We start from the raw sequence: 72,089 nt of genomic DNA, 5'->3' as shown, positions 1-72,089 counted from the left end.
TATAATCAGTAAAAAATAAAAATTACCTTCAAGCGTCTAATTATTAATTTTGTAAGCTGCTACTATTATCTCATTGATCAACCATTCATGCAAGCATATGGGAGAGGGGCACACTGGTTTAACACACAAAATGGCTGCCAGCCTCAACAACAGCAACAAGCAAGAAGAAGGTATTTGAGAACAAAGAGAAGACATGCAGGCCTCTGGCAAAAGCACACTGGCTCCTTCACAAAATGGCCACCAGCCACATGGCAAGGCCACCACAACAAGAAGCAATAAGCCAAGAGGAACAAAGGAAAGACATGCAGGTCTATGGCAAAAGCACACTGACTGCCTCCACAAAATGGCTGCCGGCCACATTGTCACTCACAACAACAACAGGAGGCCTGGAAAACAATAAACACAAGCAGGACTATGGACACAGACTTTACAAAAAGGTATGCAAGTGACAACCACTCACACCCAACAAAGGCAGCAACACACAAAGAAAAAAAGTAAAATACCACAAAAAAACACATTTTGTGTTTCCATCCAATGCCATCCATCCCCTAAATGAAGTTTAAATTCAACAAACACAACAGAAACAGTTGTTTCATGCACCCATGAGGGAGTAGATCTGGGACTACTGGCTGAATGGCCTATTGGCAGACTACTGGGCAACATAGTGAATGAAATAAATATTTCAAATTGATTTCAAAACATGGAGAAAATGTAGTGAACTGTGCTACATGTTTCCTTTATAAAAGAAGAAAATTACTCACAAAGAAACAACTAGGCCCCTTTTGAAACCACAGGCCACCCACTACAATACATTTAAAAAATATAATGACAAGTACAAATAAATCTAGGTGCATGGCCCCAATCAAAGAAACAACACCAGTTTTCCACTTACATGTGAAATCCCAAATTCAAAGTCCTCAAATTCATAGATATATTATGCAGCAGACACAAAGAGTGATCCATTCAGCTCCAATTCCAAATGAAAAGTGACTAGGAGATGGACAAAGCACTGGGATGAGCCTGCTGGACAGGAACAGGAAGTTGGAGACTCTGGAGCACTTCCTTTCTCTTGAAAAAAAACAAAAAAGAAAAAGGACTCCTTGCACAAACAAGTATAGCCAAATGTCAATTTGAGGAGTTTTTTTACTCCAATCATCATTTCGAGAAGGTTTAGAAGCTGCTCGGGTGAGAACCTTCTCCAGATTGCAATTGCGGACGATTCTGCACGTTCAGGATCACCTTCTTCACCAAACCTCTGCAGGAAGTCCGATTGCGTGGTAGAATGATGTGTTCACGACTGCAAACTCTCGCGAACCATGCGTCTGCTTAGCAAATCTTGTGGCACTCGCGAATGGCTTGGAAACATCATCAACGATCACGGGCACCCGCTAAGTCACTCCAGTGCATGCAAAAACACATTTACGGCATGCAAACACAAAAAATCTCCACTCCGTTGTGGAGTGCAGAGTTTTTCGGCAACTCCATGTGCCTAAACTTCTTAAACTCTGCCAACGGAGTGGGGTTTTATGCCCAGGGTTAGTTAACTTCCACCGGTGCATGATGAGCATCACCGACTGGATGAATGACAACGGCTTGAAACGCAACAAAGAAAAAACTAAAGTTCTGATCTTCAGGAACAACATCTCCCTGTGGAATGACTCCTGGTGGCCTTCTGAACTGGGACTCTCACCTATGCCAACAGACCATACCCGCAAACCTGGCATCATCTTGGACAGCACGCCTACCATGAAAAACCAGATAAACACAGTCTCCACCTGCTTCCTCAACCTTGGCATGCTCCACAAGATCTTTAAATGACTCCAGACAAACTGTCCCCCAAGCCCTAGTCATCAGGCAACTGGACTATTGCAACTCACTATACTCAGGAATCACCTCACATCTCCTGAAGAGACCACAAACCATACAGAATTTGGCTACCTGTTGGATCGAAAATGAGTCTGTCTGACTCATTCTAGCATTTTGCATGCTGAATTAGCACATGCAGCGCCATTTTGTCTGGAGGCGCCATTTTGTACTGTGATCAAAAAGTAAGACTCTGTCACATTGCTTGCCTGCCTCAACGAAGGTCCTAATGTACTAATAAATGGTTTATTCTGCCCTCGCATGCCTTTTCTCTCTCGTATCCCTGCTCCCACGTTGAAGAAAGCTGTGCTCAAGCAAGGCAACCTTGAGAATGTGATGAGATGTACCTGTTCTGCAGGTAGTAGCTCATCTCTCTGTGCCCCCTTTGTTCATCAGTGCCCAGACTGGAACTTTCCAGCCCGGGCGTGTACTTAGGACCCTGGAAATGTATAATATCTGATATTATGTTGGGGGAGGCATTCCCTCGACCGTCATCCTAGGAGACTTGTCAGACTGGGCTCCTCTGCAGCGCACTACTACTAAAATTGCTTGGTTTCTATTCTATACTGTCTTCTCGACTCTTCATTTCTTGGAAGGCAGAGAGGTGGTCACTAGTGACCCGGTTGGTCACTTCCTTCATACCAGGCTCATCCTCGACCTCCCCAAGTGAACCCACATCACCACCTCAGGAAGCTTCACTGGATCCCCATTCAGAAGAGATACCACTTCAAGATGCTGATCCATACTTTCAGAGCCCTGCACAATCAAGGACCAGCAAACAGCAACTACTGCCTGAACTTCCACCGACCCTCCATACACCTGCGCTCTACCTCCCTTCATCTCACTCACACTCCTTGCATACACTAAAGCAACATCAGAGGTCTTTCCTTCTCCTACCTGGCGCTAGGTCCTGGAACGACCACCTTCTTCACCTCCCTACCTCACCCTCACTGCTGGTATTCAGGATAGGACTCAAGACGTACCTGTTCAACTGAACCTCTGCAGCAAAACCCCCAGCACCTAGATACTCTCACAGGTGATTAGCCATGCTATTCAAGTCCTGTTTGATTGAATGATTGATTGAGAAGGCCTGTTCTTTGTTTTGTCATTTTGCTCTTCTTCATTTCTAGTCATATGACATACTGTCCATGGGTATCCTGAAAGTTACCAATACCTGGTGAGCTTGCTAGCCAGATAGGAGGAGGTGCTGTTTCTGATGGCATTGTAGATAATGCAGTTGGTATGGAAGATGAAATGGGCTGACAAGTGGAGTGACATCAGGCTAGTGACATAGTAATATTTCTTCAGGCCCTGGATAAGGCGTGCAACCTTGAGGGTAGGTAGTGTAGAGTCTTGGAGGCCATGGAGAATGTCACTGTCCAATTGTGAGAGTGCCAGGGTTAAAACGGCATAACAACAACAAAAACAACAACAATAAGAATATTAACAACAGTAAAAATAATGATAATAATAACAACAGTAATAATGATAAGCTTTATATTGCAATTCATTACACACTTCTGCCTTTTCAAAGTCCGTCTTTGGAAATTTGAAATTTTGCTCTTTTGCTATCAAACCTCTTAGTGCATTTGACTATTTAACATTTTTATTTTGCCCTCTATGCAAAGAAGCAGTGGATTTTGAGTGCAACTTTTAACTCTTGGAGCGTTTTATGCCTCACGTATTCTTTAAAGTAGAGGCTTATAGTCTTCAGGGATAATGGGCAAACTACAACCAGGTGATGGCTGCTAGAGAGCATGGATGACAGCTCTGTGGTATTTTGAGCATGCAACATGCTATGGTTTGATTACCTGATAAGTAACATGTCACTGTGTTCATTATCTTCCCCATCAACAAACTGTAAATGATTTGCATGCAGATTATGAAGCATAAGCAATGCTCTTTTTCCTTTGCTCTCCAAGGGCAGACATAATGGTGTCCCCTAATGTGGCTAAGTAGTGGGGTGGCCCAAAAGCATACATACCTACTCACATGCACCCATCCTCCTTCACACTCTTTCACACCCATCAATTTACAAGCGCAAGCACATACAGTGGAAGAGTCTGCTCGCTCCTCTCCTGCTCTAGGTCCTCCATACTCACCGCTATTAAAAAATGCTCTACGGGTTATTTCTAAAAGTTTTATTCTTTGATTTTATCTGGTCTGATTGCTGCTTGTTGATCCTCTTACCTGCAACTCCTCTCAGCCTCCTGCTCAAGTCTGCCACAGCGTTAGTGCTGATTGTACAGAGAGCAGAAGGCAAACTCCTCCATTTCAAGTCCAGGCACTGCCAGGTGGGCCAGTGTTCTAGCTGTTTCCCCTACCTACTTAAACTCATGCTCGTGCAGGTGCGCAGCAGATGCGCACAGCGGGTACACGGCTGGTGCACCAAAGGCGTGCTTAAGGCAAGCCCGTCTGCGCCCGTCCGGTACTGGACGACACCAGGCATGCTGCCAGTTTGACCCCCTTAAAACGGTCGTACTCACTGGATGATCTAGTTGCTATCTGAACTGGCATTAGTCAATGTGCATGCCAGCTGTGTACCCCTTTAGAGGGTCCCTTTCTTTGCACACACTGTGATTTCAACTCATTAGCAGTTGCAACTTCTATAACCCCTTCCCCGCCCCCGTCAAATTCCTTAGACTTAACTGCTGCTCACTCTTTAAACATTTTGCAGAAGTGTTTGACTTATTCCAGGATGAGGCACCTGATATCCTCTTCCTGACTGAGACATGGCTTACTGCGTATATGGAGGCAGATCCAAGTTTGGCCCTGCCCCAGTGTTATGCTATTAGGACAGTGAACAGAAGGAGCCGGGGTGGTGGCATAGCAATCATTTTTAAAACTGACCATATCGGCACCTTGACTAAAGAGGTCATCGTGGACTGTGAATTTTCCATCAATTTCCATCAAAGCTAACCTGCACTCTGTCTGGCCTCCTGATCTACCACCCCCCAGTGCCCTTGAAAGATTTTAGGGAAGCCCTTATCACTGTGTCCAGCCTATTAGCTACCAGGTCAGCCAATTTCAATACTCTTGGGGACTGCAAACTGCACTTAGAAGTGAGCCAAGACAGTGAGATTAGCAACATCCTAGCGGACCTTGCTGCCTCCCAACTAACGCAACGCGTCCCGAATAATACACACTCAGCAGGTCATTTGTTGGACCCTATTTTTTCAAATTTACCACCCCTCATAGTTAGCCCGCCCGCCCTAGGAGGTGGTCTGACCACTATCTGGTATCTATGACACTACAGGGTGTAGGTCCTCCTCGGGATGTCACACAGAACCCCGTCCTAAAGCACCCATGGAATAAATTAGATGCTGACCACTTTTGGGAACTCCTCCTTAGTCAAGTACCTAGTCTTCCAGGTAACCCTGACAGGGCAGATAGCATCTTGTCTGACTGTCTCATGCATTCCCGTGACACTCTTATCCCTGCCAAGCTGTCCCACAGTCGCAGAACCCAGTCAAGCCCGTGGTTCAATAATAATCTGGGTCAGGTCAGGAAAATTTACAGAGCCCTGGAATGGGCTTGGAGACGGCAATAAGACCCAGCCCTGAAAGTACAATATCGGGTGGCCATCAAAAAATATGATGAGTCCATTCAAAAAGAAAGAGCTGATTATTTTGCAGATGAAATAAAAAATAGCAGCAAACCTGCAAAATGTATCTTCACCTTACATAAGGACCTGAAATCTTCAAGGCAACCTAACACATCCCTGCTCTCTTTCTATCAGCAATATGTGAAACTGGTCGCATTCTTTATTAAGAAGGTTGAGGAAATATACAAAACCTTTCCACACACTGCGATCAAAGCAAGCCCCCCATCTCAGCCTAATGCCGCCCCTTCACTGTCCACTTTTCCTGTGCACTCTGAAGAAGTCATGGGCATCATTTGCAATAAACCTAAATCTGGATCCCCAGCTTATCCCCTCAAACCTGATCAGTTTCAGAAATTCCTACCTCAGCTCCTTCCCCCTTTTTGTGATCTTATAAATCTGTCTATGTCCTCTGCTGTAGTTCCCGTCACCCGGAAACATGCTAAGGTCATTCCACTACTCAAAAAACCCACTTTGGATGATTCCAAGCTGGAGGATTTTCACCCTATCTCTCTCCTTCCTCTGTTATCTACAGAGGCTTATATCAACTCCATTCTCACCACCTTCATTGAAGCCAATAATCTGCTAAACTCCTCTCAAAATGGCTTCCGTCCATGACACAGCACTAAAACTACCCTTTAGGCAGTTACGGAACATCTGCGGAGCTCAATGGATGCAGGACGAGCCTTGGCATTGATCCTGCTGTACCTGAGTGCTGCATTTGATAGCAGGATATTGGCATCAGTGGCTCAGCCCTGGGGGGGGCGTGGCTAGGGACGCAATGGAGAAGGAAGCAAAAGGGTAGAGCTCGGGCCTGAGCTCCCCTTCCCCAGGCCGAAACTCCGGCACAGTTCTCCGCAGCCGGCTCAAACTACAGGCGGAGCGCTCAGACATCGCTCTCCACCCCTCCACCAACTTTGGGGAAGTTCGACCGCTCCTGGCCTCTCCGAACCCTCCTGGGCCATCCTGGCTGCATCGCGCGCCGAGTGATCAGCGGGCGCGACTACGAGAGGCCGGGGATCACGCCGTCGCGCTGGGCCTGGAGGCGGGGCCCGTACCGAGAGACACCGGAGGTCCCCTGCAGGCTCGGACTCAGACCTGGGTGGGCGAGCCCGCACCCTCGGAACGCCAACCATTGCTGGCCCACATCGGCGCCCCTGTGCCCCGCGCATCCTGCTGGCCACTGGTGGAGAGGAACCCTGGGACACGGAGCCACGTGTGGCGGCTGAGGGGGGCTGCGGCTGAGGGAGGCTCCGTCCCACGGTGAGTGCGACTCCGCGCCACTGTCCGGGTTCGAGGCCCCGTGTGGACAGTTGTGAGCCGCAACAATGATCCCCACAGTGAGTACCGAGCGGTGCACCCATCGGAGCGCAACCAACAGTGAATTGTGGGAGAAGCACCCAGACGTAATCTTCTGCTCCCGGCGGCTCTGAACCCTTTGGAGGCAGCATCCTCGTAACACGCTCCGCCTAGTCGGCGATTGCGACTAAGAGAGGCCGGAGACTGCGCCAGGGTGCGGGGCCTATGGGCAGGGCCTACAGCGCCAAATACAGGAAGCCCCTTGAAGGCCCAAGACTAACCCTAGACAAGTGCGCTTGTGCCCCGGGGGTCGCAGCAACTGCTGATACGCATCGGTGCCTCTGAACCCCGCACCTCCGACTGCCTAACGCCTGGGGGAGGCCTGGATTGCAGGATTGCACCAGATACCTATGGAGCGCCATGGCTGGGAAAGACATGATCCCTTAATTAGCAGGGCCCTGCATTGCCAGCTGGAGCGGAACCTCATACCGGTGAGAACAGACCACGTCGCTAACCCATACCGGGACTGCTGCGGAGCGCCACCACTGAAGCGCTGCGGCCCACCTTTGACCCTGGACACCGGGCAGGCTGCCCTTTGCCCCCCCCCTAACCCACCAGGGGACTTATACAGCACACAGGGCTGGTGGCTCTGCACTGTGGACCACCCTGACATGCACTTTGGTACCCGCGGCGAGGGGGGGCCAGTAGATGGTGGATACTGCACACGGATGCACGAGTGAATGCCATACACGATGCGGCAACCACTCAAACACAGTGTAACCACGCTACATAGTTGCCCTTGACCCGCAGGCACGCCTTCAAAACCACTGACGACGCCCAGCACCTTGAACCACAGCGGCTGTCCCTGTCTGCGGTTGGGGACAAGGCGAGACGGCCACGTCAGGAGCGTCGACCACCCCGGAGACCCTCCAGAGCTGCCACACCCTTGGACTTGCGCTGCCTGGACCGTCAACTGCAGTGGCCCCTACCGTTGGGGATCCTAGCCACCACCACAGGCTCCATCACCCAACATCCTGCTCATGTCTGGGGGTATAAAGACACGAACTGGCACTGGGGGTGCACAACTGAAGGAGAAAATGGACAAACTGTGGAAACCGGCGGACGCCGACCATGTGGCGACGAAACTGGACACGGTGCTAGCTGCCATGGAGCGGCTGGAAGAATCGCTCCAGCTCACCCACACCTCACTAGAGACTAAAATAGACAGCGTGGCAATTGACCTCACCCATCTTCGAGCTGACCACAAGAAAGTGGCGGAACGCACCACGTCTCTGGAAGGCGCAATGACAGATCTTGAGCCCCGAGTCAGCCAGGCGGATAAGTACGTGCGGGATCTCCTGAACAGAGTGGAATTCTTGGAAGACCGTGCTGACGATGCAGAAGGAGGGGCACGGAGAAATAACATCCAAATAGTAGGTGTGCCGGAACGATGGGAGGGGAAAGAACCCACGCAGCACGTGGAGGACTGGCTGAGAGCACTGCTGCCAGAGGGCGCCCTGACGCCGCACTTCGTGGTGGAGCGTGCACAGCGAGTGCCGACGAAGCCTCTCCCCACGGGATCTAATCCTAGGCCGCTGCTCCTTCGGATTTTGAATTACCGCGACCGAGACGCAATCCTGCGCGAAATCAGGAAGCTTGTAGACTTCCAGATTGACAATGCTAAAGTAATGTTTTTTCCCGACTACACAGTCCAGGTACAACACCAGAGACACTCCTTCCTTGCTGTGAAGCAACGGCTGCGCCACATTGGCCTCAAATACTCCCTCCTTTTCCCTGCCAAGCTAAGGGTGGTGGCACAGGACAAAACGCACTTCTTCACCAGCCCTGAGGATTCAGCGCCCAGACAGGAACCGGGGTCCACCACAACGACACGCACTCGCGGACAGTGGCGACGCCGCAGACATAAGTCGCCAGCAGCCCACCAGTCACAGGGGACGATAGACCACTACCCACCTGCTGAACTTGTTCTCCTTGAACAACAGGACACTCTCCGCAAAGTAACAGAAATTAGCAGCTTCCCAACATCGAACCCCGCCCTGGACACCAGCCCCCGAGCTTTCCCAAGTGATGATGAGGCTATCTATGGCCTACCTGACTCTCAGATGTCCATGGAGCAACCGGATGTTACACCACAGACAGCGGATTTGATTAATTGACAGGTGCCAACGGCCCCTGACAGGGAGCATCCGAACAGTAACATTCAGATTTTGAACCCAGCAGATATTCCAGCTGGATTGCGGACTGGTGAACACCCGGGGCAGGGCCCTTGCCTCACCATGCGACAACGGACACGGAGCGCAGTGAGTACTACTCTAGATGCTTGAACAGTGACACGATTCCCCACTGGAGTTGGCCCTCTGCTGCTTCCGCCTGTCGGGCCTTGACTCTTAGCAACCCAGCCACATGCATGGCGCACAGAATTGTATACCATGCCTGGCCGTGACCCGCTCCGGGTGGACACATGCATAGAGAGCCATGCCACAATAGTTTAACATGTTCCTTGCCGGCCATTACCTGCTTTCCGAGGCCTGGGGAGGGGCGTAGCCTCCTATGCCGGCCACACTGTTCTAATACCGCAGTTGTGCCTACCATATAGCAACGCCCTGAACTGAAAGGTTAATTATCTCACTTGAGAGTTTGGACGGCGGCATTTTCAGCAACCAACCTTTTGGTATTTTTCACTGGTTTAGCCCTCTATGGTCTGTTATGTTCTTTAACCCACAAACCTTTTGCTTTTTTGAGAACTTAATCCTAGTGTCAGTGAGGATGTCTTTGTGGATGGGCGGTGGAGGTGCACGGGGGCTCTGGGGGCGGTCCCTGTGACGGGGGCGGCGGGGAGCGAATGTGGGGATCACCTAGTGTGGTAAAATGACTGCGATAAATATATGTACATGGAATATCAGAGGTATGCACACGCCATCACGTAGGTATCAAATGTACTCCTACCTCAAGCGTCACCAGGTCCACATCGCACTCCTAAAGGAGACACATTTAAATAAGGCGGAAGTGCAAACACTACGCCGCAGATGGCGCAGGGCAACTCCATGCCACGGACTACTCCTCCTATGCCCGCGGGGCGCTACTATGGGAGAGACCCGGGACCCCCTTCACGGTAACACATTCTCACATAGACCCTGAGGGCAGATTTGTGATAGTTCAGGGCAAACTGGATGGGCAACCGGTGGTTCTGGCCTCCTTATAATGCCCTAACACGGACCAGGGAGATTTCTTTGCGGAGCTGTCCACGAAGCTGGCGCCCTGGCATGGCGTCCCCTGGATATTGGGAGGTGATTATAATTGCATACTTGATGCCACACTGGACCGCTCCTCCCCACCCCAAGCCGGCACGCCGGCACATGGAGCCATGAAAGGTCTCACTAACTGGGCAGCGCAATGGGGATTGCACTACATTTGGCGCACTCGCAACCCCACCTCTAGGGTATACTCCTACTACTCAGGAGCACACACCTTGCACGTGCGTTTAGACAGGTACATGATATCCGTGGACCTTCTTCCCCTTGTCATAGATGCATACTACATGGGCCGCACCCACTCCGATCACAACCCGCACATACTGAACATAGCATGGGAACGCCCACATCCGCCCGTCCCCACCTGGAGATTGCAACGGTCTCTACTCCTAGATGCCCCTTTCCGCGACTCCCTTTCCGCACAAACGGCACAATACTTCGAAGACAATACCGGCATGGCGTCCTCCCCTCAGATTGAGTGGGACGCCTTCAAGGTCGTCATCAGGGGACACTGCCTGGGCACACAGGGGCATATACAGAAACAGCTAGAGGGGGAACTGACGCACATAGAGACCGACCTGCTCCGGCAGGAACAAGAGGTGATAGGAGGCGCGGATGGACCATTGCTCACAGCACGCACAGAGCATGCGCGATTACTGGAACGGCTTTGCCACATCAATTACGCAGCCCACTCGGCGCGCACGCACCACCTCAGTGATAAGCCTGGGAAACTGCTGGCCTTGCTCATCAAGCAGGAAGATCGCTCAGCCCCTGTATCTGCGGTATGCACTTTCAGGGGCGAGGTGGTGTATACACAGGACAAAAAACACATGGCCTTCACAGGTCGCTATCGGGCTTTGTATCGCTCCCAACTAAGGGTCCCTGCCACGGACATCGCGGACTATCTCTCAAGTATACAGCTACCGAGACTGACGGCCGTGCAGCAAGACGACCTGGGGGCGCCACTTGCACCCAAAGAGCTGTGCACCGCAATCTTTGCCCTATCGAATGGCAAGTCCCCAGGCCCAGACCGGCTACCCGCCGAATACTACAAAGCCTGCTCGGATATTCTGATTCCCGAGCTGCTAAAAATGTATGCAGTTGCCGCTGAAGACTCCTCTCTCCCCCCACGCTAAACAAGGCCACACTCATCTCCCTCCTAAAACCCGGCAGGGATGGCACTCACATGGGCTCCTACCGGCCGTTGGCCCTGTTGAATACTGATGACAAAATACTTGCTTCTACTTTGGCTCCGCGTCTGGCTTACCTAGTCTCAACTCTCGTACACCATGACCAGAACAGTTTTGTACCCACACGCAGCACCTCCCACAACATCCGCAGACTGTTTAGAGTGCAAACCTATGCCACCCACCAATGGCCCCGATCGGGGTGCCTCGTCTTAGACCTCGAGAAGAACTTTGACTCCGTGGAGTGGCCCTACATCAGGGCAACGCTGGAGAAATATGACCTTGGGGACGACTACATCGACATGGTGAGATTACTTTATCAAAAACCGACCGTACGGGTGCGCACGGGCAGGCTGATGTCTGACGCAATCCGGGTGCGTAGAGGAACTAGGCAGGGTTGCCCCCTGTCCCCGTTGCTTTTCTCAATGGCCATGGAACCTCTCGCAGCGTTGTTAAGAACGCAGGGAGAGGAGTGGGGATCCCACTGGCAGATGGCTATGCGGATGATTTACTCCTGTACGTCAGAGACCTGACATGCATACCACAGTCCCTGTCTGATACTTTTCGGAACTTCGAGGCCATATCGGGACTCAAAGTCAACTGGGCCAAATCTGGAGCGTACTCCTTCAGCCCAGATACACCGGAGTGCGATATCCGTATCAATGGTGGGAGACTTGCCTGGTACCCTACAATGTTTAGGTATCTTGAAATACATATTTACAGAGCACCGTCCGACATACTGGAGGGAAACCTGATCAGAGCTATTTCCTCCTTACACGCACAGATGACCTTTTGGAAGACCCTCCCCCTAAATGTGCCCAGCCATGTTGCACTGACAAAGATGATAGTCTTGCCAAGACTATTATACTATTATGCAAATATCCCAGTATATGTTCCAACCCGGATATTCAGGGAGCTAGAAACATTGCTTCGGAACCTCATCTGGAACACCGGGAGACCCCGCGTAGCATTGACAAAGCTTTATGTGCCCACAGAGGCTGGGGGCCTTGCGGTACCCAACCTGGAACTGTATTACCTGGCAGCACAGATGCAATGGGTGACGGGATGGCTGAGCGGCAGGAACCTAGGCGATGTTGCACGGATGTTGCAATCTGGACCCATACGCAGATCTGCACGTTGTTTCACCCCCTGACCAGGGCTCCCTGCCCGATGCAGCTACACGTGGCTGTAGCTCGCAGGTGTTTCCTGCGTAGCTTGAAATTAACTTGTGAGGTGAAGCCCTATGCCCCGGCGCTTCCACTACTGGGTACCCCCAGAGACGGTGGGGTGGTGACGGACGCAGTGTTGGATAGGTGGGTGCAGGCTGGAGTGGAGACACTGGGCGATTTGTATGCAGACGGCGTCCTCCTTCCCTTTGAGGTGTTGGCCAGGCACACAGGCCTGCCTGCCGGGCAGTTTCTCCTTCATGTGTCTATAACACACACACTTGTGCGCCCCTGGGGAGACATGACTGAAGAGCTGCAGACGCACCACTTCAAACAATACCTCCATGTCATGGGCAATGGATCCCACGTAGTCCACTGGCTAACACAGGCCCTCTTGGTGCACACACAACATCCTACTCAACAGCTGCGAGACAAGTGGGCGACAGATAGAGGGAGGGAATGGACGGACAAAGAATGGGCAGTGGTACTGGCTGGCCCAGTCAATGTCCCACGCAACTCCCGCTTTAAAACCATAAAATTTTACATATTACACCGCGCATACCTGTCACCAGACAAGATCAACCAGTACTTCTCGGTCACCACCACTGCGTGTCCGCAGAGCTCCCTGGTTGGTGCGGACCTCCTACACATGCTCTGGGCCTGTTCGATTATATCAGCATACTGGAGTACAGTGACCACCCTGCTGAAGCAGAGTGTTGGCGAAGACCTGCCACACACATGGGAGGCTTGTATTCTGGGACTATAAAAGAGGACGAAACTCAACAGGGTACCGGCCAGGTTCTGGGACCTGGGACTCGTCACGGCCAAACGCCTACTCACAAAATGCTGGAAAAAGGGCAAACCCCCACACGCCAAGCACTGGTATGCTTCTTTTGACAACTGGGCGAGAGTGGAAGGCGTCATACTACACAGGGAGGAGCCGGCGGGGCTGAGGAAACTCCCCATTGCACAACTATGAGATGACACACTGAAATCCTTCCAGCAGGCGAGCTTGGATCAGGGAATCGCTTAGTTAGTGCCCCTCTCTGAGCTGGCCCTGGGCAGCGGCTAGGACAGAATACATCATGCCCCCATCGATGCCCCATTAGTTCGGATGGGCAAAAGACATAACCCGCAACTATATGATGGGGCACCGCTGCAGAGTCATGGTATGATAACCACTTAGAACCCCCACCCCCCTGGCATCGATATCCTGGTGCCTATTAGACACTGCCGAGCCACTCTCCCCCCCCTGGGGGAGCCTGCCCGCCACATGACCTCGATCGCCCCATGCCTTTGTCCCAAAATTGAAAGTTTGCCTCCACGGACACACATTGACACTCTTCTCAACTCACTAGCCCTTCACCCTCACCCTTTCTCTGTACGTTATCTTTTTCTTTTTATTCTTTCCTACTTAGTTGAGTTCGGGTGTCATGGCAGTTTTCCTTTGACTCGTCTGTAATAAAGTTGTGAATATAGTATTAGTTACAGATGACTGTTTAATCCGGATCATTCACGATGCGACCTCACAATGGGGGATACACCATATGCTAACTATCAGAAGAGACCCGGGGAAGGCGCGCAAACACAGGAACATGCCGCCTCACAACACATCTCATCCCCGTACCCCAGACCACACTGCCATTAACGCCATGCGACATCATACTCTCTAAAGCCTCCATTTCTTTTCACATATTCCATCTGTTTTGCCAAGAGCAATGTGATGAGCGCTCAATAACTCTGCAGGTATCATCATTATGTTGTATTGTCGCTATGGTGTTATGCAGATTATATGTATCATTTCCCATTACTCAATGCGTAAGTATGTACCGAAAATAAATGTTGAAAAACTAATAAAATATATTCAAACAAAAAATCAGTGGCTCAGCCCTGGGGTGGCTCTCCTCCTTGCTATCTGAGAAATCCTTCCAAGTGATTGCCCCCCCTTCTGTTCTCGGACGCACTCTGTGCACCAAGGAGTTCCTCAAGGCTCTGCTTTGAGCCCTACTGTATTTAATATCTACATCCAACCCCTGCCAGCAGTCGTTACGGACAGGGGCTTAACTGTGGTCTCCAATGCAGATGATACACAGTTAGTGGTTGCGCTATCTGACAACTCTGCACAGGACACACTCAAATTCAAAGAGGATTTAACAGCCATTGCGGACTGGAAGACATCTAACTGTCTTCGATTGAATGGCAACAAATCGGAGATCCTGATGGTGGGCAAAAACACTCATCTGTGGAGTGAGCTCTGGTGGCCATCCACCCTAGGCCTCCCACCTGTCCCCAAACAGATGGTTAAAAACCTAGACGTATGGGTTGACTCTGCATTGACCTTCCAGGCTAAAACAAAGGTGGTAGCTGGAGTCTGCGTTGGGCTCCTGTGCGGTCTTAAACCCCTGCTGTTTTTTTTCAATGCTAACACCCGTCAGGTTATTATCCAGGCCACTGTACTATCTAGGCTGGATTATGCAAACTCTTTATACCTAGGGGCCAATGGAGCAGAGATACACCGCCTGGAAAGGGCACAGAATGCTGCCATCCAGATGCTCTTCAGTCTGCCCAGAACCTGCTCTATTTCTGACTTCATCAACAGACTACACTGGCTTCCGGTGGAGAAACTAATCAACTTCAAAGCCCTCAGTATCTCCCATAGAATTCTGAACGCCCAATCCCCCAATATTTTATCTGATCTTCTCATACCCTACATACCCACCCGCCTGCGGCGCTCTTCTGGTCAGCACCTGGCGTCTGTTCCCCAGATCAAGGGAGCCAGGGCAAGAGGGCGCTCCTTCCATGTTCTTGCCCAAAACTTTGGAACACCCTCCCTGTGAGCGTCAAGCATCCAAAATCATGCATATGAAAACATATCTCTTTCCTAAGTAATCCACTTCCCTTCCTGCTCCCCCCTCTATCTGTTTGTGATCAGTGCTGGGACACCCCTTTTCTGGGGAAGCCATGTGCTTTACAAAAACTATAACATAACATACACACTCAAACACCCATTCACAGTACACACTCTCAAAGGCACATTCATGGACACATGCACCCAAATATATAAAACAAAACTTAGTTCTTGTTAAGGAAACAAAATCTGTGTAGATTTAAATGTATTACCCCTGTGTGGACACTGTCTTCTTGAAGCTGTATTGCTGTCCTTGATCTCTCTGCATCAGAAATACAATCTTGTATCTTTGACTATTTACTTTAGGACCAAAACCACACCCTTCAGGTCAGCCACCTCAAAATGTGCCTTAATCTGTTCTCCCACAGTTTACTGGATCGGAGACAGTGTTAAACATCAATTTCATGAGGCAACCTGCCCCTACATTAAGACACCTCCTCAAACATTAATTACAAATCAGTTCATTAAATCATGAGGTCTTCTCAATAACTGAGGTCTAGATTAATGGGAAGTTAAACGGTTTTTGTTAACAAAATTCAAAATAGGAGGTACTGTGTCAGTGCCATGAAGGCTGACGGATGCAAAGTTATACAGAGAATGAAAATACAGAAAATATTCTCAGTCTCAGTGGGCAGCAAAATCATAAGAAAATCAGGCAGCAACCCTAGTGGCATAGGAAGACTCAAGGGGTTCTTATATACAATTCTTACATATTAAATGAGGAAAGCTGCAGAGTTGTCATGGTGTGAGCAAAAGTATCAAATCTTTAGCAAATCAGAGTACAAGAATTTTACACCCGCCCATTTCTAAAAAACAAATTTTGCACCCGCTATGCTTATGTTATCCAGAGATGTTCAAACATGTATGAAACATTTAAACAATAGGACTTTCCCCAATGAAAGGACCCAGTGAAGGAAGTGAATAAAATAGATACCGTTTCCAAGCTTAGAAACACACCATACTAGGTTCAACACTAGCTAGGCAACTACTGTAGTAGTAATAAACCATTATGTCATCAGCTTCCTGTGTTCTGTGAAGCCTGTGGGAAGAGGATGTGCGTGGGAAGGGAAGCAGGAGTGAGTGACAGAGGTGGCATCTATCTTGCTCAAAATGGAGATTTATACAGACAGGTGGCCCAACTAAAACACAATAATAACTTTACTGCTATACATCATATCACATTTGTTTCAATTGGAACTATATTAATCCAATTTGTTTAAGCAGGACCATGTCTAAAATTGATTTGTCACATGTTATCATTCATGCACAAAAATATAAGCTTAAAATAATCCCACAATAATCCCTTTCCTGATTATTTTATAATCAATAAATAAAATGTTACTAATCAGACATTCATTCAGCTCGTCTTTATCATGTTCTGCTTCTTTAAATTCTCCATCTCTTAATTTTCAGGCCACTTCCACTTTAATGATTACTTCTTCTTGTACCCACAATTTGTAATCTGACAACCAGAAAAGTTTAATAAACGAAACAGAACAATTGCACAAATGATTATCATTACAGTAGGGGTTAGTATGATGCATAAGGTACTCCCACCCCAATTATCAGCCTGTCCACCAGTCTTACAAAAACCCTTCTCTGTCTCACTAACCTAGGAACATAAAGTTTCCCATAAGCCATGCTTTTATATCTTTTATTGTAATTCTATTTTACTAATGTATTAATATTTGCAATGGTTTTAATTAACTGAGCAATAAAGATTACTTACTTACTTACTTACTTACATACGCCATGCTCTTCCAAGGACTATAGTTCATGAGAGATGTTAGTCAAGTTTCTGAAATAAGCCTCCAACACCATGTCTCGCTACACCCTCCTAAAAAGACTACACCAGTTGGGTATCCAAAAGGACCCCCTCATGTGGATCGCATCCTTCCTCACCAGAAGTACTCAGAGTATCCGCCTTTCACCCTACGCCTTTGGCCTAAATGACATAATCTGCAGGGTCACCCAAGGGTTCTCACTAAATAACCTAGGCATCATACTTGACAGCAAACTGACTATGAAGAAAATGATAAATGTAGTATCCTCAGCCTGCTTCCTCTCTCTCCGCATGCCCTGGGAAATTTTCAGATGGCTCCTCACCAGCACCAGACACACCATCACCCAGGCCTTCGTCTCCAGCCACCTGGACTACGGCAACATCCTTTATGTGGGTATCACCTCACAGCTGCTAAACAAACTACCAACCATTTAGAACTCAGCGGCCAGGCTTTTACTCAACCTCTTGAGTTAAGCCCATATGACCCCTCATCTCAGAACACTTCACTGGCTCCCTCTCCACAAAACGTGCCAGTTCAAAAAGCTACCCCATGCCTACAGGGCCCTGTTCAATCAAGGACAGCCTACAGCAACCACAGGTTGAACTTCCATCAACCCCTCAGACAACTCTGCTCCACCTCCCTCACCCACACTCCTCACTTCCACCAAAGTAGGAGCAGTGGCCACTCCTTAGCCTATCTGGTCACCAAGACCTGGAATGGTCTCTCCCTCCACCTCCAGACCTACCCACCATGCAGGAATTCACAAACCTTGACTGTTCTACTAACTACACCCAGCAGCAGCAACCTCCAGCGCCTGGATACCATCACAGGTAATATGCAGGGCTTTACAAATCCAGTCTGATTGAACAATTAATGAAAGGGCTGTTATCTTGGTTGAAAGTGCAGCACCTCTTAACTTTTAATACTTTGCAGACCCCGTCTTCCTCTTCAAGAAGGATAACTAATCCTAAGCGGTACTACATCACCATTGCTCTAATAGCAGTTAGGTCTGAATAAGTTTGAGTTAGCACTTTGGCTGTACCTACAGCAAGTCTAGCCACCAATGCAGAAAAATCAACGAATCTTCACATTATTCAATGCAATACCTACAGAATATTGCACCTAATATATCTAGGACTATCTGTCCATATCATTCCTTCAACCTACTCAAACCAGCTGCATCATCAATTTCATTCTTATGATAAACTCAAGTAAACACCAAAGCATGATAACAAACTCTAATACAGATACAGAGCAAATTAAAATAGGCAGTCTTACCACACACATGATAAATTCCTCTCAGAATTGGCTCTCTACTATCAAAATAATAATCACTTAAAACATGACTCTCTAGAGGCGCGAGCGGCGGCGGTGATCCAAGATAGCCGCTCCATGAATCAGCTCCGTGACATGGAGGAGTGTTTTTCTTTGAAAGGCTTGCTTTCCTGCTCGAATCGAGGGGAACATAATGGATTGCTCTGGTGGAAGTTGTGCTGTGTGCTGAGGCAAGTTTTTTTTTAGACCTCTGGGTCCTTTTTGACTACTTTTTTTTTGTTTTACCTCTCTCCTCAGCTGGCCTGTGCTGCGGCCGCCATTTTGTCTTCTACAATAGCCGATTTAGCCTCATCGGATATTATGCCGCAAAGTCCGTAAGAAAGAATGTCTCTCTTCAACCTGGGACACTTTTAGAGGACATTATATCTAAAAGAGATTTCACTCACATTTCTTCTACGGGCATTTATATATTTTCCTTTCTTCTCTATTGAGGCACTAAGGCTATTCAGCAATTTTCAATCAAGCTTTGCATACGGTCTGGTGGCATCCTTTCTAAATGGCTGGAACTAATTGCGACCTTAGCGCTTTTTTCCCTATGAGTACTTATTTGCTGTTGTGCTGCGCACTGTGCCCCGCCATGGTGTCTCCACACTCAAACAAGCACCAGGGGGCAGCTGGTCCGCCTCTGGAGGTCGTAGAAGATTGTGTTGTTAGCACCAACAAGCGCGCCAAAAAAGACCCATCCTCCCCATGAAATCACCTGTTCCTCTGACATTAGAGGACATCATGGACGAATTGCGCCATATTAGACCCTTCATGACGGTTACTACTGCTACACTTCAGAGAATTGAAGAGAAATGGTCTGGACTTGAGTCAAGAATTTCGGACGTGGAACAAAAAATAAGTGATGCACAGGACGGAGCTGCCAGAGTCGACATCCTCACTAAAGAGGTTTCTCAACTTAAGAAGATTACAGAGGATTTAAAAAATCATAATAGGTGCAACAACCTATGCATTTACGGTATTCCGGAAGGTTCTGAAGGCTTGGACATGATATAATTCTTGAAGACTTAAGTTCCGCAAATTGTTGGTCTGTCGAAATCTATGGACCTTGTATTCAAAGGGTGGACAGGCTAGGACCTCTGAGCGCATCTTCCGCAACCAAACCAAGAGGCATCATTGCTTACTTTGTATTGTACTCTGATCTCAGGGCAATCCTCAAAGCTGCCAAACAGCACAAGCAGATGCTTTGGTCCGGCCACAAAGTCTTTTTTAGTCACAATATCTCCAGGCCAACTGCCAACCGGCGAAAGGAATTTCTAGACCTCAGACCATCATTGAGATCCATGAATGCCCATTTATGGTCTTATCCATCCGTGCTTTTTTAAAGTGACTTAAAGGGACAGAACTGTTACTTTTGAAGACCCAGCGGACCTTTGGAAACTCATCCGTGTGCACAAAGGAGTAGCTATGGAACTGCCTTAACTGTTTTCTTGTTTGTTCTCTTCCCTGTTTCTTAGGTTTTCCCTGCGCATGTTCTCATTGCTGATGTTCATAGCCAGGTTCTCCTTGTGTCTTATTATGTATGACTCACTCCGTTGCATTGTTTCCCCAATTTCTGTTAAGTTCTCTTCCATTTTGTTTCATATGTTTACCACTCTCTTGAATTTGTTGTCTTATCTCTTCTTTGTTCTATTATAGTAAGCTTGCCCTTCTTCGTTGTCCCCCTTTTTGGAGTGGCCGCCTTGTTTTTTGCCCCCCTCCCTCATTAATGTTCTTCAGCACTATGACTAAAGTCTTCTGGCTTTTTGTCATCTTTTCTTTGTTAGCTCCTACTGGGAGACCATGCTCTCTTCTTCATGTTCTCTTCTGTCCTCTTTTCTTCCTCTTTCTTCCCCTTTCCTTCCCTCGCCTCTTTGCTCTTGACTCCACTGCATATCTTTTCTTCCACCTTCAAATTATGGTACTTTATTGCTCTCTCCTTTGTTTGTCTTTATGGATACATCAAGCTAGCTTCTCTGCTCTTCTTTCTCTTTGTTCCTTCCTATCTTCTACTCTGTATGGGTTTTTACAGGTCTTTATTTTATCTATCTCTGCTTTTCCCCGATACTACCATATCTCTTTTTGATTGTTTTTTACATCTTACTTGTTACTCCCTCTGTAAGTTTAATATTTTTTCATGTTTAATTTTTGATGAATGGTATCTGTGTAATTTCATGGAATGTTAAAGGTATTTGTAACGCTGTCAAAAGAACCGCAAGTTTTGTTTCACCTTGCTAAACTGAAATGTCATGTAGCGTTATTACAAGAAACACCTCTCAAGTTACAAGGTCTGCCTTCACAGCGCAAACAGCGGGTAGGAGATGTTTTATGCTCCCCGGCAGTGAATAAAAAGAATGGTGTAGGTATTCTGTTTCATAAGTCACTAAATGTTCTTCTACAAAATGAATTTAACGATACTAATGCAGGGCTCGACAAATTCACTCGACCGCTCGCATTTGCGAGTGAGATTGATTAAGGACGAGCTATTTTAAGGTCCTACTCGCCCTTTCTGGCGAGTAGGAATACAAACTTGACACTTAACCTCTGCCTCTGAAAGCAGAGGAAATGTGACAAGATAGGAAGATTTAAAGGCATCTTTATTGCTCACAAAGTAAATGAACAATACAAATGCTTTTAAATCGTGTTAACTTGTCACATTTGCTCAGTTTTCAGAGTTTGAGGTCAAGTTCATTTAAGTTAGGTCGAGGAGATTTTGTAGTTTACTAGACCTGCAGGTCTAGGGAATTTTTTATGATTCGTTGAGCCCTGTAATGGTAGATGGCTTTTTTTAATACTAAAGTTAATAACATTCAACTCTATTTTTGTAACGTTTATGGCCCTAATGGTATTGACTTATCTTTTTGGAATTATTTTTCTACTCTTCTCTCCTCCCACACCGCTGATAATTTGATTGTGGGTGGCAACTGCAACCAACCTATGGATCCCTTCCTAGACCAGAAATCTCAAACTAAATATATCCCTAAGGAGATTCAGAAGACTTTTCATAAGGTTATTACCTCTAGAGGACTGGTAGATACATGGAGAAACTCTCACCCTAACGTCTTAGAATTTTCCTTTTTCTCCGCACTGCAATTCATGGCTAATGCAGAGATTGGCTCCATTCTCATGTCAGATCACACACCTGTCATTTTAGATATGGATTATCCTTCATTTGCCCCTACACCCCGTCAATGGTGTTTTAACAATGCCCTTCTTCTGGATTCTCAATTTGTCAAACAATTCACGCCTTTACACAATAATTTTTTAACAATAATCTCTCCTCCACTTCTCAATACCATTTTATTTGGGATGCCTTTAAAGCTACAGCCAGGGGATTCATAATTGACTTTGTGTCCCAGAAAAAAAAGAAAACTCTCATGGACTCAACATCCATCCTAAAGCAAATTAAAACTCTTGAACATAAATACATCACCACTGATTGCCCTGATACATTGTCAAACCTTATCAAAGCAAAAATGCAATACAATAAACAATCTTGTGATTCTGCTTATAATAATTACCTTAAATTCAATGCTGAAATGTATGGTGGGCGGAACAAGGCAGGTAGATCTTTAGCCAACTATCTTAAAATAAAAAAACAAAAATTCAAAATTGTGGCCATTACAGATAACTCTGGAGTTTGGCATATACCAGATGCTAAGATTCTTGATTGCTTCACTGAATATTATACTTCCCTCTACACCCCAGAATCCACCCCTTCTCCTGATCAAATTGATTGATTCCTATTTCCAAACTATTCCCAAATCACCTGAGAAAAACATTGATCTCACATCTTTGAATGTTCCAATCTTGGAACAGGAAATCACTGATGCATCAACCTCTTACCCAAAGACAAAACACCTGGCCCAGATGGTTTTACCGTTTGATTTTTTCTTCATTTTAAACAACTTCTGGTCCCTCAGTTAGTCTCATTGATAAATCACTTTATTAATACCGGCGAATCACGAGGATCCTTCCCCCAGGCAATGCAATGTCTGATCCCTAAAACAGATGAAGATCCTTCTCATTGTAAAAACTACAGGCCCAGCTCTCTGATTAATACAGATTGTAAAATCGTTGCTAAATTACTTTCCCTCTGCATCAATTAGGTAATCTCAAACCTCATCAATATATACCAATCAGGGTTCATCAAAGGTCGATCTATCACAGATAATTTGAGAACCATCCTTAATATTAACCCTGGGCGTAGTGGGGCTTCACGAAGCTACGCGAAGCGGGCGAGACACTACGTCCACCTACGCACTTCGCGTAGCCCCACTACGCGCCACCCGCCTCCCTCCCGCCCTCCCTACCGCCCTCCCTAAATACTTAAATAACATTTAGAAAATGATTAAAAACCACTAACCTTGTCCGCCACGTCCCCGGGGCTCCCTCTCGTCATCGCGCGATTCGCGCCGCCGTCTTGGATAGTAATGCGCATGCGCGGCCGCCCGCGCATGCGCATTTCTTGCGAGAAATGCGCATGCGCGGGTGGCCGCGCATGCGCATTACTATTCAAGACAGCGGCGCGAATCGCGCGATGACGAGAGGGAGCCCCGGGGACGCGGCGGACAAGGTAAGTGGTTTTTAATCATTTTCTAAAATGTTATTTAAGTATTTAGGAAGGGCGGGAGGCGGGCAACTGGCGGGCAACTTCGCTACGCCTGCGGGGTGGGCGTAGTGTTGCCTGCTACGCCTACTTCGCAAATGGCGGAGTAGGCAACACTACGTCCACTCCGTGGGCGTAGCGAAGTGCTACGCCAAGGGTTACTTAATATGATCCACCTGGCTTCTAAAATGGATTCACCTGTCGCTGCCATTACATTAGGCGCTGCGTAAGCATTCAATAGGGTAAATACGTCCAGTTGTTATACTCTGCCCCCTCTACCTCCATTTGGGTGAATGGTTGTCAATCTGAATATTTCCCACACCTTTGGGGGACTAGGCAGGGATGTACTCTCTCCCCACTCTTATTTATTCTTGCTTTATGTTATGTTATGTTAGGTATATTTGTATCGCGCATGGCTGCCCCAGCAACAGGGCATCCCAGCGCTTGCAGACACGTCAACCAGCGGGGTGCTGTGGAGTGTAAAGAGGAATGAACAGAAAACGGAGGGTAGGCGGAAAAGGGGCTCGAGCTAGATGGAGGCAAACAGCAAGGTATTTCTTTCTTTCCGGAAGAGCCAGTGATCTTGCGTGGCGCGTGCCTCAAGGGGGATGAAGTTCCATAGAGCAGGAGCCAGGGAATTGAAGGACCGTCCGCCTGCTCTGCTCTTGCGTACCTTGATAGTGCGTACGAGGTGGAGGTCCGCAGAACGAAGGGCACATATGGGGACGTAAAAGGAGCAGAGACCCTGTAGTATTTGGGGGGCCTGGCCATGTAGGATTTTGTGGGTTAGACAGAGTGTTTTAAATTGGATTCTCTGTTTCAGCAGCAGCCAGTGCAGACGGCGGAGGATGTGTGATGTGTGACAGCGTTTAGGTAAGGCAAAAAGAGTACCCGCTGCTGCGTTTTGAGCCCTTTGGAGTCTATTCATGGTCATCAAATTGGTACCAGGCAATAGGCTGTTGCAATAGTCCAGGTGCGATATGACCAAGGACTGGACTATTACTTGTCTGGTGGCTGGCTCAAAGAAGCCCAAAATGGGCTTAATGGTGCATAGTCGTCCGAAACAGGTGCCAGCCACCTTTTTAGTATGTGACTCAAAGGAGAGAGAGTTGTCCATTAAGACTCCTAGATTCTTAACTTCCTTCTTGGGAATCGGGGTAGGGCCCATCGTCGGAAGCCACCATTGGTCGCCCCATTTCTGTGAGCCCTGACCGATCAGGAGCACCTCCGTTTTAGAGGAGTTAAGTTGGAGGCAATTCTCCGTCATCCAGCTTGAGATGGCTAAGACATCTTCCTGAAATTTTATCTGGTCCGATATGGTGTTATTGGAGAAGGTAACAACAAGCTGCGTGTTGTCAGCATACGAGGTAAATTTGATCCCGCGTTCTTTTGCTAGCGGGGCCAAGGGGCGAACATACATGTTAAACAGCGTAGGGCTGAGGGCAGAGCCCTGGGGAACGCCGCATTTGAGAGGGAATTTACTGGATGTGTAAGGTGGGGCATGGATCTGGAAGGAACGATCAGACAGGAAGGATGCGAACCATGCCAGAGCCTTGCCCCTTCTTAGAGAACATTGGATGCTCACCACACTATACTGATTTCCAATTTAAAAAAAAGACATAACATTTACTGCATATGCAGATGATATTTTGTTATATATCTCCAATCCATCTACTACTCTGCTGGTATTCTTTTCCTTCTCACAAGATTATTCTATAGTTTCTGGCTATAGATTGAATATTGATCAATCCAAAGTCATGCCTTGAAATAAGCACTGCCTCCCATATGTTTCACAACACAGGTTTCAAATGGAATTCCAAAAGTATCAAATGCTTAGGCACTCTTAATGTTAATAACATTAGGGAAACTATCAAAAGTAACCTTGCTGACATACTTAAAAAGCTCTCTGCTCTCACTGAGAGCTGGTCTCCACTTTTCTTATCCTGGTAGGGTAGATTAGCTGCCATTAACATGATGCTTCTTCCAATTATCAATTTTTATCTTTCTATGCTTCCTGTCTCCCTCCTACTTTCCTTTTTAAGTACCATCAATCGCTCCATTTCTTTAAAACAACCGAAAGGCCAGGATTTAATTTTCTCGTCTCCAACAACCCAAAGAGTTAGGAGGACTACATTTTCCCAATCTCAGACTTTAGCACTCTACATTCACCCTGAAACAAATAACTGAATCCACACATACACTTATAATGGCCTGGAGCTCATTAGAATAAGCTCAATACACACCTTTTTTCTTTATCACAGCTATCCGTTTATCCCGACCTCCAAAGTGTTTCTCTTCACCTACCTTTACTCATTCCAAAGCACTCGCAACCTCTCTGCTTAGCACTCATTTCTCCTCTGCAGACTACCTTTCATGCACTCCAGTCTGGTATAATAAACATTTAAAGATTAACAACATGGCTCTATTCTGGAAGGAATCGATTGATAAAGGCATCATTACACTTGACCACTTGTTCAAGGACGGACTCTTCATGGACTTTTTGCATATCCAAAAGCCTTATTGTATTTCCTCCACACATGCCCTTCATTATCCCTTGCTTAGGGAGTCTCTGACTCGTTTCTTTTCCCAGGGTTGTTCCTTTGATACACCTGACCAGGCCTCCTCCCCCCACTGGATTTTTCTACCCAATTTAAAGCAGCTGCTATATACAAGATATTATCCATTTTTTTGACGCTAGAAGCAAATCCAACTTAGAACTTCTATGGGAGAAGTACTTGGCCCAGAATTTTTCATTTCAAACATGGGAGTCCATCTGGTTTTATAATAGACTTTTCTACACCCCTAAGGACCTGCACAAATTCAAATCGTTAGATTCCCAAAAATGTTGGACTTATTTACATGAGAGCAATGACTTTCTTCATATGTTCTTCCACTGCCCTTTGGTTAAATCTTTCTGGTCTCGTATATGGTTGAAATTGAATGAAATATTATCTATCAACGTTTCTTTTGATATTGTACGTATTTTTCAGGTAGTTCTTTGCCTATTTGGGACGCCCACAGCAATGTGAGTAAATGTATTGATTTATTTTTAGCTATTTCTTTTCAGATTATTACCACTAATTGGAAGGATACCTCTAAAATTTAGTATCAAGCTTGGTGGAACTTGCTTTGTCACCATCACAGGCTCGATTGTGCCCATGCCACTTCACTACCGCTGTTGATCAAAAAAGACTTGTTGTGGTCATTACTAACCTCTTTTCTTTCCAGGTTGGCTACTTGATTTCACTCGTATCTATCAATATCCTGCAAGAAATTAAATAAGCATCGACCCCCTGCTCCTTGGTTTACAGAAAAGTTTAAAGTTGCAAAAACCAAGCGTAAGGCCTTGGAAAGACATTGGCGGAAAGACTACGCTCCAGAGTCGAAGCGGATCTATAAAACCGCTAAGAGAGAATATAATGTTCTGTGTAAAGCCGCTCGTGCGGAACATGCAAGCAAAACAATTGGACTTGCTCAAAATATATCCAAAGTACTGTTCAAAATAGTTAAGGAGCTTTCGAGTGCTTCTTCTCTACCGACGCCCTCGGTATTAAATGAAACACAATGTGAAAATGTGGCGAAGTTCTTTACCAAGAAAGTTGAGAAAATCTATGCCGACTTACGTACAACGACAGGTAACACTGAATTGCCATTAACTAATATCCTGTTTTCTTCCGATAGTACTACGCCACCTAAGTCTTCTGATTCAGTGTCTAGTATCAGTATTACTAATTGGCAGCCATTAGACTTTTTGTCTTTTACATCTATTTTAAATAATCTTAAATCTGGCTCCCCTAATGACTCGTTCCCTGTCCCGGTTTTTCAAAAATTGGCACCCACTTCTTTGAAACTTATTATGGATTTATTGAAGGCATCATTGAGAGAGGCCACTCTACCACCAGAATGTAAACATGCGATGGTTCTTCCATTGTTGAAAAAACCAAATGCCGACCCATCGGAACCGTCAAATTTCCGCCCAATCTCCCTGCTGACCGTTTTTTCAAAAATTTTAGAAAAACATGTGAGTCAACAACTTTCGCAGTATGTGGAAACTCACAAAATTCTACATATGTCTCAATCTGGCTTTAGGGCTGGGTACTCCACAGAGACAACACTGCTCAGAGTTACTGAAAGACTTCGGCAGCATGTAGATAAAGGGGAAACGATGGCACTCATTTTGTTGGATTTGAGTGTCGCGTTTGATACGGTATCCCATGCAGTTCTCCTAAAGTCACTCCAGTCCATCGGTATAAGTGGCCTTGCCATGGAATGGATTAGAAACTTCCTCATTGGAAGAACCTTTCAAGTTTTTTCATCGACGGCCAGATCAAAGACCTATACGACTTTGTATGGGGTACCACAGGGCTCCATCGTTTGCCCATTGCTATTTAATCTTTATGTCAGTCCTCTAGCTAGGATTGCGGAAGTAGCTGGGTTATCTATCGTCTCCTATGCAGATGATACCCAGCTTCTCTGTTCGCTTACTTCCAACGAAACCTCCACTGTGTCACCCTTACAGGTAGGACCACAAAAAATATCTAATTGGATGCACACTAACTAGCTTACGTTGAATGCTGGAAAGACGGAGGTCTTGATCCTGGGGAAAAATAAAGATCTCTGGGGTCCACTTTATTTGCCGCCAGAAATGGGCACACTACCTCAACCAGGGCAAGCAGCATGCAATTTAGGCGAGATGCTTGACGATCAGCTGTCTATGCAACAGCAACTAAGTAAAACTGCATCGACTTGCTTTACCATCTTAAAATGGCTCCACAAAATACTCTGAATGTTGCCTGGTCCTACCCAAAAAACTGTAATTCAAGCCCTGAATATGTCTAGGCTGGATTATGGAAACGTCCTATACTTGGGAGCCAACAAAGAGACAGTTTGCAAATTACAAGTGGTCCAAAACTTGGCGGCCAGAGTGCTTTCCCATGTGCCTAAAACATCATCTATTTCAGGTGCTCTCAGGGACCTTCACTAGCTTAGAATTGAGAGCCGGACTAAGTTTAAGGCTCTTTGCTATAAATTAAAATAGGAACAGCACCTATGTATCTATGTTCGTTAGCCCAGTCCTATTGTCCAACTCGTGTACTTCGCTCCTTATTACAAGCCAAATTTCAAGTCCCACAGTTTAAACTCTCCCGCATGGGCGGACGTTCCTTCTCCTATCTAGCGCCCAAACTATGGAACTCGCTACCCTCATTGCTCCGGCATGAAATCATCCACAAGATTTTTCGTAAAGGCCTAAAAACCTGGTTATTTAATCAATAGATGTGATTCCAACTATCGAGGGTGGTCCTATGGCGCCGGGAAACCTCCGGGTAGCTGTGCGCCTTATAAATTGAATAAATAAATAAATAAATATGTTACCAATTTTTCTCTTTAAAATTCACAATGCTAATTGTTTTTCATTGTTCTGCTTAATAGCTTTAACTTCTGATGTATTCCGCTCCCCTCTCTCTTTTCTGTTTCTCTTAAAATTTAAAAATGTTAAAATGCATTTATTCTTTATACAGATTTTTCCTTCCAAGGGTTTTATTTCCTTGCAGTCATATATATATATATATATATTACTTCTATTTTCATGCTACATGACTTTGCACTGATGTTTTACTTTGTTTATTATCTCAATAAAGCATTCTAAACTTAAAAAAATGACTCTTTTCACTCTCTCTAACATATTCAGCTTTACCACTTTTAAGAGGTTCTCGACACACCATACACATTTCATCTCTTGCTTCTCAAAGCAGAGTGAAGAGTTAACAATCTGAATTGTGTCTCTTTCTTAATTGTTTCTTTTATAGCGTTTTCATCTGTCCAGTCCCTCACAATTTTACTCTCCTCTCATTATATTCCTTAATAATTTCACTCAAACCACATACATACCAGTGTTTAACAGTTTTAGTTTCATGCCTAATTTGTGTGATTGTTCCAGAATGTTACCATATTTAACCCCAATATTAGACTCTTCATTCATCAAGATAGGCAAATCCTCTAATGATACATTGCAAACTGACAAGTAATGAGACAAAAATGCATTGTTAATAAATATACTAACAGACACTGTCTATAACAATTCACAAGAAATGGGAAGCTGTGAATATGTAACACAGCTTCCCCATGAGAAGGCAGGAAAGTGCAGATAAAGCAGTTCCCAACCTTCATAACGTCTGAATGCTCTTGTATCATTTTAGTACATAGTTGTCTGAATGCTCTTGTATCATTTTAGTACAAAGTTTTCTTGAAATCCATTAACTAAGATTACCTATGTTTTAGTCTGCCGCCTTTATTCTTTTCATTTGAGTGGCGTGGATCCACAGCAGGATTCCAGCATACTTCACCATCGTGTTTGTCTTTAAGATCACCTGGTAGGGTCCATGCCAGTGCTTTTCTAAGCAATTCTTGTTTTTGGATCACTATCTAGTCTCCAGGGTTCAATCCATGGCACAGTAGCTCCTTTGTTGCATTTGTTGCCACATTCACCTGATGAGAGACCTTTGCAGTAATCCAGCATGATGTCATCAAGTATTGAGTCTAATGCAGTTGAAGGAATATTAGCCAATCTCATTACTCTGTCCTTGATCACCTCATGAGGTGAGAGGCCAGTCTTTTTGTTTGGGGTACAGTTGAAGCTCATCAAAATAAGTGGGAGCGTGTCAGGTCATTTCAAACCAGTAGAATCACAGACTGGCCAATTTATACTTGAGAATTCGATTCATCCTCTCCACCACTCCTCAAGGTTGAGGGCAATAACTACAATGGAACCTTTGGTTAATTTAGAAAGCAGTACACATTATATGCAGAATCTCATTTTTAAGTGCGATCCATGATCAGTCTCAATAGAATTTGGCAAACCAAACTGTAGTATGAACTTCAATATCTGAGTGTGACAGGCCTTAATCTATTTAGAAAACAAGCAGACAATGACCAAGAAATCATTCAAACCCTTGCAAACTGGCATATCGACAGGGTCTAATGTGATTCATTATAATCAATGTTCTCTTTCCCTGATTATTTCTCTGATACACCAAAGACCTGGAACACAAACTGCCAGCAACAGTTCTAAAATGTATGTTATCCCAATTGTTACTAGAGATGTGAATGATAGAATGTTGCTGTGAATGTGACTGACCATGGAAGCACTATGTAATAGGAAATAACATGGAGCCACGAAGAATTTATTTGTTTTCATAGGTAACATACACATCTTGATGATTTTTCTTGTAACCCTGTTTTGCAGTGTCCTTTTTTCACCTTCTTTAGCATCCTCTTGATATTCTCTTAACTTGCTTTAAAAAGTCTACATTGAATTAAAAAAGAAACAATTCACATGTTCTGTGTTTTGTGTAGCATTTAGTCTTGATCCATCATTTTCAGTATCTTGAACGTCTGTTTCATCTTCAAGTGCAGAATATCTGATTAATTGATCAGCATACATATTTCCAATAGTAACCAAATCATTTGCAGCCTTTGGGTGGCACACTTGAATACAGAAATCTCTTGTAAATTCCATTCTACTCGCGGAATTTGCAGAATGTGGGTAATTTCGCGTTCCGCTGTTAACGCATAATTGGCAAAAATTCCGCGATCCGCTGCTTTGCGTTTTTTTTGCTTGTTCACGTTATCAAAATGCATGTTCGTGAGATATTTCTCCCCGAGCACACAACCAGCATTCGCGAACAGGAAAAAAGCATCGTGAACACACAGAACAAGCAATTCTGCGTGTCTGCGGAACTTTTGTGTGCTCGTGGAGATTTTTTACCGTTTTGCGGAGCTTTTACTTGATTTCCGCCCACCTAGAAATCAAGTATATAGAGATTGTTCTTTAACCAAAGTTTACCAAAATCATGCATCACACCATAACCATGGCTGTCTATATAGATTTTAACAGTTAGGTTTTCTGATAGGCAGCAAGATCTTGTCAATGCGGCCAACTCTGCCACTTGCTCTGACGTTACATTTGGCAGATGGGATGCTTCAAGAATTTCAGAAATGTAACATACTGCATATGTAGCCTTAAATGCTCCATATTGATCTCTCAAGCAAGAACCATCAACAAAAAATGTCAGAGCAGCCATTTCCAACAGAGGTACTTTAGTATCTGGCCTTGGTTTGGCACATAATTCAGTAACCGCAATGCAATCATGCTCACTTTCATTATTTCATCCTCATTTTCAACAGTGGCCCTCCCTTCAAAACTCTTGTATGTAACAGGAAGCAGAGTTGCACGATTGCATCTGATACTTGAAATGTACCCTTCTGTTAGAATGACTTCCTCACATCTAGTTAGTCAACTATTTGTTATGTGCAAATTCTGCCAAAAGAACTGAGGAACATTTTGGTTAAACACTAATGGAGTTTGCTTACAGACAATACCCTTGGATCACATATAGGAGAGGAGTAACTGTGAAAAAAAGATAGAGCAGGAAGGACATCAGCCCAATGCCATCTAGTGCTGGTGAATATAACGTAGGGTTTTTCACATGTAACAAGTGCAAAGCCTGTAGAAATAATGTGCATGTTGCCAAGTTTCCTTCTCCCCTATTAGGGTTTGAGAAACCCATCAATCAACAGCGTACTTGCACCTCAGACTTTAGCGTCTATGTATTAATGTGCCCAGGTGGGAATCAACATGTAGGGAGTACAACTCACCCAGTTGAGAAGCTCATGTTCTTGAACAATAGCGGGCCATGAAAATGATGACAAGAATTACCATGTGGTATGCCACTTTACCACTCACCACACAGGGGATAACACTTTGCTGATACGTTTTGCTAGCAATAGAGTACCTCAGACAAGTAGATGTGGTAATAAAACATAATCCCTCAGACAACTAGAATCTAGATATAATTTAGCGATGGATGCTGTAGCTGTGGCACTGAATATTGATGAAGAGTTGCATACTAGGGGTGGATGAAAAATTTTGCTTCGCTGGTGGAGTTTACGGAGTTTGCCCACTCTGCTTTCTGCTTGGAACACAGAGTCCTGGCAACACTCAGCAAACTGCCACATGGTGGAGTGTTTTCTCATGTGTGGCTTGCCATTGCTAAGTTGGCAAGTGAAAATGTTTGCCCCAGTGCGATTTTCAAGCACTAGAAACCCTCCCGGCAGGACTTCTCAATGCAGTCAGTTACAGTTGGTAAAGTTGCAGCTCGAGTAGAAACTCTACTCGAGCATCAGAAAAATTCAGCACCTTCTGCCATGGGGCGTGGTGCAGTTTGCACTGATGTACAGCATGGAGCAAACTCCCAGCCCTACAAATTAGCAAGAACAAAGCGATGTGCTGAATTCCCCTCACTCAAGGAACTCTTGTGGTGCTTTTATGTGACTTCGCAGAACTCTGCACTGTAAAACTCTTTGAGTTGAGCCCATCCCTATTACATACACATCTGGGCTAAACATGCTGTTATGCTATAAGAATGTAATATTCCTTCATGGCATCCCTCATAATTTTAAATGTGGTTTTATCACACAAGTGTTTTTTTCCCCTTTTACATACAGAGACTTAGGCTGTTTGAAAAGAAAATTGTGACTACTTTCTGGCCATGATCTAAGACCATTTTGGTTTATACTAATTATTGAAGTTATTGTTTGGTTATTTGTTTGATAATTTAGCTTACCTTTCATGTCCAACAGTAATTTTGATAGGTAAATTCCCTTCGGTTTTGGTGCATTTTTGTTGTTATGGAACCAAAATGTGACTTTCCATTTCATAACTATTTCTAATATATACGACAGTCTATTTACTCTGCAGGAGTGACACATTTTAATTTCTTGGATATTGTTTACAAAGGTGTGTAACTCATATGTGGTAAAATCCTACTGAGTTTGGATCGTCTTATTATGTTCATATAACCCACTTGGGGTGAATGTATATACAATTGGTCAGTATTGTGACCATGTCTTGTGATCTCCTCTGAGACTGGAGTGTCAAACTGATGTGGCGCTTGGTTAGTTTCATTTTATGTTCATGGACTATAATTAGCAACTCACTTTATGCATTTAAATGGATTGCATTTTCATTTATTATTGGGATTGGTAAGAGTATGTACTATTTGGGGTATTATTAAATAGTACATGAGCTATACTCTAAGATGACCAACAAGGTATCCATTATGTTTCATAGTCTTTAGCCCTTCCTTTATATCACTTACACTCACTGTTTTTTATTGTGCAGAGGAAAACACCCATTACTTGTTACCAAGGCCTCTGGAACACTGAAATGCACCAGATGGTTTGTCTGCACTTCCCATACTTGTGATGCTAACAAGTCAATAAAGAAGACAATGCTATTGCAAACTTTGGAGTGTGCCTCTCTCTTTTACAACACAGAGAGTGGAGATTTGTATATATGTGTGTGTGTGTGTATATAAGATTTAATCAAATAATTTATAAAGCCATGGGCAATGGTGAGGGTCAGTGGATTTAACTGATTCTGAGGCTGCAACGTTTACTACATAGGTATGGATTCAATGCATTTGTGTTAGAAATTGTGTTTCCGGTGGCAGAGATAAGCAAACTGTCCAAGCAGGAACCACAATAGTCAGGGTAAGTGAGATAAACACCATAAATAAACCTGTGCTCACCCTCTGGAAGCTTGGTGCAGAGCAGGCAGGTTCAACTTAAGAGGCAACGTGTAAAGAATGTGTGCAACACTTCAAACAGTAACTCTGTGAAAGCACTACAAAGAGACTCCACATCTGTTTCGAAAAATTTGATTATGGGGTTATCAATAAAACAAGACCAAAACAATAAACATCCAATAAGCAGAAGTCAAGATATACAATTTTAAAGATTAAAAGTGAAAAATAGCTCTTTTAAGCAAAAAGCAGTTATGAGGTCATCTAGTCGTTCTGGACCAAGGCACAGTCATGAGTTCAGGCCGACCACGAGGGAGCACGGGCTGGATACAGGAGCCACACAAGGTCCACTGAACAAAAGTACCATGATCCTGGTTGCAAAAGCGAGATGTGTGGTGCAGCCAAGCAATGTGCCAGGGTCAATCCCGCAGTTGAGGTGATGCATCAGTTTTCTCCACGCAACAATGGCAATGCACCAATTCAGAAGACAAAGCACCGGTCCCAGATGTGTTGGTTCTGAAGCAGATGTGCTGGGTTTCTCCACACAGTTGAACAGATGCTTCTATCATCTCTCACTGCAGTGGTGGTGAATCGGTGGTTCCAATGGTGATGCATTGTTTCCAAGTGTGTTGCGCCAGTTCTGTTTCTGCAGCAGCTATGATGCATCAATTTTGCTCATATAGCAGAGCATGCATCGGTCCCACTGGAGCAAACATGTAGATCCACTTCCAATGGGCCAGGAGTAGGGGGTAAGACTTTGATATCCCTGAGTCTTAGAACAGGAGGCAAGCCGGCATGCCAGCATGCCCTTGGAGATCACTCTGGATTCAAGCATTAGTTCAGTTCTTCCTCAGCAGAGGGAAGCAGACAGCAGATCAGCACGACAGAAAAGTAGTCCTTCCAGAGCAGCAGTCCAGCATAGTGGCAGTACTTCTAGCAACACAGCAGTCTTTCCTCCTAGTACAGTTCTTCACAGGTCTAGTACTTTCTGATCTAATCAGGCCAGAGACCCAGTACTTACACCCAGTTGTGCTTTTGAGGTGGAGGTGACTACAAAGAGGGGCTTTGAAGTGCACAGAAGCCCTTCCTCCCAAATCTGGCTCCAAACTACGGGAGGGTATGTATCCCTTTGTGTGAAGACAGGTACTAGGTACTGTCTATTTAGATGTAGGTGTCAGCTACTCCCTCTCATCCTTTCAGGAAATGGGTGGCCACTCAGTCACACCTAACCTTCTTTTGACTGTGGCTGTCTAGAGGAATGCACAAAGTTAAGTTGCCACCCACCCCAAAACCACATTGGAGACAGATTGCAGGCACATATAGCTAAGAGCAGAAAAATGTCATCTTTCTAAACGTGGTATTTCTAAAATAGTGATGGTAAATTCAACTTTTTAAGCAAAGTGGATTTATCATTACCATTCCATTGAAATGAAATGTGATGGAACTATTCCTTCTCAATCAGGAATTACAGCTTCTAATTGAAATAAGGAATCCTCAATGTTAACCTATGAGAGGGTAGGTCTCATAGTAGTGAAAAATTAATTCGATGGCACATGTCCTACCTTTTAATCATTTTCTGGGGAGTTTTATATACCATGAATCTGACCTGAAGGTATCAGAAGACTTTACATCAGCACCAGTTGCGTTACAGAGATGGACACATTCAGTTTGTTAGGCACGGGGAGATGAAGTGATTTGCATAACATCACAGGATGTTGAGCGTTCTGCTGAGTCTGGAACCTAGTTTCTCAGCTGTGAGGTTGACCGCTCTAGCCATTAGGCAACAATGTCTCCCCAATTACACAGCACCCTACCCTATGGGCTACCTAGAGCCTACCTTAGGGGTGACTTACATGCAATAAAAGGGGAATTTAAGGCTTGGGAATGGGTTTAAATGCTAGGTCAACATGGCTGTGCAGACTGCACACACATACTGTGAAGTGGCAGGTCTAAGACATGTGCCAAGTGTTACTTGTGTGAGTGGCACAATCAGTGCTGCAGGCCCAGTAGTAGCATTTAATTTACAGGGACTAGACACATTTAGTGCTTTCTACTAAGGATCTATATATAAATTAAATATTCCTGTTGTGTATAAGTCAATCAAACCATGTTTAAGGGAGGAAGACATGCACTTTAGCACTGGTTGGCAGTGGTAAAGTGCTCAGAGCCAAAAGCCAACAACAAGAATTTGGAGGGAAGCAGGAAACATGTTTGTTGAAAGACTACCCTCAGGCTGTGAGGGTCAACAATTTGCCACATAATTTTCACAATTCTATTTGAAATGGCTATAAATAATACAGACAACAAATATGCCATATAATTTCCAGTATTTGTTGCATACTTTGATGAACTTGTAAAATATTTTGGTATAATATATTTATGTTGCTGGGGGTTGCTGAGCCGCCTGCAGACCATCACAACATAACAAATAAAGCTTGATGATACATCTTGCACCCCTGTTCCTCAATTATTTTGGCCGAGGGGTATCGGCTCCATGGGGCCTCATGCAGGCTCAGTCAGTGGGGGCTGCATACCCCCTCCTCTTTATTTACATATCAGACCACATGCGTCCCTCCAATATAACATAGAATGCACCCCCTCCTGGGCCCAGGCCAACCCAGGTTGACACAGATTAGCGGATTCACCATGAATTAAAGATGTGATGTAAAAAAACTCATTTTGGCTCCGGACCATGCTTAGGGGCTAGGTTCTATCTACCTGCCCCCTATATTCTTTGCAATATGTCCAAGACAGTGAAATCAGTCCTAAATCCTAAAATGGCTGCTGTCTGAACGTTGTTGATGTGATGGCAGCTAACCAGATCTTATTAATGGTGTCATAGAAGATGTCATGAGTGATGTAATATGTGGGTCAATTAGGAGTGCTTGGCGAGGACGTCTTAGGGCATGAGTTATAGTTACTAGAGATAATTATCCTGTTGAGAATCAGTGGTTTTGTATGTTTAATATGTTACGCTGTCACTAAATTCTCATCTAACTATAATGTTACTTTCACATTCGTTTTTTTTACAGTGCATTTCTAGTTTTTTTTTTAAACCTAAAGTAATATTTTGTTACCATACATAAAGCCAACCACCCACTGCAGGACCTTTTTCCAACCCCCCACAGGCAGCCAACCACACGCTGTGCATAGCCTTTGGCTGTGCACCTCAGGCTGCGAACCTGACATAGGGCACAGCCTTTGGCATGTGCATCGTAGTGTTGACCTTTGGACCCTGGGGTCCTCATCCCCCTTGGCAAAACATATATTAAGGAGAGGTTGTGTTGCTCCTCTCCAAGTCTTAATTGATTCCAGGGACTCCATCCTCTTGGGCCAAATTCAAATGAAAAGGAGAGGGGCCACATGCCACCCTCCTCATGCCTTAATAGACTCCCAGGACCCCATTTCCTGGGGTTGAATTCAATTAAAAAAGGGGATAGGCTCCCCAAGCTGCTTGTGGCCCAGAGACCCCATGTCCCCATGTCCCAGAGTCTCTCTAAATTATAGGTGTGTTACCCTGTGCCCATCTGGGACATTCACCAAGCAACACATATTAAAGGAAGGGGGCATCCAGGTCCCCTCTCTCTGAGACGGGCGCCCTCGCGGCGTCCAGCGCGGTAACGCAAACGATCCTGGAGAAGCCGGCGGGAGCCCCGGGGAGAGTTCTCTTTTCTTTGTGAACGGCAAGGCGCCCTGGAATGGGTTCGCCCCGAGAGAGAGGCCCAAGCCCTGGAAAGCGTCACGGTTCCGGCGGCGTCCGGTGAGCTCTCGCTGGTCCTTGAAAATCCGGGGGAGATGGTGTAAATCTCGCGCCGGGCCGTACCCATATCCACAGCAGGTCTCCAAGGTGAACAGCCTCTGGCATGTTGGAACAACGTAGGTAAGGGAAGTCGGCAAGTCAGATCCGTAACTTCGGGATAAGGATTGGCTCTAAGGGCTGGGTCGGTCGGGCTGGGGCGCGAAGCGTGTCTGGGCGCGCTCCGTGGCTGGACGAGGCGCCTCCCTCCGGGGCGGCGGCGACTCTGGACGCGAGCCGGGCCCTTCCTGTGGATCGCCCCAGCTGCGGTGGTCGCCTCTCCCCGTGCCCCCTCCCCGGGGGCGCGGGCCAGCGCTCTGTCTCGGCCGACGCCTAGCAGCTGACTTAGAACTGGTGCCGACCAGGGGAATCCGACTGTTTAATTAAAACAAAGCATCACGAAGGCCCGAGGCAGGTGTTGACGCGATGTGATTTCTGCCCAGTACTCTGAATGTCAAAGTGAAGAACTTCACTGAAGCACGGGTAAACCGCAGGAGTAACTATGACTCTCTTAAGACAGAATATCAGAAATCGAGAAGTACACTCAAAACGTAGAGCAGCAGGATGCTGCTATGGATCTGATGGATGAGGTAGTGTCTTATATCGCAGAAAACACCACTGAAATAAGTCCTCATCTAGCAAGAGTAACAACAAATGAACCAACTAGTGAAATCAATAATGAGCCTATGAACTCTGCTCAAGACGAGCACCAGAATGCCTCAGCAGGAAACAAAATAACAAAAAAAGACAAGAAAAACGAAAGGCTCAATCGGACGCACAAGAAAAATTATGCAAAAGCAAAGGGCAGCGATAAAGAATACCAGGCAATGTTTAAAAAAGACAAAAAGAAAATTGCCAGGATTATCACTGATGGGGCAGAAGATGCCACTTGCCAAATCAGTGCTGATGAAATCTTTCAATACTACAAAAGCATAATTGAAAAAGAAAACAAGAAGAACACTAAATTCATGCCAATTGATCGAATACCAGAGGACTATGAAATTAGAAGTCTTTGCAAAGAAATAACACTGCTCGAAATAACTCATGCCTTTGAGAGCTCCAATATGAAGAAAGCAGTGGGTCCTGATAAGATAGGTCTGAATGACTTATTTAAAGTGCACAGCAGGCAACCAAGACTGCTGCCCAGAGTTCGATCGTTTTGGTTGTTGATGAGAAGAGTGCCAGAAATGATCAAAAAGAATCGATCAATTTTGATACCCAAGAATGTACCGATTAATGAACTTACAAAAATCAGTAATTGATGTCCAATTACCATCGGTACTACATTCATGAAGTTTTTCACAAAAATATTAACTAGAAGACTTTCATTCTTTGTTGAATTGAATACGAGACAAAAAGGCTTCATGAAGGTGAGAGGTTGTCTCGAGAATCTGACTCTCCTGCAAAATATCATAAAAGGAGCACGAAAAAACAGTCACTCATTAGCGGTTGTGTTCATTGATATATCAAAAGCCTTCGACTCTGTCAGCCATGGTCACAATATACAGAGTCTCGCAAGTCAAAGAGTCCCACCAAACATCAGAAAAAGACTTATACACTGACTTAACAACATTTTTCAAGGGAAAGAACAACGAAGAAACTCCTGAAATAACAATGAAATCTGGGGTCAAACAAGGTGACTCTTTATCGCCACTACTATTTAACATTGCCATGGATCCTATGATCTGTGATCTTTAGAAAAATGGCAAGGGATTCACATTTGGATCAGATGATCTTATTGAGAAAATCACCGCTCTCGCCTTTGCTGATGACATTGCAGTACTCAGCAGTACCTGGGAAGGAATGAGTACTAATCTGAAGATCATTGAAAAGTTCAGTAAAGCTACAGGACTAAAACTGAATGTGAAAAAGACGCATGGTTTTTATATCAGTCACCATAAAGACAAAATACTGATCAACAACTGTAAACCATGGCAATTTGAAAAAGAAAATATTGAAAATATTCATCCAGGAGAAAGTGAGGGATACCTCGGATTGAACTTTGATCCACACACTGGTCATACAAGCAACAACTGAATTAATGAGGTTCTTTTCAATTGGGCTAAAAAACTTGATAATCTACCACTTAAGCCCACGCAGAAAATTGAAATATTGTGTCAGTACTTGGTACCTAAACTATCATTCAAATTAGAAATGACAAGAACAGAAGCAAAAACATTGAATGTTCTTGATCAAACAATAAAAAAGTATGTCAAACACTTTCTACACCTTCCTGCATACACATGTGATGGTCTCCTATATTCGAAAAGATCATTTGGGGGCCTCAGTATACCAAAACTATGTACACAAATTGGTCTCAATAAAGTCAATAGTTTATTGTATCTCAGGGATGCTCCAGACTGGTACACAGCACGTTCTTACATGTATGTAGGAGAAAATATAAATGAAAAAATTGATAACATAATCAAAACACACAAACTCCACATTATGGACAGTTGCTATCTGAGCTATGAATTGAATTTGTCAGCAACATATGATTGGAGAAAAGAAGAGTTTGAGAAATGGGCAAATCTCCCTGTCCAAGGTGATGGTATGAAATACTTAGCAAGTAATGCAACCTCAAACTTCTGGAACAGCAAACATAACAAAATGAAAGAAAACCAGTACATAGCTGCGCTGATGTTAAGAGCAAATGTTTTATATACCAGAGAAACCATTACCAGGGGGAGAAATCGTGCATTTGCTACATGTAGGTATTGTAATGATGTTTGTGAAACAATTTCTCATATTTCAGGTGCATGTCCTAAAACTAAGGACATTAGCATAAAAAGACATAACAAAATTGTGGAATTGCTCATTGATAGAGCAAAAAGGTGTGGTTGGTTGGCATATAGGGAACCTCATGTTAAGAATAATCAAGGAGAACTACGAAAACCAGATGTAGTGTTTACAAAAAATGGTACAGCTGTAGTGATTGATGTATCAATTCGTTATGAAAACTCTCTGAACTCCCTTGAATTAGCGTTTGAGAGTAAGGTGAAATACTATCAGGATCTGTCACAGCAAATCAAAGATCTCACAAAATGCAAAAATGTTAAATTTCATGGCTTTATCGTAGGATGTCGTGGTATCTGGCCTCAATGTAATGATGTTGTTCTGGCTGATTTAGGTCTACAAATGGCATTTCCATTCAAGAAAAATGTTTGCCTGACTACTTTAATGGACACTCTTAAAATGTGCCAAGTATTCATGGACAATTGAGTATCAAACTTATACTGAGAGGTACACTTTCTTGCAGCACACATGTCACCCTCATAAAACATACGTTTTACCACATAGGTTTATATAAGAGTTAATATAGATGTGAAGTTTATAGATGTGAATTTTTCTAGATGTGCTTTCTCTAATTAGATGTGTAATTTGTAGATGTGTATTTTGGTTTTATATATATGTGTGCTTATAACAATATAGATTAACAGCCTGATTCATGTAGCTAAAAGCGCTCGCAAAAGGGCCAGATTCTGAGAATCTGGCCCTTTGCGAGTGCGATTTTTGCATTTGGTATTCACAATCCCAAATGCAAAAATCGCTAATTAAGAATTAGCAAACATGCGAGGATTAGCATTTAAGGAATCTCAATTAGAGATTCCTTAAATGCTATTCATGACACATTTAAAAATTGCGAATTAGCAATTTTGGGCCGCTATTTACCGAGAGGTCAGACCTCTCGGTAAATAGCAAAAACGTAGAAAAATGCTTTTAAAAGCATTTTTCTAAGTTGCATGTTGCACACACACATGTCCTTTGGACATGTGTGTGCGCAACACCTGTTCAAATGTGCATTTTAGGGGTGCTACAGGGTGTCCTTTGGACACCCCTGGCACCCTTAAAATCGCTATCTGATTTGCGAGTAGCAAATTGCTACTCGCAAATAAGGGATACTCCCCATTCATTCCTATGGGCCTTTTGGCCCATAGGAATGAATGGGGAGTTATTCCTTTTTTTGCGAGTAGCAAATTGCTACTCGCAAATAGAGAACATGTAGGAATCGCTATTGATTTAGCAATTCCTACATGAATGCCGTTTTGCGTGTCCTCAATAGCGAGTCGCTATGATTCGCTATTAGGGCCACGCAAAACGGCCCGTACATGAATCAGGCTGATAGTGTATACATCGTACTTTTTGAAATGTCTTGAATGATGAATAGGTCTCAAATAATTGCACTCACATAATTATCACACATTGTTTATTGATGTCCTGCTAACTATATTTCAATTCTCTGAACTGTTCGTAGACAATCTTAAAATTGTTGGAATAGTACTGCAATGTGTACTATCGGCCTAAGTCAAAAACAAAGGGAGGTCTCCTTACAAATCCAGTAGGGGACAAGTAGAAATGAATTGGAAAATGAGAAAAGTCCCTATATTCCCAAGGGGAAAAGGATCAGGATCCTACAGTTGATTTGAGAGCCCACTAGTGCCATCAAATACAAATTATTCATCATATTACACAGTTGCAATGACAAATAATACAGGGAAAGAGTATATGTTTAAAACATTTTTGTTCAGCAATTTATTCATTAAAATTCATTATCATGCATAAAAGTACCATACAAACAAACATTAAAAGCTGTGCAAGTACACAGTAACAAATTTAAAACATAAATCAAGTTGAAAGAAACAAAATGTCGACGCAGCGTTTCGGTATGTTGCAATAACACCTTCTTCAGGACAGTTCTCTAATTAAAGAAAACATACAGTTATTATTCATGTTGACAAATTCTTTTGCTACAGTACAGTAATACTTTATCTACACAGTCTGCTCTTTTACACATGCTTTTGATCGTTTTTACCAATGCTATATGTCCTCTACTTTACCCCGTTCTTCTTAACATGTTCTAAGCACTCTACAAGGCGAACTAGTGGGTCTTGGTGTCTTCAACTGCTAAGCTAGCAAAATGATGACCTTGCAATGCCTGTTATAGAACAATTATGCTGGCAAGTAATTTAAGCAGCTAGATTGTTCAACTAACAGAAATGATAACTTTATGCTGTAAGCTATAGATCAATAAAGCTTACAAGTGATTGAGCAGCTAAAATGTGCAATACCTCTTTATCTGTGATTCAGCGTGAATGCCTTCTCTTTATCTTTCAGGCTTCCTTCTTTAATCAGCATAGTATACTTTCAGAATATGCGGACTGGAATTATTTCACGTCCCATTGGTTTAAAACAGTTCCACCTTTAGGGACACAATGAAGAACATCATGTTATTCTGACCTTTCTATTATCTGTCCTGTGTATCCTACCAGGGATCACATTGTAGTTACCTTTAGATCACAGTTCCTTGGAATTGTCAGTCACCTGAGGTTTCTTTGAACTGGATCTTTTGCACCTTAAAGGTCAAACAGAGGGGGGATTGGCTTCACATTAATCTAAGCTTTATTCTTAATCCTTATGACACACCACGTGGGGAGAAAGACAATTACCTTAACGTTATGGTGTGTCCTTTTCTTTACGTACCGAGGAGCCACCGATGTATGATTACAATTCAATAGCTGGAATTGAAAACCAATATATCTTTTTTGTGATTATTTAATTCTATTTCAACCTTCATTTATACAATATACCCATGGTTCTTCAGGATGGAGCTTACCCGATATACATGTGTGGCCAGTGATACACCCGTGGTTGTATTTCCACCTTTTTCTGCAGGGGTCACCCGATTATTAGTGGTTTATCAATTCACCATCTGGAAGGAATACAACATTGCCTTAAAAATATGCTTTTGAATCAACTGTAGGATCCTGATCCTTTTCCCCTTGGGAATATAGGGACTTTTCTCGTTTTCCTATCTCTGGCCCATACGTGATCCCAGTTCCAGTGAGGACAGCGTTCAGTGTGGCTGTACTCCGGAACAAAAGAATGTTGTATTGTTGGAAGCAAAACCGAATTGACGCTGATGAGCAGCATAATAACCCAGAATGAGCCACCGCGAGGTGGTACAGAATAGCCAAATGCCTTGTCATCTAATTAGTGACGCGCATGAATGGATGAACGAGATTCCCACTGTCCCTACCTACTATCTAGCGAAACCACAGCCAAGGAAACGGGCTTGGCACAATCAGCGGGGAAAGAAGGCCCCGTGAGCATGACTGTAGTCTGGCACTGTGAAGAGACATGAGAGGTGTAGGATAAGTGGGAGGCCCTCGGGCCGCCGGAGAAATACCACTACTCGCTTGATCTTGATTTTCAGTATGAATACAGACCGTGAAAGCGGGGCCTAACGATCCTTCTGACTTTTTGGGTTTCAAGCAGGAGGAGTCAGAAAAGTTACCACAGGGATAACTGGCTTGTGGCAGCCAAGCGTTCATAGCGATGTCGCTTTTTGATCCTTCGATGTCGGCTCTTCCTATCATTGTGAAGCAGAATTCACCAAGCGTTGGATTGTTCACCCACTAATAGGGAACGTGAGCTGGTTTTAGACCGTCGTGAGACAGGTTAGTTTTACCCTACTGATGATATGTTGTTGCAATAGTAATCCTGCTCAGTACGAGAGGAACCGCAGGTTCAGACATTTGGTGTATGTGCTTGGCTGAGGAGCCTATGGGGCGAAGCTACCATCTGTGGGATTATGACTGAACGCCTCTAAGTCAGAATCCCCCCTAAACCGTAACAATACCGCAGTGCCATGGAGCCTCGGTTGGCCTGGGATAGCCGGCCTCTCTCGGGGGGCCGGTGCGTAGAGCAGCTCGCTTGGGGATTGGAGCGCGGAAGGAAGGGGGCCGCCACCATCGCTCTTAGTGCACCGCATGTTTGTGGGACACCCGGTGCTAAATCATTATTAGACGACCTGATTCTGGGTCAGGGTTTCGTAAGTAGCAGAGCAGCTACCTCGCTGCGATCTATTGAAAGTCATCCTCTGAGCCAAGCTTTTGTCTCTGTGTGTGTGGGTGCCCGCGGACGCCTCCCTCTACCACACCCAGGGTTGGGTCCCTCTGCCGCCGGGCTGGCAGGAGGGACGCGGAGGGGGTAACATGGGTCCATGGGAGGCTGCCTCCACCACGTGCCCTTCGGCACGGGGGCCTCCCCCTCCTGTCCCTGCCCCACCGGGGTGCGGGGATGGGGGCCACCATCCCTTGCGAGTCAGCAGGGTGACCAGATGGCCCGCTGATTCCGGGCAGGGAGGTGAGCTGCAGCCACCCGGGGAAAGAAAGCTGCTGAGCGGCTGCCTTGGTGCGCCCGGCCACCCTCGCCGGACTGCAAGGGCGACTGGGTACGACAGCCTCCCAGGCCACCTGAGCACTGGGTCGTCCCGGTCCGTGTGGTCGCCTGGCTGCGCGACCAGATGGCCCTGCAGGCAGGGTGACCAGATGGCCCTGCGGGCAGGGTGACCAGATGGCCCTGCGGGCTGGGTGACCAGATGGCCCTGTGGGCTGGGTGACCAGATGGCCCTGCGGGCTGGGTGACCAGATGGCCCTGCGGGCTGGCAGCCAGGCTAATTCCAACTTTTGTCCTTCCCCAGAGTTCTGTAAGCCCCCGAGAAATATGGGCTCCCCAGGCAGGCCGTCTGGGAGTGGACGTGGCAGGGCTTAACCCTCCTTGGGTCTGGCTAAGGGTCCGTGCGCTGGGGACGGGGCTCCCAGGGAGGCTCTCCCCGGCCTGGCTAGGGTTCGGAAGGTGGGACCGGGCCCGGGGCTTGAGCTCCGTCCAGCCTGCCCCGGGGTGCGTGAGCCCCCCATCCTGCAAGCCATCAGAGGGTCTGGGCGCAGGGGACGGGGCTCCACCAGGGCCCGGGGAGGCTCTCCCTGGCCTGATCCCTCGACCCCTCGCAGTCCGGCTTCAGAGCGAACCACAGCACCGAGACCGCCCTCATCGCAGCTACCGACGACATCCGAGCCCTGCTCGACAACGGGAAAACAGCGGCCCTCATCCTCCTGGACCTCTCCGCAGCGTTCGACACTGTCTGCCACTGCACCCTAGTTCAACGCCTCAGCAACATCGGTATCCAAGAGAAAGCACTGGAGTGGATCATCTCGTTCCTCGCCGGAAGAACACAGAGAGTCCGCCTCCCCACGTTTCGATCCGAGGCCACATAAGTCATCTGCGGCGTACCGCAAGGATCATCACTCAGCCCCACCCTCTTCAACGTCTACATGAGACCTCTTGCAGCCATCGCACGCCAACACAACCTCAACATCATCTCCTACGCCGACGACACCCAGCTGATCCTACCCCTCACAATAGAACGCGACACCACCAGAACCAGCCTACACGAAGGGATGAAAGACGTCGCCGAGTGGATGAAGAACAGCCGCCGGAAACTGAACTCAGACAAGACGGAAGTCCTCATCCTGGGACCATCGCCCTCCGCCTGGGACGACTCCTGGTGGCCCCCCGCCCTGGGCACCACTCCCAAGCCAACAGACCACGCACGTAACCTGGGCTTCATCCTGGACTCCTCCCTCTCGATGACCAGACAAGTCAACGCCGTCTCCTCAGTAATAGATGCTCGAGCACCTGCTTTATTTTATCTATCAGAGCTTCCTGTTGAAGCTAACTTAGTAACTATTTGAGGATGGCGCTGGCAGCTTGCCGGCGCCATCGTAAAATAGTAACAACAGGCCAGCAAGGTTTGAACTTTTGCCCCCGGAATCCACCGCTCGCCGATTTGCGAATTCGCGGTAAATTCGCGGGAGTTCGCGGATCGCGACTTTACCGAAAATTCGTAAAATCCGCGAGCGTAACATATTTTGCGCTCATGCTTACTCCTCATTGTGCTTCAACACCCTACGCATGCTCCGCAAGATCTTCCGATGGATCCCGACCGAAACCAGGAAGACGGTCACCCAGGCACTCGTCACCAGCCGAATGGACTACGGAAACGCCCTCTACGCCGGAACCACAGCCAAGCTAGAGAAAAGACTCCAACGCATCCAGAACGCCTCCGCCCGACTCATCCTGGACATCCCCCGACGCAGCCACATCTCCAACCACCTGAGGGACCTGCACTGGCTCCCCGTCAGCAAGAGGATCACATTCAGGCTCCTCACCCACGCACACAAATCTCTCCACGACCTGGGCCCCAAGTACCTCAACGACCGCCTGACCTTCTACACGCCCACCTGCCAGCTACGTTCTACAAGCCTCGCCCTCGCCGCCGTACCTCGCATCCGAAGAGCCACCGCCGGAGGCAGATCCTTCTCCTACCTGGCGGCCAAGACATGGAACTCCCTCCCCATCCACCTCCGGCTGACCCAGGACCATCTCGCCTTCAGGAGACAACTCAAGACCTGGCTGTTCGAGCAATAGCAGACCCCTTCCCCCAAGCGCCTTGAGACCCTTCCGGGTGTGTAGTGCGCTATACAAATGGTATGATTGATTGATTGATTGGGGCTTGAGCTCTGTCCAGCTGGCCCAGGGGTGCGTGAGCCCCCCGCCCTGCCAGCCATCAGAGGGTCTGGGGACGGGGCTCCACCGGGGCCCTGGGAGGCTCTCCCAGGCCTGGCAAGGGTTCGGAAGCTGGGACCGGGCCCGGGGCTTGAGCTCCGTCCGGCCGGCCCCGGGGTGCGTGAGTCCCCCGTCCTGCAAGCCATCAGAGGGTCCGGATGCTGGGGACGGGGCTCCACCAGGGCCCGGGGAGGCTCTCCCCGGCCAGGCTAGGGTTCGGAAGCTGGGACCGGGCCCTGGGCTTGAGCTCCGTCCGGCCAGCCCCGGGGTGCGTGAGCCCCCCCGTCCTGCAAGCCATCAGAGGGTGCGGGCGCTGGGGACGGGGCTCCACCGGGGCCCAGGGAGGCTCTCCCCGGCCTGGCTAGGGTTCGGAAGCTGGGACCAGGCCGGGGCTTGAGCTCCGTTCGGCCGGCCCTGGGGTGCGTGAGTCCCCCGTACTGCAAGCCATCAGAGGGTCCGGGCGCTGGGGATGGGGCTCTACCGGGGCCCGGGGAGGCTCACCCTGGCCTGGCTAGGGTTCGGAAGCTTGGACCGGGCCAGGGGAGCAGGTGTGGCTGGCTTAATCCACTACGCTGTCAGAGTGTAGTTTTCTGCCCACCCCTAGTCCTAACTATAACTACCTACTTGTGATTGCCAGTAGGTAACACACACATGCACACACACACACACACAAATATATATTACCTACTGGCGGTCGCCAGTAGGTAGTTATAGTTAGGACCTAGTTTCCATAGGAAATCTACAACATTCTATTTGGAATAACTTTGGCACCGGTGGACAAATCTTCGTGAATTTCTCCAAGAAAATGGCCTGCTCAGTTCCTCTCTTTCCCTGAAAACCCCCTTTGGGGGTGATTCCTCAAGTAGGGGCCGAGAAAAAAGGGGGTCCCAAAACGTGTTTTCCCCATACAATTTTCCATAGGGACCTTTAGCCAGGGCTACAGCCCGAACGGCTGAACGGAATTGCACGAAATGTGGCAGAGAGGTACATTTCTGTTCGCAGATTGTGCTTGTTGTTAAATGGTGTAAATCTGTTCAGTAGTTTCTGAGAAAATTGCAAGTAAAATCATAGCGATATCTAGAGTCGGAGTTCAGTACGCGTAGTGAAATCCTTTCAATTACGAGCGCGAGCTGCATGCTGATTGGCTGTGAACTGTCTGTCAACACTCGAAACCAGGAAGTGTTGGTGGCCAAACAGTAAAACAAAGCTGAGAAATAAGGGAAGGGGGTAGGGTAGAGATATTCTGACCCTCTAGGCTTGCTCAGGGGGTCGTACATGGATGTTTAGGCTCTATTTTGTATTTTATGTTTTTTAAAGAAAAATCGCGGCGTACGCGTATGTAAATACCTACAATTACGAGCAGGAGCTGCATGCTGATTGGCTGTCAAAGCTCCAAACCGAGAAGTGTTGGCAGCCATGTTGTTAGTCGGGAGAGCAGAGTCACATGAAAACAGTAAAACAAAGTTGAGAAATAAGGAAAGGGGGCAGGGTAGAAACATTCTGAGCCTATAGTCTTGGTCAGGGGGTGGTACATGGATCTTAAGGGTCAATTTTTATTTTAAAAAAAATAAAAAATAGCAGGGTACTCGTGCAGTTCTTGTACGTGGTGGAAAAGGTGAAAAAAAAAAGTAGAAGTCCGTTTTATTCATTAGGTCCCGGGGGGGTAAATTACGGTGGCAATTTTCTGCATAATAGGGGCTTGTAAGGTGCCCCGAACACTGGGGAACGGCACTCCTCTGGTTTTATTTTGAAGTATGCTGGGGGGGGGTTACGGTCCTACTCCCCGCAGTCTCGGGGAGCAGCACCCCTCGGGTCTTTTAAAAAGAAAATATGTTTTGAGCTCTCTCTCTGTCCCCGTACACGTCATGGGGAACGCCACCTTTCTGGGGCAGTGATATGTAAAATGACCTTCCACCTCCGGGTATCTGCATTGTCTGGAGTTTTTTATTAATGTTGGGAGGGTGGGCTTGATAATGCGTCCTTGTTAATTCCCATAGAAGCCTATGTTCTGGTGCTAACATGGGGTTCTATGGAAATAACAAGACCGTATTATCAAGCTCATTATCGCCGTTTTATCGGCAGTTTCTTGCCAATAAAATGGCGATAATTTTAACACCGGTCCTTAATAATATGCACCTAAGTTTACTGGTAAAAAAAAGAGCAAAAGCTTCGGTGTGACGTCATGTACGGCGTTCTGTGCACGAAAGGGTTCAATGTTTCTACTTGGTTTAAAACATGTATGTATTTAATGTAGATACTAAGGGCAGACATTTGGGATAACTATGATTTTTTTAAAATACTTTTAATAATCCTATATTACTTTTAAAAAGAATTACACAAATCGCAGTAGAACATCATGCGTACTCGTATTGAAAGAGCTGCACAAGCGCATCATAAGCGTACACAAAGCCATGTGACTTTAAAAGTAGAGATTTGATTAGTTCGTAACTTTTCCTATTGCGAGTGTTGAAAGTTCCGTCCCATTATAATTATTTGACTTTGACTTTCCAAGAAGACGCATTTGTTGTGAGAATCTTCTCAAATAGAAGGAAGATCACCATAATAAGAGCAATGGAGTCATCTTCCAGTAGTTCTTCAGAGGAATATTTAATTCCTGAAGAAGCTCCAAAGTAGAGGAAAGAAGCTCTAATTTGGAAGTTTTTCACTTTTCCAGAAGGTCGAAAAAAGGTTAATGCTGCAAAAGTAACCTGTAAAATTTGCCAAAGAACTCTTTCAAGGGGTGATCCATGTAAAAAATACTCCTTTGGCACAGCAAATATGGTGCGACACGTGAAGAACTTGCCCCCCAAGAACTTTGCTCGAGCTGAAAGACGGAGGTTGCACGAGAACCCACCTGCTGCTACACCAAGCACATCAACTGCGGCAGCATTTTCAGCAAGCAGCCCACACCCACATATTGATTCTGACTTTGCTAAAGTTAAAATTCTTTGCAGTTATTGCTATAAACTTTTGTGTTATGGGGAACAGTCTATAGACCTGATGAAACGCAGGATACAGGATCATTGCTGTCCTCGACATTAGTTGTTCTTTTTTTCATTCTTTTGTTCCGCTTGGAATTTGTTGAGAAAACACAAAAAAAATACAAAACAAAAAAAAAAGTTCTTTTTAGAACTACCTTCACTGGTCAAAGAAAGAACTATATTTCTATGTTAGTGTGTAAAAGTTTGTCAGAATGAATGAATGTATATATTACTAGTGTATGGAGAATGTGAAAGTGCAGAGCTATAAGGAAGTGCTACAGCATAAATCTAGAAGGTGTTTGCCTGTAGTATACTGTAGTATGTGCGAAGAACTTGAATGAAACATATGTACATAAATATGTTAGAAGTCTATGCTTCAATTTGCGCTGCTGGTGAAACTTCCTGGGTGAATTTGTATGTGTTAGGGGCGGATTTACAATCCCCTTGTGCCTCTTTTACACAGCCGTTCCGTCACTTTTGTGACACAGCGGTGGTGCAAAAGATGTGCCATGGTGTATGCTATTAACAATGTGACGCATCACTTTTCGGAGGAGGATCCTAGCCGTGATACAGTATGGCCGCGTGAGCTAGCAGCTCCCGGGACCCCCGCAGTCCCTGGGCAGATCCTGTAAAATATCCTGGTGCCGGACCGCAAATTCTGGTCGCGGATGAGTATCGGCGTAGAACGCTGTGTTCGGTGTCTTTGTCGGCCGCCGCAATCAGATTAGAGGGTGATCGGAAGTTTGCGCCTGCCTCCGGGGAAGCCGGGGTCTCGAGTTGTGATCAGACCCCGGCCGGAGTGTAACAACAGCGGGCCCAAATCTGGAGGTTGCCGGCTAGGTCCCGAGGACGTCTTATACTCGTCTCACAGCTGCGAGTAGCCCACCCCCGCCACTGTCCCCCCTATGCGGGGACCTACAGGGAGGACGCGCCTGTGTCGTGGTGGCGCTGTTACCGGAACTGCTTTATCACAGGCCCTAGTAGTGATTGAGTTGCCCAAAGGCCTCTCTGCATGCATTTGGATGGGCAAGGCAGAGCTGTAATGAACGGAGGGCTCTTGCTTGGACCGAGGAATGCCAGTGGAGTCTGGAGATGCCCCTTTCCCTTCCGCTCTGACTCAGTACTGGTGAGGATGACGCCGGTGCAAAGGCTTGATGTGACTGTGCTGGGGGTGGAAACAGGTGACTCTCCCGATTTGTGGATTATTGATATTGATCAGTGGACTCCCGTGCTGAGCAGATCCCCTGTGGGCTAGAGGTCCGGTTGGTTGCGACCATCTAGTGAGGTGCTGGGATCCTTGCTGCGAGGTAGAAGATTGCCTTTCCCCTGGAGCGCACGTGTATGGGACTAACGGGGAACCGTACCCGATCAACGCCTGCGGCTTTGGGCTCACCAGCACGGTGCCGCCCCTGACCTGGTACCCCTGTCGAGAGATCGGTATTAAGACCGGAGCTGCTCTTCACGTGCCTTCAAGATGGCAACTAAACCCGAAGCAGAGAAGCAACAATCTAAGCCGCCCAGGGGATCGAGGTATGTCCAAGCCAATAAGTTGGATCGATACACACTACCTAAGGGTTCACCGACCGGGTCTGGGAAATTGCACGATGAGAATATGGGGGCGGCTGCCCCTGCGATGGAACCAAGGCTGCAAGATGTAATTGCTGCTATCGACGGAGTAAAAACATCCCTCGGTCGGAAGATGGAGTCCTTGGATCACAAACTGGACACAGTCATGATAGAGGTCAACTTAAACCGTGCAGATCTCACCAAAACCGGTGAAAAGGTTAAGTCGCTGGACATCAAAACCTCCAGTCTAACGGACGATGTGGCTTTGTTGCAGCAAGAAGTGCATGATCTTCACAAGTCCTAAGTTGGACGAGTATGAAGGAAGAGCCCATAGAAACAACGTGCGCATTATTGGTGTGCTTGAAAAGGCCGAGGGCCAGGCCGCGGATCTCTTAGTTGAGGATCTTATACTCAATCACTTAAAGCCCAAGGGACTGGGGAATTTCTTTATGGTGGAGAGTACCGGGAGGGAGACCTAGACCTGGAGTGCACCCCGGCCAATGATTGCACGGGTGCTTAATTTCAGAGACAGAGACGCTATCCTGCAGGCCTCCAGGAATGGGGGCCCTCTTCAGTATGAAAATTCTACCCTAGGATTCTTCCCTGATTTTACGCAGGTGGTACAAAAACAGCGGCAATCCTTCATGGGTGTAAAAAAGAAACTTCGAGATAAAGGGCTGAAGTATGCCATGATGTACCCTGCCAAGTTGAGAGTTGAGCATGCAACTAGGGCTTTTTTCTTTGACAATCCCGAAATTGCCTCGGATTGGTTGGAGACTCTTTCCTTCCCAGATGAACAGTCGCGACGTAATGGAGATGAAGATGAAGGCACACAAGAACGAGAATAAGAACTAACATGTTCACAGGTGGTCTCGGCCTGGGTTTGGGGGGTGGAATGCGGTCATATAAAAACTCGCAGAAAAGACAGTGGTGGGCATGGTTTGAATGGGTCCGATGATACTCTAGGGGTTAGGAGGGAAATCGGGAGTCGTACTCCTCCTCTGGGTTACTTTTCGTTAGTTCAGTAGCTAGAATATGGGGCGACAGGCACACTGCAAGTTGGGGGCGGATGAACACCGTGAGCAGGGGTGCAGGGAGAGGGGTGGTGAGGGGGGGTGGTTTGGGGTTGGTATTTTTTGTTGTGTTGTGTTGATGTTTTTGCTGTTTGTGTTTTTTCAAGGCATTACACCTCAAGGATTGAATCTAAACAGTTGCTTAATTATGGTGCTGGGATCTGAGAGGGGTTGGGCCTTCTTTATGTTCCGGGATGGGGGGTAGAGAGTTGAGGGTCCTGAGTTGGAATGTGAATGGGCTGGGGGACAAAATCAAACGCGGTGTGGTTCTGCAGTTGCTTAAAAGACATTCCCCTGATGTGGTCCTGCTTCAGGAAACGCACTTGGTAGGGAACGCATGTAAGGCGATGCATAGGAAGGGATACCATTTGGTAGCGCATACAGGATCTACATCGGGGTCTCGGGGAGTTGGGATCCTCCTTAAAACTTCGCTGCCGTTCGTAATAGACTCGATTGTTGAGGATGATAGGGGCCGATATATAGCTGTGTCTGGACGGTGGGAGGGATACACTCTCTCCTTGGTCTCGATTTATGTCCCCCCGGGTCTTCAAACCACTACTTATACAGATTTGGGGAAGATTGTTCTGGACCTTCCTAGCGGATTGATTCTGGGTGGGGATTTCAATGCTGTGGTTTCGGGTGCCATGGACAGGTATCCGCCCCGTGATGCGGGGCGGGCGCAAAGATGGCTACCTGATTTTATGGAGGTGTTGGGTCTTGCGGATAGCTGGAGACTGCTTCACCCTAATCAGCGCCAATACACTTTTCACTCTGGCGCCCATGGCAGTCTCTCTCGAATTGATTATTGTCTAGTACCAGCGGGCCAGGCATCATATATTGCAGAGGTGAAAGATTTGGCTAAAGGCATTTCGGATCACTCGCCTCTCTGGATTAGAGTTGAGATGGCCGCGGGCTCGAGTGGTAGAATTGCCCCCATCAATCCCTGGTATTTGCACAAACCTAAAATTCGCAAGGATTTGTTGAAAACGTTAGAGCATTACTTCCAGGAAAATTAGTGGTCGGTGTCATCGCCGATATCGTTGTGTGAGGTGTTCAAGACAGTGGTTAGAGGTCAAGCATTGTCCCTGATTGCGGGAGTTAAAAAACAGAAGGAGGAGGAAGTTGTGAGAATTGAATCGGAAATAGTCCACATCGAGACTGAAATGGAACAGGAGGTTACCCGCGCTGGATTGCATGTTTTGCAACTTAAGCAGCTCGAGTACAAGACACTAGTCACTGATAGTGCTAGAGCCCTGAGTAGGGAACAGCAGGGGCGTTTATATGATGTTGGGGATAAGGCTGGGAAACTGATTGCTTGGTTGGATAAGAAAGATAGAGCAGATCGAGTGGTTCCTGAGAACGGCGGAGGGGTTACATATCACTGACCCTCAGGGGATTGTGAATAGTTTTGCAGATTATTTCTGTAATGTATATACTTCCGTCTCAGATAGGCCGAAGGAAGATTCGTGTCTGCTGCTAAGGGACATCCAACTTCCGTGCCTCACTAAGGAGGATTGCGAACTCATGGATAGTCAACTCACCACAGATGAGGTAGCCCTGGCAGTGCGCGCCTTGAATTCAGGGAAAGCGATGGGTCCTAATGGACTCCAGATCAAGCTGTACAAGCTTCGACCGGACAAGATCGCCCCTTATATCAAGGAGATGTTTTTGGAAGCCCGAGAGCGTGGGGTTTTGCCCTATGATCAGAGAGTAGCTTCAATAGTGGTGATACATAAAGAGGGGAAGCCGAGATCCAACTGTACATCATACGGGCCGATCTCATTATTAAATGTGGAACCTAAGATACTGGCCAAAGTGTTGTCTAATAGGTTAATCAAAGTGATTAGTGCACTCATACATCCCGATCAATCGGGATTTATTCCGCACAGGAACACGGCTTTGAATCTACGAAGGTTGCATGGAGTATTGGCTAGAGCACATACCCTGCGAGAGCCGGCCATAATAGCGTCCTTAGACGCAACGATGGCCTTTGATAGGGTGGAATGGCATTATTTATGGGCTGTTTTGGCCAAGTTTGGTTTTGGTCAGGTACTCATTAGTTGGGTGCGTCTCTTGTATACGGAGCCTCTTGCGCAGGTAGTTGTGAACAATCGTGTCTCTGCGCCATTTTGTCTTGGGCGGGGAACTTGGCAGGGTTGCCCACTTTCCCCCCTTTTGTTTTCACTGGCCCTTGAGCCTCTGGCGGCCTGGATTTGTTGGGAGCCTTCGATTTGGGGTATTCGTTGGGCTCCACAGTTTGAGGATCGGATTTCTTTATATGCCGACGATATCTTATTATATTTGACCTCACCTAGGAAATCTCTTCTCGTTGTATGTGATGTGTTGGCCTCTTACGGTAGGAACTCGGGACTGATAATAAGTTGGGCGAAATCTTATCTATACGTCCCCTGTGGCGACGCCCCCATCCCGCCTCGGACATGTCCTATTCAGATCGCCAAGGAAGGATTCAAATATCTCGGAATTTATATCTCATTGTATCCCACGATCAGATATGATAAAAACCTTCTCCCTCCGCTGGCTCGCTTGAAAATCGATGTTGCTGGTTGGAAGAAACTTACGCGCTCACTGTTGGGACGGGCGGCCCTTTTTAAAATGATGTCCCTCCCCCGTTTTCTTTACGCCCTCCAGAACACGTTAGATGTTGTGCCAGCTGACTACTTTCGAGAAGTGGAAGCACTGCAGCGTAATTTACTGTGGGAAGGCAGGCCACGTATAGCGTTAGCTAAATTAACACTCCCATGGTACGATGGAGGTATAGCTCTCCCTGATATTAAAAGATATTATTGGGCCTCGCAGCTGGGAGCTATCAACCATGGTACCTACGGGTCCAATTCGGATCCGGGATACGCAATGGATAGATGGCTGCTGTTCCTGGTGGTAATTATAATAGGGCGTTGTATACTAGGTCTGTGGAAAGAGGGTTGACGGGACCTACCAGAGTGGCGGTACGGATATGGCACGATGTTACTAGTTTATTGGGGTGGAAAAACCGTTTGACTTTGGCTACCCCACTATTTGGATCTGATAGGCTGGGCAGGCTCTGGAATATGAAGGGTTTCGACAAATGGGACCTGATAGGGATTGCTACTGTGGGCGATATCTGGACAAAGGGGAGAATTAAGTTGTTTGCTGAACTACAAACTGAATACGAGTTGAGTGAGACGGAATACTTTCGCTATGCGCAAGTAAGTCATGCGTTGAGGACGGTATTCCCTGTAGGGGATGAGATACCAGAGGCATCCCCATTGGAAGACAGAATACTGGATGGGCATCTGCCTGATAGCACCATTTCTATTATTTACAAAAAGTTGATAAACCATTGAGTGGATATTCTAGCAGATCTGAGGGACAAGTGGACAAGGGAGGGCATTGAAATCAACGACGAAGACTGCAATCAGCGGTGTCTTCCCCTAAGGAAGTCGCAATTCCAGGCAGATTGCGGCTTGTCCTGCTGAAAATACTGCATAGGGTATATGTCACTGGTCCACGTCTGATCAGGATGGGTTTAACGGAGGATGGTCTGTGTAAGCGGGGGTGTGGTCAATTGGGGACGTTTCTTCATATTCTGTGGGAATGTCGATATATGGTGGAATACTGGAGCTCTGTACATGATGTTATGCATGAAGTCCTAGGTGTGGCTCTCTCGCCGGAGGCTAGGAGATGTTTATTGAATATTTGGGAACCTACGGATCTGAACACTGCACAAGCGCAATGGGTCACCTTAGGGGCCATGATAGCTAAGCGCAATATAGCACAGCAGTGGGGATCGGAGAGGCCGCCTACTATAGAGGGGTGGAAAGAAAGTATGGATTGGTGCATGTTCCGTGAAAAAACTGTGTATTTGGCAAGGGGTCGTCCTCGGAAGTGGAACAATGTCTGGGGTTCATGGAATCAATACAGAGGGAATATTTGTGTACCACCGCCACATTGACTTTTGATGTTTTGCTTTCCCCATGACCCGTACATGTGAATATGTTTGACCTAAATGCTCCCCCCCACTAATGCTTATTGTATGACATGTTGAACTATGAGCACGATCCGTCTCTGTACAATGCACCTGTGTTTTATTTATGCCTTGTTTTAATTAAAAGAAATATTTAAAAAAAAAATAAAAAACAATGGGACGCATCTGGAGGGTGCATTACATTGTAAAGCCCTGCGCCAGAAGAGGCTTTCCTGTACAGAAGGGGGTGCAGCAGCGCCTCCTAAACGTGACTGAGTGAAATGTATAATATTTCATTCAGTCACTTTTGAGCTTATGCTGCGTCAAAACCTTGCACATGCTTAAATCAGGTGTAAGGATTGATACAGCTTTGTGAGCATAGGGCCCCAGAGCACTGCTGGAGTTGTGTTATACTTGCAACCGAAGTCAAGCAATAATTAATCCAAAAATTATTGTTATTATTTTATAATAAGAATATGAAATATAATCTAAAAAATTAAATACATATACATATTTATATTAAAAATATAAGAAATTAGTATAAAAAGAAAGACATAATAATTAATACATTTATAACTTATCATTTACAAAACCTTTGAAATTCACTGAAAAAACCATAGGTTTCACAAACGTTATAATAAGTAATTAGCATTTAAAAAACCTTGCAAATTCATTGAAAAGACCATAGGTTTCACACACGTTATAGTTAGGAATTAGCATTTAAAAAACCTTGCAAATTCATTAAAAAAAACCATAGGTTTCACACACGTTATAGTTAGGAATTAGCATTTAAAAAACCATGCAAATGCATTGAACAAACCCTAGTTTTAACACGTTATAGTTAGCTGAACATTTCTCTCATACAAAACCTTTAAAATTCCTCTGTTATAGTTAGCTCAGCTAACTATAACTTGCGCGCCCGCAATGCACTGCTGATGACCTCACATATAACATCACTCATGATATGGTCAGTGACATCACTCATTACATCACTGATGACATCTCAAATGACATCACTGATTACATCACTGATGATATCATCCTTGTGAAAGAATGGCAGACCTCCTTTTGACGTAATATAACCTTTGATACACACCTTCAGAAATAGAAAGTGAAAATTTAAAAAAAAATGAGGATACCAATACCACTTACCAACAACCTATTTAGTAATTCCACAATCTACATACCCAGGCACTCATTCACCAACAGGTCTATATAGTCACTTATACATGTACTCACTCATCATATGTACTCATATACTTATAAATACTGTTACACACCAACACTCATCCATACAGTTACTCACACACATACTCACACATGCAAATAAACTATCAAACATCCATTTGTATGCATATACAGCTATACACACACCACTACACTTACTTTTACAGAAACGTACACATACTTACTCTCTTAAACAATCAGTGATAGAAACACATACTAATTTATACAGGAACTTCTTGAATCTGTTACTGTCATATATCCTTACTTATATACATCAATACTCACACATACTTGTTTAAAACATATGTACTTACTCATAAAGACACTATTGAGGCAGTCATTCACTCACTAGCACACCCATACACACATTCATCCATCCGTGCAGTCCTGCACACATGCTGTCTTCAAAACACATACAAACAGTGAGTCAGTCATTCATGCATCTGTGCCCTAAGTAATACCCGCCACCAAACCATACAGACACTCATTCTGATACTCAAAAAACAACTAATAACCCATATAGACACTTGTGTAGCTACTCACCAACCCATGCAGCCACTTATACATAAAGTGAGACACTGATACAGATATTTACATATTTAAAAATTACTCGCTAATACATGTATTCACTAAGATACACTTAATAAGTCAGTTATACAATGACATTTACAAAAAAACATCCATTTAAACACTTATTTACCCATTTTTTCTTCCATCGACCTTTAGATATATATTTATAAAAATATTTATTTTTCAGAAAGACACACATTCAGTGGATGATGTCATCAGTGATGTCATCAGTGATGTCATTTGAGATGTCATGAGTGATGTCATGAGTGATGTCACTGACCATGTCATCAGTGAAGTTATATGTGACGTCATCAGCAGTGCATTGCAGGAGCGCAAGTTAAAGTTAGCTGAGCTAACTATAACGGAGGAATTTCAAAGGTTTTATATGAGAGAAATGTTAAGCTAACTATAACGTGTGAAAACTACGTTTTTTTCAATGAATTTGCATGGTTTTTTAAATGCTAATTCCTAACTATAACGTGTGTGAAACCTATGGTTTTTTCAATGAATATATATATACACATATATATACACACATATATATACACACATATATATGAAATAATGAATTGATTTACTATACATAGAGAAGAATTAGAACAAGCAGATAATTGTGAGATTGTAAATACTTCATTTTGAATTATGGTAAAGGTTTAAACTCGTACTTTACGAAAATTGTAAATACTCACAAAATGGCCATGAATATGTGCTAGCCGAGAATAGACTGTGCAGGGTTGAAGGTCTAGATGACCATGGAAATGGTAGAGGGTACTTATACACAGCACTGTATTTAAATCAGGTCTAGACCAAGGGACTCTATGGTCCAGTTGAAGGCAGGAAGCCGAAACGCGTAGACCGTCCATTTGATGCACTTTGCTTTGCACATGGTGTGAATAAAAATAGTGGAGAAGCTATCTGTTGCTGTGCCGTGTCTTTATCTACGAGAATCGTGGGAAAAAGAAGCTGATGCAAAATTTGGCTTGTGCACTGGAACGCGCAACACAGGCACTCCAGAAAGAGGTGAAGCGGTCGTGAAAGGTCGTGAAAGGACTGTAATCCAGTGAGTTTAAAATTGGGTGAAACGACCGACGCCTCTGCTGCAAGCCGGGAGCCCCCGTGAAAATATGCTGCGGGAAGATTCGCAGTAAGAAAAGGAATTTGCGGGAGATTGTGTAGGCGACGGACCCAAGGGTGAGTGAACCGGCGGGGTGTGTGTCAATTTCACTCGGCTCTGTAGCGCGGCGGAGGCAGCGTTCGGGTGGGGTGAGGGGACATCCTCCCATCGGCAAGCGAAGCCTTGAAAGCGAAGCCGGGGTGTAGCGTGCAAATAGGCGTAGGAGAATTAAATCCGCCTTAAATCAAGTTAACGCTCACCTTGCATTTCACAAACCTGGCTGCACCCGCGCCAAGCGGGAGAAGATTAGCAAGTCACCCGGAAAGGAAGCCGAGAGAATACGTCATCGGCAAGGACGAACATTCCTTAAAGGGGCGGTGCAGCATAACTGGAAACTAAATGAACACAGGGTGTTCAGTAAGAAGCAACAGACACGTTCTTGGTTCTAGTGGAGTAGTAGTGGAGTAGGAGTAGTGTGGCTCACTGGTTAGAGGCGGCAGACCCGAGAGCAGAAGTCGGCCCGGGACCAGGGTTCGATTCCCGACGCGGCAGGGTCGTGGACCTTGGTCAGCGGACTCGATAATTCTCGCTTCGGTGCTTACTCTAATCAGGGATCACACTCGGCAACTCTGGGCATTAGCTTGCCTAATCTCCACAACGGCCCCACCAATTCCGGGGATGCCTGGCTCCACCTTGGGGACTCCCAGCAGGGACCATCCCACAGGGAAAGCCAGGACGGGTTCCCCAGAGTTATACAGCGCCGGGACGCCCCGTTGCTGGGGCAGCTGTGCGCTTTACAAGTATACTACATTTACATTTACATTTGGATTCAGCATACTTTGGCTATGAGAAGGAGCTGACTATCCTTGAAGAATTATAGCAAAAACACACACCTGGCAATAGAAAGAGTGTATCAATAAGAAATCAAATAAATCAACCCTGCACAGTTCAAGAAATGGCAGATAAATCTAGGAATCGCCAACTAAGGGCGAGTGAGCTACTAAATGACGATAACCCCCCTACAATGACCACTGATGCTAAAGGGGAAGGAGGAGAAAGAACAAAGGAAAGAACAATTTTGAACATAGTTAGAGAACTGCAAATACAGCGAATCCAAGAAATTAACAAATGGTGGGAAAAACATCTCTAGAAAAGTATATTGAATATAAGAGGATCCCACGAGGTCTAAGGATTCTTATAATGCCAACTCTAAATGACTTGGATGCGGACTTGATCAAACTATGGCAAACAGATACAAATGAATGCTCCCTCAAATTAATGAGAACTTTGATCATTCATGCCGAGAGGAAATTAGAAAAGATTACAAGCACAATAACGGCATTAGAATTAGAACTCGCAGACATTCCAACATCGGAAGAAAGTAAAGAGGCAATTGAGAACATGGAAAAGAAGGTGGCAAAACATGAGATGGAAGTAGAGTAGAGAAAGGCCAATAAATTCACCAGGGATAGGTTGGATTATATGAACGGACGGATTTACACATTCGCACGAAGATATGACACCCTAAGAAGTCATGTTGCTATGGACAAAAACATGGATAGAGCAAATGAGCCGACGGAGGAGGTCGACAGCTCAGAAGTGAGCTCCATTGAAGGAGAATCTACCACCACACCGCTGGATTTTCGGGGGGAGATAAAGCTAGCACATATGGTCACGCGACAAAGAGGAAGAGGCAGATCCAATGCTTGGGGAAGGGAACAACGTCCACCGAAGAAACCCCCAACAAACCAAAAACCAGAAGGGGTGGAAAAAGAAGTAAAAGCAAAGCGAGGCAAAGGAAAGCAAAAGTAGCTATGAAAAAGAAAATGTCAATATCCAATAATATAGTAATAAACTTATCTAACAAACAATTATCGGATATACAATTGAAGCTATTGAATAGAGGTCTTTCTTATTGCCCAACAAAATCTATAAATGTACCCAACGCACGCATTGATCTCTATAAATTCTGCCGAAAAGTAAAATTGAAAAAATATTTTGCTGAAAAAGATCGCAACAACAAAAAATCAAATGTTCCCAAAATAGGTGAAACAACATCTACTGTCGCACAGAAGGACTTAGCAGCAATGATAACACTTGCGTCAATTAAAGAAGTCCCCTCAACCAGCCAAGAGGACAACATAATATCTCCAGAAATGGAAATCGACTTCTGTAAGACTCTTGGAATAGCGACAAACCGAGGAGGCAACAGCGGGTTGAAAAGAAATTCAAAATTTTGCCCGCAACTTCCACCAGGTAACAAAGTGGATTTATTTCAAGAACTGATGGTCGAGGAAATAACTAAAATTGCCGATAAATCTGTAAAAAATGGGCAAATGAAAAAACAAAATCTCTCTGCAAAAGAGTATAAAGCCATGACCGAATTGAAAAATGATACATCGATAATTATTAAATCATCGGATAAAGGGGGCAACCTCGTAATACAAAATGTCTCAAGTTATATTGAGGAAGCAAATAGACAATTAAAAGTTCAAGAACATTATGAAAAATTTACAAAAAATCCCATGGAAGAATGGACATGTGAGTATCACTCCATGTTACTGAACTGGAAAGACAGGGGTCTATTGGATTTTGACGAGTACAGCTACCTGAAAACAGACAACCCAATCATGGCAACCGTATACTTTTTACCTAAAGTTCATAAGTCACTTGAATGTCCACCAGGGAGACCGATTGTGAGTTCGATGGGATCACTTTTGGAAGCAACTTCAAGGTTTATAGACATTTTTCTTATGAACTATGTAACAAACTTACCTTCTTTTCTAAGGGATACAATGGACTTTTTACAAAAAATTTCCACATGTGAATGGAGACCAACTTATCTAATGGCAACCATTGATGTTGCATCGCTCTACACCTCAATTCGCCACGAAGACGGTATTGGGGTGGTAAGGAAAGCACTGGAAGCGCGCTCTGTGAATTTACTTGAACATACAACTATGTTACTTGACATGCTCCGCTATTGTTTGACCCTTTATGTTTTTCTGTTTTTGGGGGGGACATACCTCCAGAAACAGGGGACTGCTATGGGGACATCATTTGCACCTACTTATGCAAATCTTTTGATGGGGGCTTGGGAAAGTGAAGTGATAACAAGAGATCAAGAGAATCCAGAGGAGCCAAAAATTAGGCTCTGGTGTCGTTTCATAGACAACTTGTTTGTCATATGGGACGGAAACGAAAACTCGCTGGAAACTTTTGTCGGATCTCTAGACAATACCAAATACAACTTGAGATTCACTTCAACTATCAGTCCTCACTCCTTGATCTTCCTAGATGTGGAAATTTCTGTGAAAAATAATAAACTTTGATCCAAAATCCACAGAAAACCGACTGCATGTAATAGCATTCTACATGCAAACAGTGGACACCCTATGAGACTAAAATGGAGTATTCCATATGGCCAAATGTTGAGAGCAAAGAGAAATTGTTCCGAACAGGAAGATTTAACAGAAGAAATTGACAAAATTAGCGTAAGATTTCTAGAAAGGGGATACCCAGAGGAAGTAATTTCTACTGCACGAAATAGGATGCATCTAAAAAACAGGACTGATCTATTAACCCCAAAAAACAAGAGGCCTAAGATCAATCAGGAACATGACATAAGTCAAGGGATGGAGGTAACCAGACTCATTATGGACTTTAATGATCAGAGTACCATCATGAAAAAAGCCCTTCAGAAACATTGGCAAGTCCTACTCTTGGACGATACATTAAAAGAGACCTTGACAAAACATCCAAGTATCACATATAGGAAAACCTCTTCCCTAAGGGACATTTTAACACAAAGTCATTTGGAACTACGGGAAGAGAGGAAACAGGCGTGGTTGACAACACCAGGTTTTTGGAGATGTCACAAATGCAAGGCCTGTGAGCACGGAACAAATATCAAAAATTACAAATTGCAAAACTGAAACAATTCAGGACCACATTACATGTGACTCAAAGTGTGTGGTCTACAGGCTACAGTGCCCTTGTAGCAAGTTTTATATCGGGAGCACTGTGAACAAACTAAAATTAAGAATACTCCAACATCTAAGGGCCATTAAGAACAAGGACCCATGCTACCCGATGGCCACACATTTTGCTAAATATAATCAGAGCAACCCCGCCCTATTGAAATACTCAGGGATCAAGCTGAGCAAAATCTCTGAGAGGGGCGGTGACCAAACTGTACAATTAAGATGACTGGAATCTAGGATGATATTGAGTATGGGAACTGAGGTGCCGTTTGGGCATAATCTGGATGCCGAATTACATGTACATCTGTAGAATTACATAGATATGAACTGATGAAAGTACGGGACTGGAATCCTTCACTATAGAACTGTGTGGATTAATGTATATAATGTATATAATGATGTGTCTGATGTTGGATATAGCACATATTAGAAGCCAGTATAAGTTTAACGGATCTCAAAAAATTCTTCTTCTTCTTCGAGGTATAGGACACAATTGGGGAAGGCAAAAAGTAATAATTAACTGAAATAAGGGATATAGAACGGTTTGATATAGTACTTTACAGATATTATGTTTTCATATATCCTAAGAATCAAGCGAGATTAGCCAAGGGTTCAGAATTACTTAAAAATGTATATAAATAGAAGATGTAATATTGATTGCAAATTGGAATGTTATATATACATTTAGGAAACCTTTTCTAATTTTATTTCTATTTTGGTTAAATATTTGGGAAGTTTACAACGACAATGAATTTGGAATTCACTATCCTGGTTATATAATTTAAAATGAGTACTTTACTGAAATGAATTGATTTACTATACATAGAGAAGAATTAGAACAAGCAGATAATTGTGAGATTGTAAATACTTCATTTTTAATTATGGTAAAGGTTTAAACTCGTACTTTACGAAAATTGTAAATACTCACAAAATGGCCATGAATATGTGCTAGCCGAGAATAGACTGTGCAGGGTTGAAGGTCTAGATGACCATGGAAATGGTAGAGGGTACTTATACACAGCACTGTATTTAAATCAGGTCTAGACCAAGGGACTCTATGGTCCAGTTAAAGGCAGGAAGCCGAAACGCGTAGACCGTCCATTTGATGCACTTTGCTTTGCACATGGTGTGAATAAAAATAGTGGAGAAGCTATCTGTTGCTGTGCCGTGTCTTTATCTACGAGAATCGTGGAAAAAAGAAGCTGATGCAATATATATATATATATATATATATTATCGCCAGTAGGTATATGTAGTTAGGATTGTTTTCCATAGGGAAATCACAACATTCTATTGGGAATATCTTTGGCGCCGGTTGAGGAATCTTCCTGAAATTTTCTTTAACTTTGTCTCGCGGCGCTCCGCTCCTTCCCTTAACGTTTGGGGGGGATTCGTCAAGCGGGGGCCGAGATAAAAGGGGGATCCCAAAACGTGTTTTCCCCATGTTAATTTTCATAGGGCGGTTGGACTCACTTTTAGCCCGAACGGCTGAATGGTTTTCCACCAAACTTGGCAAAATTGTAGGGACTGGTAGCCCAATGGGCCTTTGCTATGTCTCAAGATATGTACTCCAGTGGTTTTTACGAAAATTAACTTTGAAAAAAAATATATTGGGCTACATTGGGCTATATATATGTTAGAGCCCAAATGTAGCCCAATGTAGCCCAATGTAGCCCAATGTAGGCCAAAGAAGGCCACCAGAGACAAAAAAAAACAAATGTAGCCCAAATATCAGCCAGATGTAGCCCAACTATAGCCCAATGACAGAATGTCCCAGAGTGTTCTAAAGAACAACTAGAGTGCTAACAGTCTTACTTATGACAAAAGTATGACACACCTGAAGTCATCTTGATTGGAATAAAGTGTTAACACTTAAAACATTTAATTTGCAAAGGAACAAAATGAGGGGGTTCATTTTGCCATAGAAATTATGATTAGTGCGGAAGAAAGAAAATTTAGCGCACATTTTGAGTGACTTCTCAAATCCTCTTATATTTCATTCAAAAAATTCTGATATGCAGTCTCCCAAGATGGCCAACAGAGACAAAAGAGCCCAAATGTAGCCCAAATATCAGCCAGATGTAGCCCAACTATAGCCCAATGACAGAATGTCCCAGAGTGCTCTAACGAACAACTAGAATGCTAACAGTCTTACTTATGACAAAAGTATGGCACACCTGAAGTCATCTTGATTGGAATAAAGTGGTAACACTTAATACATTTAATTTGAAAAGGAACAAAATGAGGGGTTTCATTTTGCCATAGAAATTTTATATATATATATATATATATATATATATATATATATATATATATTCACTGAAAAAACAATAGGTTACACACCAGTTATAGTTAGGAGTTAGCATTTAAAAAACCTTTGAAAGTCACTGGAAAAACCATAGGTTTCACACCAGTTATAGTTAGCTGGAAATTTTACTCGCATAAAACCATTGAAATTCCCACGTTATAGTTAGTTGGACTCACTATAACTTGAACGTCTGCAATGCACTGCTGATGACGTCACATATTACATCACTCATGCATATATTTAAATATTTAAACAATACTCGCTAATATATGTATTAACTAAGATACACTTAATAAGCCAGTTAACCAATCAATTAAAAAAAAAAACACTGAAAAAACCATAGGTTTCAGGCCTTATATAGTTAGGAATTAGCATTTAAAAAATCTTTGAAATTCACTGAAAAAACCATAGGTTTCAGGCCTTATATAGTTAGGAATTAGCATTTAAGAAACCTTTGAAATTCACTGAAAAAACCATAGGTTTCAGGCCTTATATAGTTAGGAATCAGCATTTAAAAAACCTTTGAAATTCACTGAAAAAACCATAGGTTTCAGGAGTTATATAGTTAGGAATTCGTTTTTAAAAAACCTTTGAAATTCACTCAAAAAACTATAAGTTTTAGTGGTGTTATAGTTAGCTAGACATTTTACTCATACTAAACCAATGAAATTGCTCCTATATAGTTAGTTGTACTAACTATATTTCGCGCACCCGCAATCCACTGCTGATGATGTCACATATTAGATCATTCATGACATGGTCGGTTACATCACTGATGACATCACTGATGACATCATCCACGTGACAATCACATACACCTTTTCATACACTATTACAATTTTTCATCACTGTTTGTAAAATACAGAGTATCATATTTAAATCCATTGTCACAGCAATACAAGTATCTACAAATCCACTCAGTGATTCATAGATGAATACACACATCTAATCACTTACCTATGGATTCACTCATACATGCTGTCAATGAACAATAGAACACTATCAAAAATACTTATACATCTATATCGACATTAAACAACAGCACGCATCCTATTCACATATGAAGTCATCCTACTCACTTATGCAAACAATGGATCATACTTACATATTTACTTAGCAAAACACTTATACAAGCACCACTTCTTCTATTCATTTAGATAGTAAGTCATACTTACTGAATTATAAAATCATTATTACAAGTATACAGTTATCCATACAGTCACTCACACAATCATTGTGTCTTATGTATACGTATTTATATACAACAACTGACACATACACTGCCTTTTATTTTTCTAGTTTGTTGGACCTGTACCTTTGAGAAATATATTTGCTCATCACCACACCCATAAAGAGATTCCCTCACCCAAACTGTTAGAACATGTAGTTTTAACTTCATATATCTACTGAATCAACTATTCACACATCTTTGGACAGTCACACACCCCCCACCGAACCACACACACTTTCACACTCCCATACAAATACTCAGTTAACTAATCAATAACTAATATAGACTTTCACATAGCTAGTAACCAACTGTAGAATCAGTTTACACAACAACTGACAAAGTGATACAGATATTCACACAGTTTAGTCACTATCCACGATATTTAGTGAGACATTATAAATTGGTCAAGTAAACAGTCAATTACACTGCTACTAAATCCTCCATCCAAATATTTATTTATATATATCCACTCATTCTTCAATGTAAATTGCTATATATATAATGCATATTTAAATAACGAAGCAAACCACATTCACTGGATGATGTCATCAGTGATGTCATTTGAGATGTCATCAGTGATGTCACTGACCATGTCATGAATGATCTAATATGTGACATCATCAGCAGTGGATTGCGGGTGCGCGAAATATAGTTAGTACAACTAACTATATAGGAGCAATTTCATTGGTTTTGTATGAGTAAAATGTCCAGCTAACTATAACACCACTAAAACTTATAGTTTTTTGAGTGAATTTCAAAGGTTTTTTAAAAACTAATTCCTAACTATATAACTCCTGAAACCTATGGTTTTTTCAGTGAATAGATATATATATATGTTGTATAGTGTATTCTAATCTCCCTATCTGTCATCTATATTCTCATGCATTACAGCTTGCCTGTATTTAGAATGTTATAGATGTCATAGAATACTTACTAGAGATGAGCCTTCACTTGGTGATGGAAGGCTGAGCATCCAGGAGGACAGCTCCTGGTGGGGCTTACTTACCTACTTAATTAACCACTTAACTACCACCTTGATTCATCTGTATCACCTGTACTTTCAACTACAATAAATATCAACTTGGAACTACACCCTGACTCCATGAAGATTATTACATTGGCGAAGTTTTGGACTACAAACCCTGCGTGGATACTATTTTAAAAGGATTTTTACATTGAAATTACAATTCAAAATCTTCAACTACATCCAAGAACTACAACTCGAAAACTAAGAACCCAAGCACTCAATTACAACTTTACATCTTGGCTGCCCCTGCCCCACCAGTGACCAACTGCCAACGGTCAGCCTCACCTGGGCAAGCCAACATCAACTTAAGCTTGGTGAGTTCTTACTTCAACTTTTAAATTATTTACAGCTGCACATGATTTTAAAAACGCTATTCCTGCTAAAACTCCCTCTTACTCCTGATTTAAGAGGCTACCTGACTGAGCTTAATCAACCTGCTAATTGAAAACCTACAGGCTATGATTTTATAAACTTTCATCACAAGCCTGCTCCTATTTTAAAAAGTTAATTCAGTTTACACTCAACTGATTTATAAACCTGCCATATACTTTTCAAAGAGACACTTGTAAATTGAACGCTGCACTTGACTTTATATTTGGATGAAACCCCTGCGTGAATATCAGTAGATTCCTACAACTTAAAAAATTTAACTGCATTGACACCAGCTTAATTTACTTAAAAAACAAAGGCTTCATTATTACACCCGCCCGAGTTAAGGATTTCATCTATCACCATCTGTTGTGACTGTGCCCTCCTTTCTGACCCTACTTGTCAAGTGATTACAGATTTATGAGGCAGCTGGGCGAAGTGTCACAAGCCTGTGTTCACGTAGAGAGGAAACTTTACAACCAAAAGATAGTTTCTCAAAAACATTCACTGTGCCCTAACCAAATACCGTTTTTTAAAATCTAAATTTGAGACAACAGGAAACAGATTTAGTATTAAGAGAAGATTTAATTTTGAACGTCAAGCTATTCCTCATAAGAGAAGGAAAGCCGTTTACATTTCACTTGCTAAATCAAGAAAAGCCGTTTATTTTTCACTTGTCAAAACGGAAATGTCTACTGTTCTACAAGTGTCCCACAGAAACATGTTATTCGCTGGCTGCATTGAGCTTGTGAAAAGGAAGACATATTTCATGTATGTTCACAAGGACGTTAATATATGGTCCTTTAATTTAACAATTAAAACTAGTAGTCATCGGTACCTGCGTCAGTTAAACGACTGAATTACTGATTCAAAGTTCCATTCAAAATGCTTCCTCGTGACGCCTCGTGCAGCATTGACTGTGTTCATCATTCATTTGTTCAGCAATGACGACTTTCATCCGTGCTCTAGCACGCTTTGTCTCATATACGTGCCGTGAGCCTTCCTGCACCAGCGTGACTCAACGTGTCACCAACTAAAGATCGTCATTTCAGTTTACTATCTTCGTTGTATACAAATAGTGACAGCGTCGTAATTTGAGGAAAGTCATGAGCGCAACCGTCGATTGGAAGTAATATCACCTCCAAGCCTTTCATAAGCTTCCTCATCCATCTGATCCCGAGTGGTTTTCAGTGTACTCCGTTTTCATATGAGGTACTGTCTAATAGCTTGTTCTTTATAGTGGTTGAGAGCCTGTCCTTCATTCCGGTGACAGGCACACCATACTCAAGGTTTTTAAACAAATTTTCAACTTTAATGGTTCTCTTCTCAAACATATGCAATTTTATGCTCACACTGTATTTTTATTGGAAACAAACTTTCCTTTGCTTATTCTTAATGAATTCAACAATTTATGCACAATTTATGAGTAGACACTATTTGTCTACAACTATTAGTTTAAAGTGATATTTTATGATACAATTCAATTTATGCAGGTTGTATGTGTAAACACTAATTGTCTACGCTTATCGTTATAAAATGTTAATTTTAACATTATTCAATTTATACATATTTAATATGTAGACACTATTTGTCTACGCATTTCAGTTTGAAATATTTTAATGTCATTTATTCAAAATTTTTACAAGTTGTAATAGGAGACACTATTTGTCTACGCCTATTGGTTTGAGATTTAATTCATACATAAATGTCGGGTTAAAATGATAAAAATTATCATTAATGTTATTGATACATGCTTTATTAATAGAAAATATTTATGTCTACAGCTAGCTTTGTTGGGTTAAAATGAAAACATTTTTCATTATTTAATTAATGCATGCTTTATTAATAGACAATATTTATGTCTACAGCAGCCGGTTTAAAATATGAAATATTGACGTCATTCTTTGAATTTGGCGCTGTTTTATGATAGTTTTGCTCTCTCTCTCTCTATATATTAATATTTTATCTTCTTTTTGCGCAAAATAGTTTTAATACTTTTGATTAATTCCTGTGCGTAGACGTACGTCACATGGAATTTTGGTTTTATGATATTCGTGATACTTAAGTTTTCATGCTTTAATAATATTGCTCTAATTTATTATTATTGCTGATTACATTTCCTTATTCTGATTAGGTGTTATTCTTTTACTTTGCTTGAATTTCACCTTTACTAGAATTCCTTATTATATTTATTCATTCTGGTTTATCTCTCACTAACTGGTTTATAGTTTCACAATTACGCCAGTCTGGCCAATTGGTGTGGTTAACGATCCCGTGAACCATGTATTCTTCTTCTTCTTATTATTAATGTTTTTCTGCAATAAGAAAAGGGGATGTGTGTTCCTTGTGTCTTGTATTTTATTTCATTAACTTTTTCTATATCATTCCTCTTCTAGACATATCTATTCTAATTCTTATTAGTTCTGTTTTCTACATTACCTCTTCTTCCTGTTTAGTGCATACCGTTATTCACATCTCTCTTCTCTAGTGTAAGAAAAGGGGATATGTTGTATAGTGTATTCTAATCTCCCTATCTGTCATCTATCTTCTCATGCATTACAGCTTGCCTGTATTTAGAATGTTACAGATGTCATAGAATACTTACTAGAGATGAGCCTTCACTTGGTGATGGAAGGCTGAGCATCCAGGAGGACAGCTCCTGGTGGGGCTTAATTACCTACTTAATTAACCACTTAACTACCACCTTGATTCATCTGTATCACCTGTACTTTCAACTACAATAAATATCAACTTGGAACTACACCCTGACTCCATGAAGATTATTACATTATTACAATATACATATATTTACGTATATATACATATATATTAATGTTCAAAAGTTTGCAGGTAGCAAATACATACCTAACTTTAGGACTCCTAAATGCCTTCTGTGAATACCAAAAGTCTTAAAGTTAGGATTGGTCTCAGTTTAGGAGTAGTAAAGTTAGGACTCCTAAATTTAGTACTCCTAAATTACTTCTGTGAATACCAAAATGAGTAAGTGCCTTCCGTGAATACCAAAAGGGTAGTAAGTTCAGGATTTTGTCTTAAGTTACTTCTGTGAATTCGCCCCTTCATTTTTACATATAAAACATTTATTTTGGGAAACAAAAAAATAATTTCAACATATTTGGAGGGTATTGGAGACAAATGTCCAGTACAGAACCATAATTTCATCAAGAGACTTGTCATACATACACTAATTGGGTCCTATGCATGTGATGTTGACAGACACATTATGGCAAACAAACTAGATATATTGATTTACTACAACAAACAAGACTGAGTAGCTTGAAGAAAACTTGCTATGTATCTTATTGTTGAAAACAGATGTGATGTTTGTGCTGATCATGATGTCATTATTGCCTTAGAAAACTGTACCATACCATTATACCTACAGGTGCAATATACAACAAGTTGGAGATTTTCCTAATGCCTTCACAATTACAAAATCTAAAATGATACGAAAGTATATTCATTCAAACTCTACATCCATTTCAAACTATTATTGTAATGTAAACTAAATCAGAAAAATTTCAACCACAAGAATGTGTCAGTGTGATAAAAGATAACTTTGTTTTTCTGTCATTAGATTTAGTTTTTTAAAGCATTGAAACTGTGGGAGCATACTGCAAATTATAACAACCTTTAGTTGTATTAGTAAATGGGGAACCAACAAAAGACAAAAAAGGCAAGAAACAATAAGCCATTTTGTATCTTGCACAAAACAACATACACTACAAAAATATAGAATTTAGTGTCTTCCTGGATACCCCTGAGCTGAAATTCACAGATACAAGTGAAATTGGACAGTTTGAAAAAATTACCAGATAACAATCTGAGAAAATCTGTGAGCACTATAACATACACCCGCTGTATT

The 72,089-nt window shown here is 44.1% G+C and overlaps 1 pseudogene; it reads left to right on the top strand.

The window, feature by feature from the left end:
* The first annotated feature begins 43,462 nt into the window (after positions 1–43,462).
* LOC144820826 (28S ribosomal RNA) lies at positions 43,463–44,280 on the top strand (annotated as a pseudogene).
* Positions 44,281–72,089: the final 27,809 nt, after the last annotated feature.

This window comes from Lissotriton helveticus, chromosome 2_1 (genome assembly GCF_964261635.1).
Source record: "Lissotriton helveticus chromosome 2_1, aLisHel1.1, whole genome shotgun sequence".
NCBI classification, from domain to species: Eukaryota; Metazoa; Chordata; class Amphibia; order Caudata; family Salamandridae; genus Lissotriton; species Lissotriton helveticus.
This window is presented reverse-complemented; position numbering and strand designations above follow the sequence as displayed.